Consider the following 66,971-nt stretch of genomic DNA (forward strand, 5'->3'; position numbering starts at 1 on the left):
GCAGGGACATTTCTGACTTTGCTATGTCCTGGGGGTGGTTTTGAGCTGGGCTCAGTGAGTGTCCTTGTTTTGTGAGTAGACATTGCCATGGTGTGGTTATTTTCATGAGCACTGACAGTGCCCAGGAAAAAGACAAGCACTTTTCTAGCCCAGCCCCATTTATGTGGGAGTAGTGTGGGGGCAAGAGCTCAGCTGTGGATCCTGGCTCTTGGGCACTGACAGAATGTGATCCTGCATGTAGCAGAGAAGGAAGAGGAATCATTTCATTGTTTGCTGTACAGTTTATAAGCTTCAAAATAAAAAGCAATTGCAGCATGGCCTCTTCCTTTTAGAACTTCTTCTGGGCCATCAGCTGCTCAACATGTAATTTGCACCCACTGAACTGCATCCAGCTCCCTGGGGATATGCAGTTTCCCTCAGGATCTATGTACCATCTTGCACTCTAACTCCTGAAGATCCCAAACCACTCCAAAATGTCCAGAAGCTGCTCTCAAAGAAAAAGTCCTACAATAAAAAGGCAGTGCTGGCCATAATAGTCCCTTTGTAGTCTGTCAACTAAACAAAACCAAATTACTCAACAAAAACACAAAGCAGTAATTTTGAAAAAAGCCTTCTATTGAAAAGTTGTGGAAACACTGGAAAAAGTATAAGTTAACTGCTCGTCAGTGTGCCAAAAATGCATAAAATGACTTTCTCCTATACAGTAGCTCCAACATGTTAACAACATGATTTGCAAGTCTGCCTTCTCAGACCTCCAAAAGAGGTGGCTGCACACACAAGAAGGCTCTTCTGATGAGTTACACCAGCCTCTCATAGAACAGAAGATAGGCTTGGGAGCCCAGCACTTTGGACACAGAGACAGGCTGTACGTGGGTATCGCTGATGTGGAACCATTGACCTTTGACTGGCTCAGTTTCTGAAGCTGTGAAAGAAAAAATTTAGGAGCAAAAGTTATTACAAAGAATCGAAGCAATCAGTTCTGTTACTGTTCTTCAGTAAGGATCATAGAGTACAATCATAGAATCATTGAGTTGGAAAAGACCTCCAAGATGGAATCCAACATGTGACTGATCACTGCCTTGTCAACCAGACCAGAGCACTGAGTGCTACATCCAGTTGTTCCCTGAACACCTCCAGGGATGGGAATGTTGCTACATCCTTGGGCAGCCCCTTCCAATGCTTAACCACCATTTTGTCTTCTTTTTTTCCTAATATCCAACCTGAATATCCCCTGGCACAGCTTGAGGCCATTTTGTCTCATCCTGTCACTGGTTGCCTGGGAGCAGAACTGGACATCCACCTCATTACACCCTCCTTTCATGCAGTTCTGGAGAGTGATAAGATCTCCCCGGAGCCTCCTTTTCTAGAGCCTGAGCCCTCCCAGCTCCCTCAGCCAATCCTTATATCATTTCACTAGCTTCATTGCCCTTCTCAGAGAATTTATCAGCCATGGCAGGAGGTTGGAACTACATGATCTTTAAGGTCCCTCCCAACCCGAACCATTTTGTGATTCTGTAAGAAATAATTTGTAAAATATTTCTAATTATTTACCTTGAGATTGTCCTCGAAGGACAAGATCAGAGAGGTGGTTGTTCATAGCTCTCATTTTAACATAGGCAGTGTAGTGCCCAGACCTCATTGTTCCGCTGTGTTCAACAACTCCATAGAGAGAGTACAAGACCTTTGTATTCCCTTCAGCCACATTCTAGAAAACCACAAGTTTAGCTATGTCAGTCAAGTGCTGGGTTTTAAAGAATGTAAACTCTTTGATTTTTTTGCTGATGAAATGGAAACTGATTATTAGAGACTCATGCAAGCACTACAAGTTATGAGCAGTGAAGTACACGTTATCACACAAAGTAACAGGCTTGACAAACATTGTACGAAGATTTTGCTATGCAGCTTTGTTGTGAAAGCACATTAGAACAAGAGAACAGAGAATCTGATTGTTTTCCCACTTACTTTACATTTAGCTGTACAGAAAGGAGCCAAGTCTATCACTTCTGGGAACTTGATATGCTTGTTAACCTTCTGCAGATTAAATCCAGCCTTAAACAACCAAAGTAGAGGGAAAACCCCATAATGTTAAGATGGAGCATATTAAAACCATGCTTAGTTACTAAATGTTTCAGGTTAAAGTTTCAACAATACAAATTAGTTTTACATTACACAAAACTGGGAAAAAGCAAGTTTTTTTCTCTGATGTCCAGTATTCCAGCATTATGTCTTTGCCCCCACATGCTGCACTTGAGCACAAAATCAAGACGGCTCTTCAGCTCACTCATACATTAACGTAATGGTAGCAGAAGTGGAAAAAGAATCAGCTCTAAAGCACTTCAGTAACTATGAGGACAACTCTTGCCTCTCAGATACTGTAACATGCCTGAGGATCTGATCTTAGAACATCCGAACTGACGAAAACTGCTCCCACCTTAATCAAACAATCGTCCAGTATCAAACTGGAAAAACAAAAGGAGATGATGATAAATGTTATTTTCTTCATATTACAGTCTCTTGGATGAGGCTACACATTTCCATTTTCTATATGAAATTGCTTTTCATCTAATTAAAGTTGCCTCCTCTATTTTTCAAGTATATTGACCAAAAACACCAAACAGGCTTAAATTTAGAAGTAGTGTTCCTTTCCTTTCCTTTTTCCTTTGCATTTTCCTTTCCCCTTTCATTTTTCCTTTTCCTTTCCCCTTTCCTTTGCGTTTTCCTTTCCCCTTTCCTTTTTCCTTTGCCCTTTCTTTTCCCCTTTCCTTTGCCCTTTCCTTTCCCCTTTCCTTTTTCCTTTGCCCTTTCCTTTGCCTTTTCCTTTCCCCTTACTTTTTTCCTTTGCCCTTTCCTTTTTCCTTTGCACTTTCCTTTTTCCTTTGCCCTGTCCTTTCCCCTTTCCTTATTCCTTTGCCTTTTCCTTTCCCCATTCCTTTTTCCTTTGCCTTTTCCTTTCCCCTTTCCTTTTTCATTTGCCTTTTGCTTTCCCCTTTCCCTTTCCCTTTGCCTTTTCCTTTCCCCTTTCCCTTTTCCTTTGCCCTTTCCTTTCCCCGTTCCTTTTTCCTTTGCTTTTTCCTTTGCCCTTTCATTTCCCCTTTCCGTTTTCCTTTGCCCTTTCCGTTTTCCTTTGCATTTTCATTTCCCCTTTCCTTTTTCCTTTCCCTTTTTCCTTTCCCCTTTCCTTTTTCCTTTGCCTTTTCCTTTCCCTTTCCCCTTTCCTTTCCCTTTGCCCTTTGCTTTTTCCTTTCCCCTTTCCCTTTTCCCTTCCCCTTTCCCTCTGCTTTTTCCCTTCCCCTTTTCCTTTCCCCTTTCCTTTTTCCTTTGCCCTTTCCTTTCCCCTTTCCCTTTTCCTTTGCCCTTTCCCTTTGCCCTTTCCTTTCCCCTTTCCCTTTTCCTTTTCCTTTTTCCTCTCCCCTTTCCTTTCCTCTTTGCCTTTTCCTTTTTCCTTTCCCCTTTCCTTTTTCCTTCACCCTTTCCTTTTTCCTTTGCCTTTTCCTTTCCCCTTTCCTTTTTCCTTTCCCCTTTCCTTTTCCTTTCCCCTTTCCTTTTTCCTTTCCCCTTTCCTTTTTCCTTTGCCTTTTCCTTTCCCTTCCTTTCCTTTCCTTTCCTTTCCTTTTTCCTTCCCTTTTTCCTTCCCTTTTTCCTTCCCTTTCCTCCTTCTCTCTTTAAAAGCTAAAGCCTTGAGTCAAAAATTTTTCTACAACTTGGGAATAAACAGGTATGTGACTTCAGCGTCTCTAAATAAAACTGAAGTTACTTTGCTTTCCTTTTATCCTTCCTTCTGCCCCACAAGGCTCAGAATCCTCTTTTCCACTTCTGCCCACTTGTTACTTATTTGTTATTAGTAAGGGATCCTATTTACCTATACCTACTGAAATATAGGAGCCCATGAGCTGCTGTAGTAGTAGGAAACCATTAATGCTAAGATTCTGCTTAATACAGTAAGCAGTAAGAATAATGAGGGAATATGTTGTGAATGCACTCACAAAACAGTATTTTCCATTTAATTAAGGGAATATTCTTTCAGGGAAACACCCCTTAGTGCCTCAAAGACCACAAAACACAATGCTGCACACTAATGCCTTCCGAACTTTGGGAAAAAAAAACAAACTAGTTTTATAGAAAATAAAAGTAATGTTAGCATGTGTTCAAGTTAAGGTAATACTACATGCATATGTACACATATATACATATTAACTTGAGGCTATATACATGTATACATGCGCTACTTACCTGCTGAAACCTCTTTAAGTGAAGAGTTAAAATTGGAGGAGCTAAAGAGATGAGCATCTGCTTTTTGGCATTCGTATAAACATTCTCCTTTTCACCTGCAGAAAAGAAAAATCACCAAAGATTAAAACAAGTGTTTTAAATCAAAACAAATGTTACAGCAGCAATTTATTTTCATTATTTAAACTGTTACAATGTCATCTACTACAAGACCTGAGAAGCTGAGCATTCCCCTTTGATACAATGAATGAAAGTAGACAAAGTTATAGAAGGGATAATCCCCCCACCCTTTACCCACTCAAGAGGCAGACAGGGATATGTTTAAAGTTGTCTTTTAAAAAAGTCTGTCATACTTATGTTGTTCTTTGGTCCACAATGCCTTTGTGTACACACATCACACAGTAGTTTATTGGTCTTGTTAAGTGTTTCATTACGGGTAAATTGATACAAACAATGATGGATTGAATCTTCCTCAGGGTTCAGCTCCTCCCTGCTTGCTAGAGTACAAAATGCCATTTCGGGGTCATCTGTAGATACTTCGCATGTCTTAGGAACAGCCTGAAGGCCATCCAAGGTATTTGTGGCACTTGTGTCACTGGCACCCAAGCAGAGTTTTGAAAAGTCTGTAGCAAGCTCTTCCTCATCTTCATTGTCCTCATCCTCCTCTTTCAAAGACAGATTGTCAAGGCCATTGACAAACTTCATAGGAGAATCTAAGCCTTCCATAGAGAGATCCACGCGAGACTCATTTTCTTCCCACTCTTGTTCTGGCTTTCCTCCATTTTCATGCCCGCTCTGAATTTCTGTACTATTTCCCTGTATACTCAAGTCTTTCTGAGTTAAGCAGTGATCTTTGCAATCATGTGAGGATTCCTCTTCTTGCTTCTTATCAGGAGTTTCAAAACTCATTTCAGTCTCTGATTCTTGGTTGTACTTGGCATCTGTCTCTGGCTGTTCAGTTGTGCAGAGATCTGTCAAGTGAAGCACCTTTCCTTGAAGTTTTTCCTGCCGGCGTTGGCTCTGCTCATTTGAATACATAATAAACAAGAGTACAAAGAAAAAAAGTAAGTATAAATTATATTTAGCATTTCTTACCACTTCTTTATAATCTTTGTTGCATGCCATAGATGCACAAGACTGGGGGGGGGAGAATAATCCACGATTAAATGATCAGAGGTAATCAGTTCTACTAATACTGAATTTATCCTCACTCAGACGTAGTTCCCACTGCTCCCTGTTACACAGTATTATCAAAAGACAGCTAATTATGCTCTTGCTATCTTCCTGATATTTCCTGTGTCTATATTCTAAAGTTTTGTGAATATTCTTGCAATCAATGACTGGAAAACAGTCTGATACAAATTAAGGCTTTTCAGACAGGCAACAAATTCTACTGGATATTATGGTATTATTCCTACCCAGCAACACTCAACAGAACTTCTTAAACCAAAGACATGGTATAATTGGTCTTTTCAGTTGTGTATTTTGAAAAGAGGAGAAGTTCTAAGCTATCTCTTCCTTCATGTAAACTAAGGAAACAAAAAAGAATTTCTCGAAGAGAAACAGCAAGCACAAAGGGAAATACCTATCCAAACCAACCTTTGCTTTTTTTTTGGCCAGTTTCTTCGTTTTTTTCTGAAGGTGCTTACTTGTACCACAGGGCTCATATTTCTGCTTAAGGTAATGGTCATTGATTTTATCCTCTTCATCTTCAGATTCCTTTTCTTTGTTTTTTTTAGTGTTTTCTCTCTTGGCAATTTTCCCTTTCTAAAAAATCCAAAAAGCCACAGAAATAGAGATGTTATCTGAGTTTTCAGCTTAAGGTAATGTTTTAATGATGTAACATACAACTAACTCACACCCTGATGTTAATGGAAGGAGTGTCTCGCTTCAGAGAGCCCATATGAAACAGTGAAACAGTATGAAAAGTAAGGCTATCAAGGGCCAAAATCTAAACCTGTAAAGAGTCAACATCACCTTTGCCTCTAACAGATCTCATTAAATGCACTGAAGAGTAATGCTTTACACAAGCAGAGACATTTTCTGTTGAACTGCCTGCCACAGAATTTGTTTGCCTCTGCTAAAAGGAAACTAATTTTTGGCAGAAGTCAGGAGCCATTTGGCTCTGGGGGTTCCATTCCAATGTTTACGAGTAAACAGTGCTATACAAAAAATCTGAAATATTACATATACAGATTATCAATACAAAACATAAAGCAAATAAAGTACTTTGAGTGTCTGGAGATTGATCAAATAAGTATTCACATACTACCCTATTAACATTTCTTAACTTTATTCCATAACCTGAGTATTAGGAGAGGTGTTCTTGGACTCGGTGCAGGAAAATGGATGAAAAACGTGAAAACAAACCCCCAAATAACTCAAACAATCTGTGATTTTCAAGAGACAATTTATGAGCCACAACTTACACGAATGACTCTCATTAAAAATCTTATTCTCTATCTTTCTGTGCCATTTTGACTTGCAAAAGAGACTTTTAGAAAGAAGCTTAAATACTCTTCATAATGACTGTATAATAAGTGTTTTCATATGAATAAAAAAAATAAAAGCTAAAAAGTACCTGTGTACAGTTTCTTACCTGAACATCTAGTATGGGAAGTGACAAATCAAGGAAAGACTCATGGACCAAGGATACCTTTAAATGAATAATCAAGAGTCAAATTTAATTTTGTTTGGAAACAGCTGGCTTGCTGTCAATAAGTGTATCTGCACATTTGCGTTCCAGGCCCGCTTTTACTTGTGCACTCAACTGTAAAACATGGCTCATGTACCTCCACAATAGCTTCCAATGACCAAAAATCCAGCAGTCACATTGCCACAGAAATGAGAAGGAAATACTTTTATGAATTTCAGTTATCTAGTGAGACTGCACCTTAGGGCCTAAGAGACTCATAGCTGTAATCCATGGTGATATTCAACTAGTCCATTTGCTAATACACTCAATTACTTCATTCTCAGGATTTATTATCCCAGTAGCATCTTCTTAACTGTTCTCCTGGCACTCCCACAGACTTTTCATTGTGGAAAAGGGGAAAACATAATCCCCTGAATGAAAAAGGAAAGGGCCCCATAACAATTAATTTGCTCTATGATCTGTACCACTGGAAGGTGTTCACTGGGAATCTCGGAGAGAATTCTGGCAGAGGCAGCTGCTGTTGCTGCCCTCTTTTTCTGGAAGGCTTTTGAAAGGCACTAAAGGATTAACTTTAAAACACAACGAAAGAATGATTTGGCTGGAATCTTTCTCCTTTTTGAAAAGCATGCAGCTAGTCAAGTCTTATTTCTACAGATAGTCACTTTGGGGTTCTCCTGCAGATTACAGGACATAACACTCTAGGTTATTCAAAGCAAGCAGTTTACTTACAGTTCTGCATTCCTCACACATAATTGTGCTGGTTAATTCTCCACCAAATATTCGATCTACAAAACTTTGTATTCCCTTTTTCTTTTCATATTCTGAGAATTCAAAAAGTATATAGTAAAGTTAAAATTATTACACACAATATACGGGCAACCAATCTCATTATGGCATACCGAATAAAAAAGGAGACTATAACATGCAAGATGTATGATGGGACATGTTGGCCTGTTCTGGTTTCCTCAGGATAGCAAGTACAGAAAGATTCTTAAATTAAGAATATTTTGTGTATCAAAATAATGGGGGTGAAAACACATTCCCAGAACACAGCTTGGTTAAACCATACCTCTACCACTTTCTTTACCATGTTCAAATGCATTTTCTTAGAAGTACTGAGTCGCAGTAAGAATTCCTGTTTTCTCTCAAGGCTGAAAAACTATCCGAACTTAAAAAATGAGCACCAACTTTTGCCAGACAAACAAAACCATTTTCCTCAAGTTGTAATTTCAGAGTAATACAGTCTTAATTTAAATTGTCAGATCATCTCCTATGTCATGTTGAAAAATTTAAAAATTCTTCTGTTCATTGTTTGGAGTTGTTCTATACTACTGTTAGGTAACAATGAACTGTGAGCAGCTGCATAAATTATATCAGCATACTAGTATTTTAATTTCTTACATGTTTGAATTATTAATCACTGCCCAAACATATTTTAATGTATGATGTCTACAGAATCAACTCTCTCTTATCCTGTTAAGAAGGAAATGCCAACAAAGTTCAGCAAGACATTTAAATATAGACTAAAATTTAAAATATTTTGAATGTAGACTAAATTTTATTCTAGATACAGGCATACTCAAGAGGTCATAAAGTTGTACAAATAAACATGTATCTTTTAGTTGATACTATTAATGTTACTTTATATACTTCAACAGAGGAGATTTTACAAATTACTGATGCTGTGATAATTTACCTTTAATTTTCTTTTTAAGTTCTTCTTCATTTTCTTTGTTAGAGTCACTCAGCGCCTTTAGCATTCCAACACTTATTTGCTGAAATTTTCAAAACAAATATACTCTGTAAAATTTCCTAAAATAATTCAGTTAGCTACTTCATTTTATGATGTATTTCAGATGGAGGAAAAAGGATAATCTTCACCAATTAAGAGAATCAATACAAATAACACAAATACCTGCAGAATTACACAATAGCTCCTGTAGATATCAAAAAAAAAGAATCAACAGAGAAGTTGCAACCATAATGTTCTAATTAGTATGTAAGAAAATCATTCTAAGGATTAAATACTTGCCCAAATTAAAACTGGCAAAAAATCAGGGACTTCTACAAGTGTGTTTCAGAAAGTAAAACGTAAGGATATTCTTTAGGGTGCCCACATATACCCCAAACCCACTTTTTGTGTGGGTTCTCTTTGCTAATAAGCTTCAAGTGAGTGCTATGGACAGCACAACCACATTACAGAAGTTGACATATCTCAGGAAGTCTGTTCTTTCTCCCCTCAGCAGAAGAAAGAGTCTGGGTCCAGGTTATGAATAGAAAGGTATGCATAACTATGACTTCAGCACCCACCTGGATTTCTTCTGCTCTCATTCCATCAAGTAGGTAACGAAGCAGTTCATGACTGTCTTGCTGCTGATAACCTTTGAATCGTATTGCTCTGTTAAATGAAATTGTAAAGTATAACTGAACTCAGAGATAAAGCAAAAATGATTAATGGCAAACACACATGGACAGTCTCCAGAATGTAAGTATATAAAAGCAACAAGTGTTTACATATCGTATTTTCTAAAAATATGATGCCAGCTACTCAGTATGTCACTGAGTAGCTTTCATTTTACTGCTATTTATTTTTATTTTGCTCATCTTTCAAAAATTAAGTATTCTACAAATTTTATATGCTGTGTTCTGAGCTAGAGATACAGAGAAGTTGCAACCATAATGTTCTAATTAGTATGTAAGAAAATCAGTCTAAGGATTAAATACTTGCCCAAATTAAAACTGGCAAAAAAGCCAGGAACTTCTACAAGTGTGTTTCAGAAAGTAAAACGTAAGGATATTCTTTAGGGTGCCCACATATACCCCAAACCCACTTTTTGTGTGGGTTCTCTTTGCTAATAAGCTTCAAGTGAGTGCTATGGACAGCACAACCACATTACAGAAGTTGACATATCTCAGGAAGTCTGTTCTTTCTCCCCTCAGCAGAAGAAACAGTCTGGGTCCAGGTTATGAAGAGAAAGTTATATGCATAGTTATATGCATAACTATGACTTCAGCACCCACCTGGATTTCTTCTGCTCTCATTCCATCAAGTAGGTAACGAAGCAGTTCATGACTGTCTTGCTGCTGATAACCTTTGAATCGTATTGCTCTGTTAAATGAAATTGTAAAGTATAACTGAACTCAGAGATAAAGCAAAAATGATTAATGGCAAACACACATGGACAGTCTCCAGAATGTAAGTATATAAAAGCAACAAGTGTTTACATATCGTATTTTCTAAAAATATGATGCCAGCTACTCAGTATGTCACTGAGTAGCTTTCATTTTACAGCTATTTATTTTTATTTTGCTCATCTTTCAAAAATTAAGTATTCTACAAATTTTATATGCTGTGTTCTGAGCTAGAGATATGAAAGAGGGAAAACTGACAGTCTTAAACAACAAACTTTTTCATACCTACTATTGTACAGATACTTACTTTTTACAAACCTGAGCAAAAAGTTCCTTAGGAGTCACTACCCCTTTTTTTGTCTCTTGCATTTCTGTCACAAAATGATGCATGGCTAGTGTTAAAGGACCCGGATGATCTAGTTTTATTAGCTGAGGTTCCTGTTTGGAAGAAAAGCAAATTTTGCCTTAATTCGGTGGCAGATTCTTTTGCAGTAAGTTTTTCCTTTTCAGTTCCTGAAAATGTTATTGTCAAATAGAATACCCAAAATTAGAAAATGGCAATAAGTTAACCTGACAAAAAGGATGTGTGGTTTATCATTAAATGAAAGCGCAACTCACTTATTTATTGCTTAGTTCAAAGTCTGGATTTCTTACCTTTACTAGGGAAAAAACCCAATTTCTTAAAAAAGGTTGTGCATTTTCTGTCATCCAAATCTCTAACTGTAATGACAGGTGTGCTATTTAAGTCAGTGCTACAGACATCCTCTAATTTCCTATTTTGCATTTAGACAAGTGGCACTATAGCAAGAGTTACACATTTTCATCCTTTAAATAACATCATCATAATGTAAGCACTCCTTCTATGACAGAGTATTGAATCACTGCTCTTACACTCTGAACAAAATACCTCCACTGACCTCAGAAGCAGCTTTATAGAAAGCAGTGGTGAAACTCCTGCCGATTTTACACCCTAATCTTGTTACTATTTAGCTGGGACATGTAGGAGAAGGGACTGTAAGCAACCCTGCCCCAGATGAATCATGGCTGTGCTAATTATCAAAGAGTGGAAACAACCTTGCCTGTCCAGTGAGGATGGGTGTTATAAAAGAGTGGGTTAGCTAGCCAAGGGCAGTCTGCTGGGGATGGAGTTGGAGTCTGCTGCCTGGCTGTGCTGTGTGTAGGAAGCTGGCAATAGGAACAGCTTTAAAATTGACAGATAAGTATGGCTGGTTTCCTTAACAGACTGGAAGGTGAGGACACACACTACAGAGGTCAAAGCATATTACCATGCATAGCTCAGGTGACTCAATTTTAATTGTTGTGCCAGGTATTTTAGCTTCTTTAAGCAGCTCCCTCAGGACTGGAGTTTGTGATAAATTCTGTAGAACACAAAAGACGGAAAGAGATTGGAAAATGGGGACAACAGGAAGGGCAGTTGAACTCTTCTAGTCATGGAATTTGTAGCAATCAGTTTAGCAGCAATTTATTTTCCCAAACACAGAACTGAAGTGGTTAATTACCACTCTAGAATTCCCACCTGTGTTTAAGATTAAAAGGTACATTCCATATAGCTAATAGGACCTCCAATGCCCTCTATAAGCATTACTTCATATTGCAGAAACCCTAAATGTATTTTTTTATACAGACTGATCTTTTGACAAGTGTATTTACTAGTGTCTGTTTCTAAAAATTCAAAGGAAAAAATGCAATGTATGTATTTGCTAGGTTTAAAAAGTGCTTAAAAGTAAATCAAAAGCAGTATACTAAAATCTGCAAGTACAGTGGGAATTTTGTTTGAGTAAAGCTTCAGTATCAAAAAACAGAGCACAAGATAATGTTAGTTTCAATACACATGAAAGAACAAGTTTATTATACATTTCTGAACTGAACGAGTCACACAAGATGGCAATGCCTGCAACTTGCTTATCCTGTTTTTTTCATCCAATATTTCATTTTGATTTCCTTTTGCTGAGAGAGACATTTTTATTACAATAAACACCCATGGTTTTTGAGTACTAATCTCTTATAATCTATGAGGTCACAGGGGTGATGTGTCTGACTATTTCATATTTTTAAAAAATAACTGGAAGTTGGCAAGCTTATTTATGTCAGTGAAAAATGCTGTCCCTCAAGGACAAGGCAGTTTATTGTATTTCCCCTTAGAGCAAATCTGAACCTGCAGCTCCATTTCTTCATATTTCTCTGGGCCAACACACTATTTTAGAAAGAAGCCATCATTCCTGGCAGATAAAAAAACCACATTCTAATTGTGTCACTGTAAAATGCTGGAGGCAGGGCTGTTGTGGGCTGTTTTTCATTTTGTTTGTGGCTTTTTTTCCTATTCACAGTTCTTCTAAAATCAACAGCAAGTCCTGTACCTGCATCACCGCATTAAAGAAACATGTATTCCCCAAGTTACTAAGTCCTTTCACAGTGATTCCTCCATTAGAAGTTGAATGAGAATTTTCTTCTTTAAGTGAAACTTCTTTTTCTTGCTCATTTTTGCTGTCTTTTTCTACTTTTTTATTTTCAACTTCCTTGTTCTCTTGTTTTTCTTCTGAAATAATAAAAACATATCACATGTTAACATAGTTATAGGATATAGGCTAGGAAAGATTATTATAGCAGGCAGCAATCTATGATGTTTAGAGCTTATACAATTGATTCTTTAATTTTTAAATACAAAACTACTGGTTTAGCCTCTCAAATTGTCTAGGTAATAGAAGTTAAAAAACAAACAAAACAACAAATTGCAAACCCCCTGAAATGCCGTTTCAAATCAGCAAGCAAATTAAACATCTCTTGGCACACGAGCCATTTATGCCAACATACTCTGAAATTCTTCAGGATTCAGAATGTTCCTGTCAAAATCACCTATGTGAGGGCTTTCTACAACATCCAACTGGTTCCCACTGTTAAAGCATTCTCATATTCATTTCATGTACCTAAACAGATGATCCTGAAAGGTTTATAGTCTTCAAGATGAGTTAAAAATATTTTCCCCCAAATTATTTTGGTGCATTGCTGAAAATTTCAATGGCCTGTTTAATAAAGCTGTAAGGGAGGTCCAGGCAATTTTCAAAATAACATCCACACTGGTTCTGCCAGTTTGGCAGTCAGCTATTGATTAGGTTTCTGGTAAATAGGGCTGAGAGCTAATACTACCTGTAAAATCAAGTAATACAAGTCCAGAAAAAGCAAGGAAAACAGACAATACAACCTTAGGACAAGAAACAGATGGATGAGCAACAACACACAGAACACATGAAACAGGCAACAACTGCACCCAAGTATTCACTGGTTTTCCAGCTCAAACCCAAGAAGAAAATTTTGGCAACTGGTATGAAGTTCAAGTGTGTGTCTGGGAAAGACTGACCACTCAGAAAACTCTGCTCCCTATGGGAAAACCTCAGCTGCTTTCTGAAAAAAATTAATTCAGAGCCAGCCATGTGGCATTGCTGGATGTTTGTGTTCCATTTCCCACAAGGCCTGTGGTTTCACCCAAGTGAAATTTCTTACAGTCATTTGTTATAGAACTTATTTTCATACGCAAATTCATCCAATTTTTCTAGTGGAAATGCCTTGTACAAAACTAGTTTTGCCATTATGGAAACTAGAGGGTTTTTCCTGGGTTTGTTTTCTTTTAAATAATCATATTTTACAGATGGACTGTAGGCTGAACACAATATTTTAGAGTCCTAAAATCACTGCAGCTGCCTAAACTAAACGTACAGATCCAGTGACAAAACCTCTGTATACTACTCCTTCCATTAGGATATGTGCTGCAACAGCTGGAGACAGTCATTCCTAATACATTCAAAAATAACCACAAAAATACTTCAGAAAAATCATATAAAATTATCCTTAAGCAAGGAGAATTTTTCTTTAGTCTCAAGACAGACTGAGCAACACCAATGAATAAACAAGGCACCCTAAATACTGAAATGCCTTTTTGCAGAAAAACTGAATGTCACATTTTAAAAAGTCACAGTAAAACTGTCTTTTTTCTGCCTATTCTTGTATGTTTTGCCTGTAAATGTTTAGGGGATGATGAGCAAAATCCTGATCTAATTAGATCTGTGGGCTAGGACGTTACTTATGCTATCAAAATTGTGACAAAGAAGACTAAAAATGGGAGAAATTAGTTTTTCCCTTTACCATAGGGAGTGAAATCTAATTTAGTGTAAATTCTGGATTTATAGTACTGTCTCCAACACTTAGGATACCTTCTGATTTACTCTATCTATACTATAATTACTTACCTGCATGTGATGAGTCAATACCAACTTGTTTTCTAACAAAATCCACAGTCTGGCCGAAAAGGGTTGAAGTTTTATATGGAACTTCATTATCACATAGGTAGCACCTGTCTCCGCCGCCCCCAAAAGAAAACAATTAATCCTATTTTTTTTCTTATTATTTAAAAATCCTAAGCTATTTACTTTTTTTTAATGCAATTCATTACACAAAGTTATAAAATTGCAAGGTTTTAGTGTAAGATTTATAAGTCTTAGAGAAGAATTCAATCTACTTGTCACAAAAATAAAACACTTTAAAATTATGTTCAGTAAATTATTTTGGTGACTGGCGGTTGCAGTTCACAAGTATAAATTAGACTTTTACAAGATGTGCTTAGAAACCTGCAACAAGAAAAAGAAAAGCTTGGAAACTTTGCCAAAATCAAGAAACTAAGATATCAAGCCTTAAAGGAAATGACTTTTGAATATTATGGCATGGAAAAATATTTTGAATATTCTAGCCAAGCTTAATTGTATTTAAGTCAGATAAGAAATAATTCAAGTGTCCACCCTTAAACCTGCAGACTTGTATTTGCTCTTTTACTGCTGATACAAACACCATTTGTCTCTTTATGAGGAAAGAAGCATATGGTTGTGCCACTAATGTGCTTTAGAGAAAAGCATAGGAGAAGCTGCAGTCATAAAGGCTCGAGAAGGGTAAAACCATGACAGGACACAAACATCTGAAGGAGTTTTACACCTACCAATTTTGTAGATCCACCCAATCAACTCTTTGAAGTACTGATACCTCTGCATTTTGGAAAGCACCAATTACAGTTCTTAGGCAGATTTCAGGATTACTATAAGTCAGCCTCAATTTTCTGATATTAAAAGCAGAAGAAGTCTGCAGCAAAATGTTTCCGCAGATCTTCAGCCTCTTTGGCATTAGCTATAGTCATCACATTTTCTCATGTTTCATTAAAAAAATTCACTCAGCTTTTGATCCCTGATTGATTGTCTATTGTCTATCTGGTTAATAATAAAAATAGACATTCTCACTCCTGCAATAAAAAAGGATAGTTACTCCCATTGTGTGTTTCAACACCATACCCTTCTACCTGTCAAAAAAATTGTAGACAATTTTGAAAGAATCAAGGTATTGGAAAAGGTTTTGTTAGTGATGGCTGTTTGACCAGCACTGAAAATAAGTACAACAGCAGTTGTAAACCCAAAACCCAAAAGAGCAGAACTTAGTGAATACCTGGAACTCTCCCTTTCCTCTCCACACATCTTTAAACTCTTTCCAGTTCTTATTTATATCCAATTTGAACCACATGTGCATGCACACCACAGAGAGATTTGGTCAAACATTCATATCATTAATAAAAGAATTTTTATTAGAATTAGAATTTTGATTAAAATTTTGATCCAAATTTCTGCACTAGACCCATTGTGAAATACAGTTCTTTACAGTGGGTTTGATCTGTAACTAATTTACAGCCAATATATCAATGTTTGAATAATTTCTTGGGCAAGTTTGTACAACCAAGAAATTCTGGAAGGAAGTCAAAACATCTTACTTCCACAACTTCCTCTTATTTGCAAATATTTTGATTAAAAACCAGGGAAAATAGAGCACTTCAAACCCACAATTTTAACATTAATTTAAATTTACAAAGACAAGCTCATAAGTCCATTAGTTATAACGTAACTGACAATGTCCATTTCCATACTAGAATTCATTAAAAGTAGTGATCATAATATATAAGTGCTAAGTATGATCAAATAGAAAATGTTACGTAAAATGAACACAGTGACAGATACTAAGTTGCAAAACCACATTACTAAGCAAAACAAAAACTCTATGTCAATTACAGTATTTCTATATAGCACAGTTTAGAAAATTAGGGTTCCCCCTCATATATACAAGTATAAAATTACTTTTGCGAGAAGCAAAAACTACCAGGGATGTGGATTTTGTATTGCTTGATCCAGAAGCATCACGTAATACTAGCTATGCTTCCTGTCTATATGTAGTATTAAAAACTCTTATTTACACAGGAGATAAAAGTAAGGTTGTCACTAAGTCCACATCAGAAAGAACCTTCTCCCAAGGTCAAAACTTAAGATTTGGAGCTACCTATCAACATTTGTGTCCATGTGTCAGTATTCTGACCAAGTAAAAAACAGTAAAATATTAAGTCAACCACATTTACTAGCTGGTCAAGTTCAACCTCAATTATGAAAATTTTCTAATCATAAATCTTACAGGAAAATAACGCTTATTTTGCAAATCTCAGCAAAGACTGCTGGAAATTACATGTTTGGAAACACTTCAATATATGCCTAGAGAGAAATCTCAGAATTCCCAAAGAAAGGATAAACTATATTCCAGCCTCTGTTGCCCTCCAGCTCTGTCTTGTGCTGCCTGATGACTCACCATACACTCCAGTTGTCCAAACTGAGAACCAAACAGTGGGGATCTGATCTTGGTTTTTCATAATGCTTTAAAGCATGCTGGTCTGGAGAATTTCTGCCACAGCCCTACAATATTGATAACCACAAGTGTCACAAAATCCATCTGACTGCCAATGAAACATATATAAGGTCAGAGTAAAAACAAAGTATTACAATCAAAACTGTTCAATTAACTGGGATCAACAGATGGATATCTATTTTGAAATATTTATTTCTGCAGATGGATAAATTACTGGGTGCAGAATAAAGCTGCTATGGGACTGAACATTTAATGAATGAATTCCAGTCTAAACACCTGAAAGAACGAAACAGAACCAAAATATCTTCAGCATGCAGAGTTCCAAGTTTCATGAACTAACATGAGCACTAAGATCTTGTAAAAATACCCCTAATACAGATTAGGAGTATTTTTATTTTCTCTGCAAAATAATTCAAACTTTCTAGGAAAACCAGTCCTCAAGGCTGTTATAGCCTTAAGCCTGCTAAATGTCTTTAAGCCATCTTCCAAGTACTTCATTTGACATTCAGAGCAGACATTTTTCAATCACATTCTACAGGATATAAAGTCATCTAGGTAGCACCATCTTTACAACCAAAAAAGAGAATATAAGAGTTTAATTAGAAACTCTCTTGTTCCATTGCACTATGAGACACTGAAAGGTATTAAGACAAATTAACAACAAAAGAGATACCCTATGGCCACATTTTAGGCATAACCATATCGAAGTGCCTTCATCAGTCTCCTTCTCCTCAGCCTTCTCTTGTGTCTTACTGTCTGCCTTGCAGTCCTGACAAACATGCCACTCCACATTCTGCAGCGACTTTCTCACTTGCCCTTGGTCCACTCCTTTACGAATATGCTTGCACACAGGTTCTACAAATTGAAAAGCACAAGAAGGATGTAGGTAGCATAACAAATGCAAGCTTTGGAGAGACTGGAAGTAATCCAGAAGCTAGAATAGTCTTTCTAGAGCCAATGAAACACAGACAATTTATCAGAGTATCAGAAAGAAACCTTTTGTTACCACCACTGACAATATGGGGATACTGTTGCTGAATCTAAACTTTGAGCTGTTTTTATTTCTCAGATAGTTTCAGACCTGTTACACTATCTTTGTTTTGGCAAGATTACAGCCTCGAGATTGCAAACTTCTATTGGCATAAACTGGAATTGGTGCAGAATTTTGTACTTCCAGTTCTGTTTCCATCCAAGATTACAGGATTTCATCACAGTGCAAATGCTAGCCAACAAGAGACAAACACAGATATTCAGCATTCTTTTAGCCTTTCTGAAAAGCATAAGCTTCATCTACAAAATTGTCCTTTAAAAAACAAACAAAAAAATTTTGTATATTGGCAACAACTGTTACAGTGGAATTATTCACCATGATTAGTCTTAGTTTTATTTGTAGCTTTACAGGTCTTTGTCGTCATAAGATAACCTATTCATGGGCAAAAAATTGAGATGCCAGCAGCAACTAGAACATAACTGGTCTCTGTGCAGGAGAAAAAGAGGAACAGTTACAGCAGACATTGACCCTGACTCCAGGAAACAAGCCCCCAACATCCCCAAGAACCAAACCAGACAAAAGCAGATAAAAAAAGGCATCCATTAGAGACAGAAGCTAACACAAGAAGATCAGGACAATCAGGAAACCAAACCACAGCGTACTTAAACAGGTCATTCCACCAAGCCTCCTCAAACTACAAGTCCTCTCTCCCCCAACTAAATTAATCTGCTTCAAACCACTTCCCCAAAAAAGATGAGAAAGACACAATCTGTGACCTGGCACATAAGGTGGTAGAAGAGAATGCTACACAACATAAGTAAAAAAAAGCTACAATAACCAAAGTAAACACGACAAAAAAAAAATTCACAGGTGAGATCCAATGGAGCTAGGAGAGTAAAATTTAGTATCTGGGATTAGGAACTACTTGGGACAGAAAGAAGGGATTTTAACCAAAATACACTATGAGAGCTGAAACGCCCAGAGTCAGTACCAAAGTAGCTGCTAGAATAAAGGCAACCTGCTTCATAAAAAGTATCTTAGTCACAGCTTTTACTGCTAAAGCAAGAATCTTCTGCAATAAACTTTTCACTAGGAAAATGCAATTTAAGCTTGGCAGCTGACTCCACAAACCCTTTATATTCTGAGTAATTTTACACAATCTGTATCAGTAAAGAACTCTGTGTTTGAGTTTCCTAAAAAAACAGAAACTAATCTCAGTTTTTAAGACAGGATTATTATTATCTAGCATACTTAGAAAAGTCATGACAACAATATTTCTTGCTAGACTTGGTTTAAATTAAAAATCCAGATTTTGTACACGCGACTTCAAAGTCAGTGAGTAATGTGAAGGCCTTCTAATATTAATCAGCTTTCAAGCCTTCTCTGAGGTTAAAAGAAACATTAGGTCCACAAACTTCTTCAAGGAAACATACTCAGTATATCCGAAGACTCATCAGACTGTGCAGCTTTGCCTTTGATGCGTTTCTTGCCCATATTTGTTGTCTGTAATCGTTCCTAAAAGGAAGAGTGACCTAAAAAAGAAAAATAGTAAGATTAGAAAGTAGTTTTAGTTGTCCTTCTTCATTGCTACACAAGTTATTTCTATGGCAAAGCTGTCCCTTGAGGTGAATTAACTTGTTTTGACATTTTCAAAACAAAAAAATATTAATTATAGTTTAACATGAAACAATTGTAACTGTTGCATAGAAAAGATCACAGTGTGAATTACAAAACCCAAGTGATTTAAAATGTTAAATCAAAAGCATTGCACAAAATAACAAGACTGGAAACTTCATTATCAAAAATCCTACAAACCTTAAGGACTTAAAGCAACACCACAGGAATTTTATGAAAAAGAATTGGTTTTGTCCCAATTCAATCTTGAAGAATTGGCAACCTTTTTATTTTGTTGACTGCAAATGTCCTGTGTCTTTGATGAAATCTGACACAAGTAAAATACTCTTAACATATTTGAAAATACATAGACCATGGGAATTGCGATTTCTCAATTTCTTCTCTGGGGAAGATTTACCATCACCTTCCCTACATATCAAGCAAATAATTCAGACAGGTCTGTTATCCACGATACCTGTGGACCCTTCTCAACAAGAGTGATCTTCCACTTCGGAGTCCTAACCCCAGTGCTTGGCTTCAGATAGGTGGCTACTGCCCATGTGACAGAACATTTTCAGTTTCTACTCTGTGTGGCAGCCTGCATTGCTGCTAGCAAAGTCCAGAGTGTAAAGAAGCAAAGAGGGCCTTTGCATAATATCCATAGATGCTTTATTCAGGCACCCAGTAAGATCAGGTCCCAGGCACATACACATAGAGGGTCCAAGCTTATCAGTCTCTGAGTGACCTGGGGGTGAGCCTGGTCTTGGGACAGTACAAAGATAAGGGCCAGTCAGGGAATAGGGAATGGCTCAGGGACATAGGAGCAGGGGAACGAGCCAATGGGGTCTTAACAGCTTTTTGAGGTAACTTTCTTGTGTCTCCCTAAACCAGGGAATGCCCCCCTGGGTCTCCACAAGTCTGCAGCCCCTGTACCTTACCTGACAAAAGATAATCCAAAAATCTCAGGTAAGCTTAAAACTCACATTGTACAATGAAAACAAGGAAGCTAAAAGGGTTCAAAATCAAGTCTCTAATATTTGCAGGCCAGGTTAACCCTGCTGCCCACCCTTCACGTAAACACAACGAGCATCAAATCTGTATCAGTGAACCCTTCCAAATTCATTTCTTTGCTCAGCACACAAGACCCAGGGCACAAGTGTCTGCTTGGAGCTGTCAAAGCCAAATTTCTTTGCTTGCATGTGGCAGCACACAAGACCCAGGGCACAAGTGTCTGCTTGGAGCTGTCAAAGCCAAAATAATTAAGTCATACCAAGAGAACTGTGAAATACAAAGTTGTGTTTCGTGTCAGGTACATACAGGCAACCTGGGTATTACTGTATTGCTCATACTTCACCATCTTAATTAATAAATTGATTGCTGCTTGAATATTGGCCTGGTCAATCTTCTCATAACAGAACCAAAGAGAAGAATTAAGGTGGGGAGGGCTTAGTCATGATACTCACAGAGGACGTTTTGTATGACAAGCCATTTACAAACAGGAGCATGTTTGCATGAGCAGACTCTTAGGGCAGATGACCCAATTGTTGGTGGTGGCTCGGCGGCCACTTCATCAGAATCACCAACTTTTGCAACTTAGCATTCAGCTTGTTAAGAAAAAGAAGTAACTGCTGACCCACCAACCTTCCTCTACAGCACATTTTTCTGCAAAAAGCTACCACACTTTATCTTGTAGATACAATTTTAATTAATAAAATCCTTTCCAAATTGTCCTTGCTCCTGCCGGGAATGCAGGACAGCATCAACACGTGGGGCTGTTAATTTAACCCAAGCTACGCCTGGGCAGACTCGTCCGACTGGCTCTGCACCACGGCAAAGCCCTCACCAGGAATGCACAGCCTAAACGACCGAAGCACTTTATATATATATATAATTTTATTTTTTTTTTAATAAGACAGTGCGGTCTGTAAACGACCAAACGCGCACCTGCATTTGACACTCTGGGAAAAAGCACTGAGAGCCTCGCTCGGGGATCCCGCGGGTTGTGGCGGGCAGCGGGCAGGATCCCGGCGCCGGCCGGCACTTCCCGGCCGGCGGGCAGCGGGCAGGATCCCGGCTGGCACTTCCCGGCCGGGGATCCGGGAGCGCCGAGCTCGCAGCCCCCCGGCCCGGCCCTGCCTGCTTCCGATTGGCCCACGCCATGACCGACAGCTGCCGCAGCCAATCAGGAGCCCCACACGTCGCGGCCGAAGGGACAGCCGCAGCGCGCCGGCGGAGCGAGTCCCGGACTGGGAGGAGAGCGGCCGCGGCGGTAGGAGCGGGGGGCCTCCCGTCCGTCACCCGTCGGTGCGGCGGGGCGAACAGCTTGGCGGCGCACGACTCCACCAGACGGGGCAGACGGCAACCTCTTACCTCGATCACCGGTGGAGAGGCGGCGGTCATGGGCTGCCATGCGTGCTTCTGGCGCGCTGCATTGTGGGGCCGTGACCGGGGGCGGGGTGCGGGACGCGGGCGCGCATGCGCGGAGGCCGCTCCGGCGCTCTCCCGACCTGTGCTGTGTGCGGGCCCCGGGGCGGCGGAGCGGTGGCGGTACGTTCGACGGTCGGGACAGCCCACCGGCAGCCCTGCGTTGGTTTGGTGACACGCCAGCGCGTCCTGTCCCGCCTCAGGGCGGTGGAAGTTGGCGTGGGCTGTCAGTGTGCGTGAGCCAGACTGCCTGGCGGACGCGAGCCGGTTATGGTGGGCTTGTTCATGACTGTTAATGTCCCGAGCAGGAGAGGTTTAGGGTTGGATATTTTAAAAAAAAAAAAGGTTCTTTTCCCCCAGAGGGTGGTTGGGAACTGGAACAGCCTCCCCGGGAAAGTGGTCACTGCACCGAGCTCAAGAAGCACTCGGACAATGCTTTTCAGGCACGGGGTGTGACTCTTAGGTGTGTCCTGTACAGGGCCAGAAGTCAGACTCCATGATCCTTGTGAGTTCCTTGTAACTCGGTGTGTTCTGTGATTCTGTAACATGATTTGCATAGGAATAGTCAATGAATTTTGTCCCATTTCATATTATATATATATATATATAATAAATAAATAATATAATATACATTATATTATATATAATACATATAACAATAATATAATATATATTATATTATATTTTATTACATTATAATATATTATATATATTATTATTTCTTATTCAAGCCATGTCTTTCTTCCCTATATTTTTCTTTGCTCAGGGAACAACAAAAATGGCCAACCAAGAAGAAGCAGAGATACAAATTTCAGAGTTAGATTTGCTGTCTAGCATGTTTCCTTACGAGGAAGAGTTTGCTGTCACAGACCAGCTGGCTCTGGCTGAACTGAAACACTATGTTGAAAATGAGTCTGCAGAGGTGCCATCTTCAAAAGTTCAGTTTACACTGAATGTAAAGAAAGAGATGCCTAATGCCTCTATGGTATTGTAAAGAACTTTTTTTTTTTTTTTAATACTACTTTGTGGGATTTTATGGCTTACATGAAGTAAACATTTCCTCATTTGTTTTTAGGTGGAATTCTCTATGGCCTGTGCTTTACCATTTAAATATCCAACTGTTCTCCCAGAAATTACTGTGAGGTACAACTGCTAATAAAAACATTTATAAGTTAGAGTGTATTGCACAAATACGGTTATGATCAGAGAAAGCAGTCCTTTTTTTTTATGGTTTACTGCTGAATTAAGACAGGTTGACAACAGTGCTGAAGAAAAAACAAATATACAAGCTTATGATTTCTCTTTGTGCTCATCAAATAAGTGAGGGAAAGGGAAAAGTGTGAAGGAGCCATCACCTGTGCAGAAGGGTTACATGTATCATAGGTCTGATGCTCAAGAAAAAAGACGTGTCTATTTTGATAAAGTTTAAGACTAATTAAAGGGATGAAAAGATAATCAAAGGTCTTACTCTTCCCTTGTCACAATGCTGTTTCTTCCAGCCTTCTGTTCTTTTTATTTCTGTTTAAAGAAGTAGACTTGTGTAGTACAGGAGATTAGTTCAGCCACCATACTTACTTTTCAAGTACCTTTTTCTTGATTTTATATTACAGATTGGGAGTGCTGTTTGTGAATTCAAGAGCTAGCACACCAATTAAGTAATTATTAAGATGTTTTCATAGCTAATAAAATATCAATAGCAAGTGTGTATTATCTAGCTATGTCTGATTTTCTTGACAACTTGAAGCAAAACTTCAAAAGTTATGAAGCTGGGGAAGTGTCTGGAACACAAGTCCTAATGGGAAGCAGCTGAGGGAGCTGGGGTGGTTTAGCCTGGAGAAAAAGAGACTCGGGGGGACCTTATCACTCTCTAGAGCTACCTGAAAGGAGACTATAGGCAGGTGGAGATTGGCCTCTTCTCCCAGGGAGCCAGGGGCAGGTCAAGAGGAAATAGGCTAAAGCTGTGCCAGGGGAGGTTCAGGTTGGACATAAGGAAGAATTTCCTGATGGAGAGGTTGGTCAGGCTTTGGCAGGAGCTGTCCAGGGAGGTGCTAGAGTCGCTTCCCTGGAGGTGGTCAGTGCATGACTGGATATGGCACTCAGTGCACTGGTTTGGTTGACAAGGTGATCATCGGCCAAAGGTTGGACTTGATCTTGGATGTCTTTCTAAACCTAAGGATTCTATTATTCTGTGTTTTTAAAAGCATGGTAAAGTGTAAACACATACATATTTATATGCGTATATATTTTTCTTTAGGTCATCGTTATTAAGCCGCTCTCAGCAGATTCTCCTAAACTCCGATCTAAAAGCATACTTGATGCAAAACTTCAGTGGCGAGCCCTGCATGCTGAGTGCGAGGGAATGGGTTAAAGACCATGCAGCTGGTTACATTGACAAAGATCTTTCATCCTTCTCAGTGACAGCCTCAGATGCCACGAAGTCAGAAGTCACCGTGTTCACTCGATTGTGGATCTACAGTCATCACATTTACAACAAGCAAAAAAGAAAAAATATTATTGACTGGGCCAAGGAGCTCTCTCTGTCAGGGTTTTGCATGCCAGGGAAACCAGGCGTTGTTTGTGTAGAAGGTTTACAAAGTAGTTGTGAAGAGTTCTGGTCAAGGTTAGTTCTTCTTTATACTTAAATGCCATTAGTAGTTAGAATATTGCATTTTGTCATGTTGTACATGTGGCCAGAAAGTGGGAAATTCAACCACCTGCCAAGCTGTGAAGATCTGTAAAGTATTTGTATTTATAATAATGCATATACAACTCTGAATATCCACTGTACTGTTGGTTGCAACAGTTAAAGAAACTGATACTGCAAGATGCACATTTATTTCTGTTTTATTTTCCTCTGTGTTTCACTTTTATAGAGATGGACTGCAGTACTCCAGTTGTGTTAGATATGTGTGCTGTTATATCACTTTACATTTGTGTTTAATTCTCCTTACATCTTTTATACTTCTGGGTGGTGCAGACTAAATAAGTATTGTAATTTGATTGTATCAGCTAAGAGTGTATGAGAATGCTTAGCACAGGGAAGACAGAAGTGAGCCCTGAAATAGAAACCACATCCTCATTAATTATTTTGTTAGGAATAGCATTAAAGGTTTCCAGTCTTGAGGAGATAAAAAACTCCCAAGCTTCTGCTTATAAGTGTTTGCATGTGAGTAGTATTTCTGTGACCAGTTCATGAACCATGTGACCATCTCTGTCAAGATATATATACACAAATAGAATTTACTGACTTTTGTGATAGTATTTATTCCATAGTATTTCCCAAAACAGTCTTTATTTTATAGGTAGATTAATATTTCCTCAATTGCTTTCAGGGTAAGAAGATTAACATGGAAAAGAATCCTTATTCGGCACAGAGAAGATGTTTCTTTGGAAGGTGGAGGACATGCTGAGATCCAGAAGCAACGAAAGTTTCCCACTTTAGAAGAAAAATGTTTTGATGCACACGGTGCTCGGGGAAATCATATGGACTTGGGGCAACTATATAATTTTTTAGAAGAAAAAGGATGTGCTGACATATTTCAAATGTACTTTGGGGTTGAAGGGCATTCAAGGAGTTGAAGATCAGCAGAGACCCCAGCAGCTACATTTCTAATTTAATCATAACAGATTCCTTAGCTTTTCTGCAACAGTTGATCAGAGAGGGAATTAATAGATCATGATTCATGTGATGAATCCTGATTTCAATATAAACAAATATCCAACGAAATCCTAAATAATGAAAATGACTATATGAATGCTTTGTGCACTTTCTGGTGTTAAGAAGATTTAGGATCCATACCTACTTAAAATGAAAGAAAATGTGTTTGATAACCTACTGGACAGTTACAGAATTGTAGATGGATGAAGAGATGGAATATGATGAATGAATATACAAATAAGAAAAGACAAAATTGCAATGTGGGTATCTCAGGAATGAGAACACAATGTTTACATTAATTGTTACTGTTTACATACACTTCATGAAAACTTCTTTTCTAAACAGTCTTCTACTTTTAACCTGAAAGTTTAGTGAGCCATGAGATCATTATTTTTTTAAAAAAAGGAACAAAGGGAGGGAGCAAGTTTACAAGAGTCTTACTCATGCTGCCAAGATGAGTTAGGATGCCTACTCTAAGGCATAAGTATTTTCTGTAGGTAAAAGTGTGTGTGCAGGTAAGATAGATACCATTGTGAAAAACGCCAATCACTTGTTTTTGAAATTTTAAAAGTTTAGTGGCTGCACTGCATCTGTTATTTTGGTTTGTGTAAAAGCAGCAGTGTACCAAGGGTCGGGTTCCCTTATGGCATGCTCAAAAACTCTGAAACGATCCTCAGCCTTCTGAGTTCCCAAGTGTTCCATCCTGTAATACGAAATGCATTATGTTGCGTGTGTTTTTGAGCAGGATTTTGACAAAGTTGTATCAATGAATGCTAATTTTGCAGATACTGTATATAAATCCCATGGTGGAAAAAGCATATCCACAAAAAGGGTTCCTTACCTAATATCAGCATGGAAAGTGGTGTAGGGAGCTGCCAAACAGCACTCAGCATAACATACAGCAATTTTGTGGCACAAAAAAACTCTATAGAAAAATAGCCTGATAATTAAAAATTTTGTAAGGATGACTTCTAAACCAAAGGCTTTTAACTACTTGGTCTGGAATTACTTTCGATAGAGAGTATCCATATTAGTGCATACAACACCTGTCTGTGTAAGTCTGCAAGTATTTCGGAGAACGGGATTAGAATCCAAATCAGACTTGACTAATTCACATGGGCATTGTCTTTAAAATAGGATGCAATTCAGTAAGAATAAGAGGTAGGTTCTACAGTTACATATCAATAATCAGTATATATCTACAGAATGGATAACAATTGTGTTTCGTTTGATTAAATATTTTTATTAAATATTGATTAAATAAAAAAAAATGTTTCTGTACACATCCTGTAAAATCGCTAACTCTCTGGTATGGACTTGAAGGGATACTTCACAGCGATACCATTCGACAAGCGTGGGTGAAACTTTCCCAAATCCAAAGTCTTTGTAAATGTACAAGAAGGCTGCGACTCCGTAAAGGCCCCACGGGACGCTCGGTGTTTAAGATCGATGGATTTAGTTTTTTTTCCTCAAAGGATGTTGTTGAGTTCGAGGCCGTCCGGGGCAGGCTCCCTCCCGCGCCGCGCGGCCCCGCCCCGGAAGTGTCGGGAGCCCGCGGTGGCTGCGGCCGGGCCCCGCTCCCGGCTCCGCCATGGGGGGCAAGAACAAGCAGCGAACCAAGGGCAACCTGCGGGTGAGCGGGGGCCGGGCTCGGGGGCTCGCGGTTCGGGCACGCCGGGTGCCGGAGCGCGGCTCCCTTCCGAGGGCAGCGCGGGCTGTGGGGCCGGTTGTGGTGGCTGGGCCCGGGCCCGGGGCCGCCTCTTGGCCTGGGCTGTGCTTTGGGGAGTGTGAGCGCTGCTGCTGCGGTGTTTGTACGGAGAGGGAGAGCAAAGTCACCGCGGGTGTAGATTCAGCAAGGCGCCGGTGGCACATTCGGTGTGCTTTTCTGTGCCGAGTTTTAGGATACACTCTTGCCAAAAGGCCAGAGATGACGTGATATCTGCCCTGTCACTCAGGATTGTGGGAGAAGTCTGGTGTTAAGGTTCCCTAATTCCTCCCTGGATTTAGGGAAGACGAGAGAACGCAAAGCAGCATATCCTTAACAGCTCACATGCAGAAGAGATTAATTAAACCCCACAAGCTCACTAAACTGCTGCTGCCATTAGGAAATTAAGGGTATTTGCATTGTGAGGTGTCCCAGAAGACATTTAAGCATCAGTCAGTTTTGGGGTAGTCTTTCTAAAAGAGCGTGGTTGAAACAAACCTCAGCCAACAATACAATGGGCAAATGGGGTAAACTAGGAGTGGTGCTGAGCTCCAAAACACACTGTATGATGATATTTATTGTATTTGTTACATATGCATGATATTTATTGTATTCATTACATATGCATGCTTTTGCTCCATGTCTCTAAATAATTTTGGGCCGCAAGCGGAATAATTTTTTCTGGGAGAATCCTTTATGTATGTGTGTTTTTATTTGTTCAGAGAATAAAGGAGCATTCCCTGGGAGCTGTATTGGCCTATGATAAAAACTAGAAAGCCAGAAATAGTGAAGGAGGATAAATAGTTTCTTAATAAGTTGTTTATAGATTCTTAATAAATTGTTTTCTTGCAGAAGGAATTTTCTGTTAGGCTTTTTTGTATAGCGAAAAATCAATATAAAGCAATAAAAGCAAGAAAAATTTCCATAAATATTCATGCCTTATGAGAAAAGAGAATTCTGATTCACAGAATCATCACATAGACTCACAGAGTGGTTTGGGTTGGAGGGGACTTTAAAGCTCATCCAGTCACACCTGCCATGGGAAGGGACACCTTCCACTAGACCAGGTTATTCCAACCCCTGTCCAACTTGGTCTTGAACAGTTCCAGGGATGGGGCAGCCCCTGCTTTTCTGGGCAACCTGTGCCAGGGCTTCACCACCCTTACAGGCAAGAATTTCATATGTAATCTAAACCTGTTTTGTTTCAGTTTGAAGTCATTCCTCTTTGTCGTATCACTACAGTTCCTGATGAAGACTTCTCTCCAGCTTCCTTTTAGGCTTCCTGCTGATCCTGGAAGGATGTTATGAGGGCTCCCTGGAGCCTTTTCCAGGCTGAACAGCCCGAAATTTCTCAGCCTGATCCTGAAGAGAAGAATAATTTTCTAGGTTTCTGTGTTTAAAGCACAGGTGGACTCTTCTTTGAGAGACTTTACGTTAATTAGAAGGTTAATTATAAAATAAAAATAGAATCATATTTTCAAATGCATAGTGTGTGCAGAATAAAATTAAATCGATAATTGACTCCCGTCCCTTTTCTTTTGTCAGCCTTCTAGCAGTGGCCGAGCTGCAGAGCTCCTTGCCAAAGAACGTGGAACAGTGCCTGGGTTTATTGGCTTCGGAACATCTCAGAGTGATCTAGGATATGTTCCTGCAATTCAAGGAGCAGAGGAAGTAAACAGCCTTGTGGATGCCGATTTCCGAATGGTGCTGCGGAAACTTTCTAAAAGGGATGTCACAACCAAGTTAAAAGTAGGTGTATCCTTTGCCCCCCATAATTTATTTTTTTTTAATCGGAGAATAATACAGTTTTCTTAAGGGAGGAAGAGGAAGTAACTAATTTCACTTTGGTGGATTTGCTAGAACTGCAATACAGATGATATCCTGGATAGCCTATCATGCACTCTATAGGTGCTCATTTGCAAGAAATTATTTGACTTTTTGGACAAGGAGTTGCAGTTTTGGATTAAAACTGGTAAATTACAGAACATATCCACCTGACTCCTTAAGTCATGCTCTTGATGTTTTGATTTTAGGCTATGCAAGAGTTTGGGATGATGTGCAAGGAAAGAGAAGCAGAAGTTGTTAAAGGTGTTCTTCCTTACTGGCCGAGAATTTATTGTAAAATTTCACTGGTAAGTATTGGAGTATTTAAATTAGAAAATTATCTATCTATTCCTATGACTACCTCTAAGGTGGTCTTTGATGACCTATCTACCTTTGTTGGAATTACTGACTTGTTCTAGGGGAAACATTGAGTTGAAGGAAAATACTGCTCTTTTTGTGGACATATTTCATTATTGGCAGTGGGTGGAATCTTGAACTGTTGATTCTGGGCTGTTCTTCCTTGATAGGTCTGTTAGACCTTTAGGTTTAAAAGATGGTACTATATTTCTTAGGAAAAGTTTTTTTTATGTGGATTCCAAAAAGGATAGAGAGTTAACATAATTATAAACTTTCTTGATCTAGGGCTAATATCTGACCTGACTTAACATTAAAAAAAACCTCCAAACCCAAATATGAAAAGACCATGTGTAGCCAGATTAGCAATAAGTTTCTTGATCTATTTATTCTATTTCCAAGCTGTCTAGAATGCCTACTGTTGAAAACATGGTATGGAACAAAATGAATCACTATTCTTGCCCAATAGAGTAATTCCTACTGTTTCTTTCTGGAGTCAAGAGTATAGAAAATCATGATGTTGTAAATTCATATTCAAATAAAGGATAGCAATGCACAGCTTATGATAGTTCTGACTCAGAAGATGTCTTCAAGGCTTCCTGTTTCTCCTTCCTCTTGTCTGTCTGTAAAATGTTTGTATAAATTGGAAATAAAAACTGTTGTTAGGGATATCAGGGAAAGGTTACAATCTGAGTGTACAACAGTTTGGTAATATGATGCTACTAAATTAGGATTCTCCCCATATCTTGGGATACCACAACTTTTTTGTCATTGGTGTGTCTTTTCAAATCTGTGTTTCAAATCCAATTAATTGCAAATATGGCTTTTTAATCACCACTTTTGCTTTGAAGTGTCTGAAATCAAAGGTACATTTCTTAAACCAACAAACCTTTATCTTTTTCCTTCTTTTCTTTGTTTAACAGGATCATGATCGCCGTGTTCGAGAAGCAACTCAACAATCTTTTGAGCAACTGATTCTTAAAGTAAAAAAACACTTAGCTCCTTACTTAAAAAGTATAATGGGTTACTGGCTGATTGCTCAGTGTGACACTTACTCCCCTGCTGCTTCTGCTGCAAAAGTAGCTTTTGAAAAAGCTTTTCCTTCAAGCAAACAACCTGAAGCCTTAGTGTTCTGTAAGGATGAAATTCTTAATGTGAGTTTACTCTTGTATTTATTCAAGCCTTTGTATATGTCAACTTCTGTTATAAGTTTAAAAGTCATCCTTCCCCTGTCTGTTCTTCACTGTTAAATTTCTTTCTTGCCTGAAACTTTGCCCCTGTGAAGAGAATGGTTTGGATTGGAAGGAACTTTTAAAAGGTCTTCATGTTCCACCCCCTGCCATGGGCTGGGACACCTTCCACTAGACCCATGCCCTGTCCAACCTGGCCTTGAGCACTTTCAGGGATGGGACAGCCCCAGCTTCTGTGGGCAACTTGTGCCAGTGCCTCACCACCCTCACAGGGAAGAATTTCTTCCATAAGGAAATATGAAAAAGAAAAATAATGAGTGCAGAATAAAAAATACATTTTTTTTTGGACTTGAGATGGGAATGACTGGAACCAAAGGAATGAATAGTGAATAAGGAGTGCAGAATAAAAAATACTTTTTTTTTTTTTTGGACTTGAGATGGGAATGACTGGAACCAAAGGAATGAATAGTGAATTTCCTTGTGTGCATTCCTACGTAATGATGTTCAATCAACACATAATGTTGCTGACAGATGGAATAATGATGCTGGAGTAGTTTAGCTATAGTAAAAAAGAATACAGAATGCTGAGCAGTGTTTCAGCATCTACAAGTTTAATTCTGGCCATTATGCTCTTCTGCCAGTCAGATAGGAAATTCAGTGGACTGAATTAAAGTTCAAAGATTGCATTGCTGGCCCATCATGTGCAAACCTAACTGATTTGATTTGCTTCAGTTTGGCTTCTTTTTAGCAGGAGCACCTTGGCATAGGGCTGCAATTTACTGTGTTAGGAGGACTCAATTCAAACAGTACCACAGCTAGTATGTTCACCATGAGTCAAATTCTCTTCTAGCATGTTTACTAGCATGTCTAAAAATATTAGAAAGACAACTTGGAAGTTGTGAAATTTTATTGTGGGGCTGTCTCTGAATAATGTGTGAACTATATTGTTCACATATAAGTATTAGATTTCTTCATGTTTATATGCATGGTTTTTTCCCCCGTAGGTACTTCAAGACCACCTTCTGAAGGAAACAGCTGATACACTCAGTGACCCTCAGTATGTTTGCCTGCTTAAATGTATATTTAATTCTTTAAATCTTGGTCTTTATTGGGTTCTCTGTCCCTGGAAGTAGTGAATTTAGTTTTATTTCAGGAGACAGAATAATTATTTGAATCCAGATCTCAGCTACTTTTTTTGGGACTTAAGTGTTGCATACAAGTAGAGATATTATAACATAAAGGCGTTTTTTTAATACATGTATATATATATATATGTAGTTTTTTATACATATATATATATATAATTTTTATATAAAATATTAATATGATATTATTTATTATATAATGTATATTTATTCTATAAAATCAGGCCTTGTTCTGCTAAATTACCAGCTAGCCTGTTACTTCTTCTAAGTGCAGCTAGCTAACTTCCCATGTGAAAAATCATAAAAAATATAGGCAGTTAACAGAGTATTCTGATAAGACAGTTGTTTGCACCTACAATAAACAAAAAATCTGTCTCATAGGAAACAGTGAACAAAATATGTAAACTAACCAAAAATTGAGAGATTTGACAGATGGATACCCTAGCCATTTACTCACCAATAAACTGAGTGTCAGTGTATTGTTAGCCAGTTTGGTCTAACACAGTACTTTCTGATATTTCCTATCAATATCAGCTTTGTGAATAAACAGTCAGCTTTTTCTGCATGATAAAACCGAGTCCCAGCTGCTAATTACTACAACACTTAAGTATAAATGGTTTTGAAAGTGTTATCAATTATCTAATTTTGTTTTAGCTCTTTTAAGAATATCATTTTTGAGTAGCTGGAAGATGAGATCTTTTTTGCTAACACTTTATAGTGTAATTTAGAACCTATGGGAAGTTTATGTATCGACATTGCTGGCAATGTTCTTTCAAAAAATGAACACAAAAAAAATGAAGGCAGTTTAGTTTAGACAAACTTGGGATGCCTGCTGGTTTATTTGTGGTTTACTTTTAACTTTTTTGTTTGTTTTGCTTTCTGAGAACTGTACCAGAAGAAGAAAGGGAAGCCAAATTTTTCCGGATTCTGACGTCTTCCTTGTTAGCTTTAAAAAAGTTGCTCAGCATGTTGCCAAAGAAAGAGATGCATTCATTGGAGGAAAAGTTAATGTCACTTCTGTCCCAAAATAAATTTTGGAAATATAGCAAAAACAGTGTATCACAGGTGACTTTTTAATTTCTTCTTTATTTTACTTGGTTTTTGTTAAAGGTAATGCCCTTAACCTAAGGAAGTATTAATTACTTGTGTTCTACAAGGATGAACTTGGTACTTTGCTTAGGTTTGAAACAGCCTTCAGGTTTCTAGGTAGATTCCAGAAAGGCTAAAGAAACTGTTCAGTAAAAATAATTATAAATCTTTTTGATCTGGGACTAATATCTGACCAGACTTAAATGTTAAAAAATCTGCCAAACTCAATATAGACAATATTGCTTGAAAATTTATCCAGTAGGCTAAATTTTTATTTCCATATCATCATGATCTACTTTTTTGCAATCTGCCATCATTAAAATTCATGTGAAAGATACAAACTCTGTCAACTTACAGCATATGTTCTTAGTGCTTTGGGGTTTTCATTTTTTAAACAATTTTACTGGTCTTTAGTCTGTACATAGATGATGAATTAATGCAATAGTATTTTGTTTAAAAGCTTTAAGTTGCTTTTGGGAAAAAATGCCTTTTGAGAAGTATATAAAAATACAACTTTTGACCAGCATTTCATCACTAAACAAATGGCATTAAAATATTTGATAATATTTAAATTATTAATGTTTAATAACTGCTTTATTTTTCTTGGTTTTTAATAATATTTTAACCTTTGTTAATGTGATAAAATACAGGCATGGTGTGTTGTAATCTTACTAACTACATGTAGTGACAAATTCTGTTTTTCCTTCTGTGGCCTCTGTCAGGTTCGCTCAGCTTTCTTTGAGCTGATTTCTGCTTTTTGCCAGCACTTGCCTGAGGTGGTGAGAGCTGAAGCACCAAGAGTTTGTCCTGCTGTTCTTCTCAGCATTGATGACAGTGATGCAGTGGTGTGTCCTGCTCTTTGGGAGGCAGTGCTTTATACTATCACCACTATTGAGGTAATGTGGGACGGGTAAGGGGCAGATATTTTCATCAAATTTAACTTTTCATCAAGTGTTGTTCTCTGTGTAGAATTAGGAAGACATTCTTGACTGGGTTTTCTTTATGATTAATAACAGGAAATCCATAAGGCTACATCCTCCTTTTTTCAGTGTAACTTCCAAATATATCATGTCCAGTATATCTGAAAATTAGAGTTGTTTTATGAATTTAATTTAATTAACCTGAAACCCTTTCATTAAATGTAGTTACTAGTAAGTCAAATAATGCTTAAAACCTTTTTCTTTGTTACAGACAGTTACAAAAAAGACCTGCAGTGCATTTTTGGTTAGTTGTTTCCCCTTCAGATGTAAGGGCTCTATAGATTTTTGTTTGGGTTTTTTTTTGTGTGTTTTTTTCCCCCCTTAATTTTAAGTGAAACACTGGCTTTGAATTTATTAGCAGGATGAGTTGTTACCATAGACTGGGGTGCTTTGATGGTTTAATGCTGCAGCTCCCTTTTGCAACTGGTGGAATGAATGGGAAGAAGTTTTCTCGAAGAAAAACCCCTAAATAGTCTTTGTTCAGCTTATTATAAATATAGGTACCTTGAACTATATGATAATAAATAAAATAGATGACAAAAAAAATTAGGGAGGGGGAAGTGCCAAAGCAATTTCTAACCATCAGAAAATTTTTGAGGAGAGTTTTGCAGTTAGCGATGCTTCCGAACTGAGTCATTGGTTTGCCTTGATAATGAGAAATTAAAATTAAATACAGTATTAATTACAATAGTGATTCCTATGAAGCGTCATGAAAGCATGATTAAAGAGAAACCTTTAATTGCAGTTGGCTAATAAGAAAGGTCAATTGATTTTAAACAGTACAGACATAGTTTTATCATGTTAACTTCACAAGCCAAAATAGGGAGAAAGTGATTTTAAAGATACTAGCAGGTGAGTAACTTAACAGAATTTAAATTTCACAATTACTTGTTTCAGCTATAATATGGGGATGTAGGTTAAATGGCTACCTTGGGGGTTCTTCTGAGGCAACATATTGTTGATTAATTTACAGTAAGTGAATTTCTTTCTGTAGGACTGTTGGAGTCATGTAAATGCCAGAAAAGGAGTTCTGCCAAAGCTCTGGACAGTGCTTCGAGAAGGTGGGCGAGGATTAGCTACTGTTATCTACCCAAACCTCTTGCCCTTCATTAGCAAGGTGCCTCCTGATGTTGTGGAGCCGAAGCTGGAATACTTCAGAGTTTTTTTCAGCTCTATAATTCAAGGGTACGGACCACAAATTTATTTATTTGGAATCAGTCTCTTTTACATTTGGAAATAAAGAAACTAATCTTTAAGCATTTGAAGATAAATGAGATTGTATTTTTAAAATTATTTTCAAAATCCAAAACTGGAGTCAGTCCTTTGTGGCTGTTCCTGTCATCTTAAACCTTCAGCTTTCCTTTTGATTTTACTACAGCTTCTGTACATGAAGCATTCTTATCTTTCCTTGTCAAAGTTTTGTGTCTATTCCATGACAAATTTGAATATAGAACATTATTATAATTAAGAATCAGGCTCTTCTCACCAGTGTGTAATTCTTACATAGGGGATTAGCCTTGTGATAGTGACATTTCCTTTATGCATGAACTGTAATTCTCACAATACTTGTTTTTAAAGGATGAAACCGCTTGTACTTTGTGCCTTTAAAATACCTCAAAACCACCTTTCTATCAAATGTAATTTAAATGTGCACCTGTGCATTGCGTACTGAAAAGCATATAGAAATTATTTCATGAAATGCTGAAAACTAATTTATTTTAAAAATAAATGAAAAAAAAATCATTGCTGATGTTGGTGTGGAAATTAGCAGAGCTCTTGGAGAAGAGAGTTATGTAGGGGTTTGTTTGAAACGTGTATAGAATTTTATTACAGGTAGTACAATGATTGTAATTATTTCTGTGATCATTTGTGATCTAGTATTCATTAAAAAGCAAAGGAATTGCAGGTTTTCTGACTCGAAACTGGGGAGTCTGTCTTTAGGTGGTTTTCTCTTTTTCCTCTTTTTTTTTTCTTCCTCTTTTTTTTTCTGTAATGACAAAAAGTGACACTCTCTGAACTTCTGTGGTGTGTGTGGAAAATTGCAGAAGAATTTTGACAGCCATGTGAAACAGGAGACAGGCTGCTAGACTGTATATGGTTTCTCTGTTTACATAGATCTTTTTTTTTTCTGAATGCTAAGATGGAATGAAGAATTTATTTTGATATAGGTTCTGTTAAATGCTTGGGTTTATCAGCTTTCTAAATTGACTTTATTTTGATCTGACTCCTGTAGATGAGTCTATGATCCTGTATTCTCATAGTGGTGTCTGGATCAGGACAGCGTAACTGAGGGTACATTGCTAACATTCATGCTGGGTTTCTTGGAAACTGGGTTACTTGGTTTCTTCTGTGTCCTCTCACAGGTTGTCAAGTGAGAGGACAATAGCTAGTCCTTCAGAAAGTTCAGCAATTATAACTGCATTTATGGAGTGTCTGTGTTTTGCTGTACTACAGAAAGGAGAAGACCAAAGCCAAATTCATCAAATGCTTATATGTGACCAGGTATTAATCAGAAATTCTTGTTGTGTGTACATTTGATAAGTCAAAATTAAAGAGAAATGTGAATTTTAGGTGAGGATTTACTTCTTTGTTGAGACTTTCCCTAGATTTTATGGAAAAAAACACACAGAATTGTCAAGGCTGGAAAAGACCTTTGAGATCATCCAGTCCCACTGTCAGCCCAGTATCAGCAAAATCACCCCCAGACCATGTCCTCAAGAGCCTCATCCAGGTGTCTCTTAAGCATCACCTCCCTGGGCAACTTATTTCAATGCCTGACCACATTTCCAGCAATTTTTTTGTTTTTCAATAGCTGGTCTGAATTTCCCCTGCTGCAATTTAAGACCATTCCTTCTCATCCTTCCACTTGAGACATGGCAGAAGAGACCCACCCCCACCTCCTTTCAGGGAGTTGTAGATAGCAATGTGTCACAAAAGTAAAGGTACTGAATTTAGGGTTTTTTTCTTCCTATGAAATAATTTTTACTGTGCAATTGCAGTTATATTTAAAGGGGAAAAAGTGCCTCCCATCCTGTATGTTTTTATAAAATGTTCAAACATAAATAATTCTGATATTTGCAGAGTTGCTTCCAGAATGTTTTTCAGAATTGTATAATTTCTTGGCATTATAAAGGATAAAATGATTTTATAAATTGGATCACTGTTCTTTAATGCATTTTTTTTGTCTTTATAGCTAATGCCTTTTGTCAATGCTGTACTTAAGGAGCCCAAGTTACAAAGTGGACCATTATTTTATCAAATAGCAGAAATGCTGAGTTCCTGGGAAGCTAAAGCAGAACTCTCCAGTGATGATGGCACAGATGAAGTTTTCCAGAAACTGTTGTCAGATTTTTGGGGCCATCTTTTAAAAATGTGTATACTTCATGTTGATAGGTTGGATGCTGACAAGAAATTACTGTTTGCCATATCTGGTATGCTAGAAATTCTTCAGAATACAAAGAGTGCTATGAAACCAAACAATAGAAAATCTCTAAAAATCAGATTTACAGATGAGGTTGAATCTGAAAGGAACACTGAGAGTCGAATGCTCATGGAGGTGAGAAATGGTGACTCTGAAATTCAGGCTGACTTGCAGCGAATGTCACGTCTAAGGAAAGAACCTCTGGAGAACTTAGTCTGCAACCTGGCTGAGCTGAGCATTGTGTATGTCAATGAACAGAAGTCAGAAGAGCATTTGCAATTTCTCTCTGCCCTGCTCAACACTTTTTCCTCAAACAGACTTTTCCAAGTACTTTTAGAGCAGGGAAATGATGTAAGACCTGCTCAAGCTGAATCCCAAAATGAAGTGGAAGCTCATAACCGAAGTCCATCTGTACAATTTCTGTATCTGAATTTAATAACCTGGCTGAAAGAAGACTGGAGAAAAGACACCCATTTCCTAGTTGATATTTTATACAGTGTACTTCATTGTTGCAACAGTAATGATGAAAGGAAAGTCATTCTTGATGATTTAGTAAAGGTATGACTTGTACATGATGTTGTTAATTTTTATCAGAGTCATTACTGTTATTGTGGGCTATGGTTCACTAATAATCTTATTTTGGCACTGTTGCATGGATGATAATTCTACATGAATTTGGGTTAAGTTCAGCAGGTAAGGAAGGTAGTTTTTGGAAATATGGACATGGTAGTGTTGCAGTGAAAGGTTCTGTCCTTTTCTATATGGTCTAAATATTTTTTTAAAAGTATCATCATAAATTCTCTGCTCTTGCTTCTTTATACAGTGTACTTTAATAGTAGTCATTGGTAGCCTTTCGTATAAATACAGTCCCTTATTCAATTTTGTGGGAGAGAAAGATTTGCAAGACAAAAATTATACAATCAATAACTTTGTTACTGAATTTTATCAGCTTATGCCTACAGAACAGATAAAATGGCATTATTGCTTCCTGTTCAGCAAAGATTTTTATTAAATCTTGGTGAATTTTGTTTTTCTTTTCAGATGGATCTGAAGTGGGTTGTTTTTCTCCAGATAATTCAAAAGGTAAATACTAAGATCTTTTTTTGTTCTTGTTATGTGTAATTTTTAATAATTCTCTGATATTAGTTTGAGACTCACATGTGTTTGTAGTGGTAATTTCCGTAGTTTTAAAATCTTACTGTTTCAGAGTACTGTTTGATTTAAATGCATTTAAATCTGGGGACAGTCTTAAAAATTAAATGATGATGCCAAAACAAAAGAATCTTTGTCCTGTCTGGTTTCGGTCAGTTTGCTTTTTGAGCCAGAGGGATTCCTGATTTGTGGATCATCTATTCTAAGCTAAAGAGAATGGAGACCAATAATTTAAATTATTATTTATATTATCAGTCAGTTTGCTTTTTGAGCCAGAGGGATTCCTGATTTGTGGATCATCTATTCTAAGCTAAAGAGAATGGAGACCAATAATTTAAATTATTTATATCACCATCCCTACAAAGCGTTTATAAGGAAAAGGTAGTATTCCATTTTTTCCCACTGAATATTGACAAACTGACATTTAAGTAATTCTATGGGATGAAATAGGAAGTGTATAATGAATTTTTTGACAAGAACTCATAGCCCTTGACTTACAGTCCAGTACATAGACCACAGGATCTTCCCTCACATATGTTGTGTATTTTAGGAGTACTGAATTTTTGTGATTTTGTAACTTACAGTGGCTCATCAGCAAAATAAAGTTTTGGGACCTTCTATTTCTTCTTTGAGAAATTCAGGCACTGTAAACAGTTTTTGTGTTTTAAATAGATTTTATTTCAGACAACTTGGTCATCCAGAAGTTATTTTTCTAATTCCAGTGTAGGAATTTCCTGGGCTCTATAGCTGGAGGAGAAACATAAAGGAAGCTTTTTCAGAAGGCGACTTTTTCACTCTGCAGTAGAGATCTGACCCAGCCATAAGTTTCTGTCTCTGACAAAAAGAAAGTTGGAGGATGTTGCAGTTGTAAAATCTGAAGGCAGTTTGTGGCAGATTATATAATTCTCACTCTGTGTGTGCAGGTGTGACATACTAATCTTATGCTTAGTAGTAAAGTTAATAGTTAATAACAGGTTGTGCAGAGAAGCTGTGGCTGCCTCATCCCTGGAAGAATTCAAGGCCAGATTGGGTGGGGTTTGAAGCAGCCTGGTTTACTGGAAGGTATCCTTGCCCATGGCAGGGGGTTGGTACTTAAATTGGAACTTGGAAGATGATTTTTACGGTCCCTTCCAACCCAAATCATTCTATTATTTTATAACCTCAAAAGATTCCTGGAATGTTTTTCTTGTGATCCAGGCATGCTCAAGCACAGCGAAACTTTCCTTAGTCTCTGACTGGCTGAAAGGAGACACACTTGGAGAAAGACTGGTAATGCTGGCAGATGATCTGTGTCACCTGAGCTTAAAACCTAGAGCAGCCTCATCAGGATCAGCCTCTTCAGAAAAGTGGACCCTCCTGAGCTTGGTGTTGTCGCAGCACGTTAAAAGTGGTGAGCATATACAATCCTTGGAGTTCATGAAGTGTAAATGCTGCACTTATGCTTTGCATCAGGTTGAAAGAGTTTGGGATCTTCCAGAATACTTCACGTAGAACATTTAGGCTTTCTCCTGGTGACTTTTTGTTGATTGGTTTTTGTTGGGGTTGTTGTTCTTAGTTTTGGGCGTTTTTAATACTTAAGCCAGTTTACTACATCCAATTTAATTTTGTAAACACTAACTTGCAGCAGTAGCTGCCATTTTTTTAGTCCACATTGCTAAACAAAGGCAATGTTTAAAGACAAGTTTCGGATTTGCACGTTTTGAAAACTTGAGGAAAATGTAAGTAAGCTTGATCTATCAGCTGATGTGCTGTAAAATAATATGAATTTTTAAACCATACCATGTGAAATTTACCTTCAAAACTGGAATACCAAGTCAGTTGTTATGGACCTGTGTGTGTTTTAGTAATGCTTTATTACAGGTCCTTGGAATTGTTTTAGCCATTTCCATTTATTTTTATGTATTTAAAAAACTCCGTGTATGCTCTTATGCTGTATATGTGATCTGATTTTTTAATTAATAGCTATTATTAATAGCATCCTATTGATTTGCTAATAGCACCCTGTTTAATTTGTTTGCAATTTTAATATCTGATATAGACTTCAGGGGAGTTCATTTTTCTTCATGTTTTCCATGTAAACTCAGCATTTGCTTTGATCCCTGTGGTGGCATATTTCAGTGTCAGTGGATGCTGTGCACGTTCATGGTGTTTACAAAAATACATGCAGGCAGCTCACTGTGGTGCATGTTCTTAGACAAGGAATCCTGAAGGTGTCCTAAGATTGCTTTTTCTGTTACTGGAACTTCAGATGTAAAGGACCATCAGGAAAACCTGTTTTGTCTCTCCACAGAGAGTTCAACAAATGTGCTTGTGAGTGTATGATGTTCTAGGCCTGATTGTCCAGTGACTTTGCTTTTTGACTCCAGAGCCAGAGGCACTCCTGAGTTCATTTTCTGCTGGGTGGTGGGTGACCTGTTTTTAAATCATATTGATTGCAGCCTAAGAGATTTTGAGGAGCTGTGGTGGTTCTTGACTTCGTGATTAAAACCAAAGTATAGTATGTGGACTTTCAAAAGAATTTTTAAATGAGATCTCTTATCTAAGTTTCTTAAGCAAATTGTCTTGGAGAGACTAGGAGAGCCTTTCATGCATCAGTAGCCTATGATGACAGGAATTAAATGGGAAAAAGGATAAATAGTGGAAGGAAGAAAATTGTTGCTGAAACTCACAGACCCATAGCAATGTGTTGTGATACTGAATGCTTAACTGATACAAAAGATTACAAAAGAAATCCAAAGCCAATAAATACTACACGTATACATGGGAAGAACACAGTTGTAACTGTATCAATTCAGTGATAGACACTGACCTGTTAAAACTCAGAAAGAGATCTTCAGTCATTGTGGTGTTTCCCTGTAAGCGACAGGTTGTAAAAAAGCAGTAAAAGAGGAATACAGTTTATTAGGAGCTGCTGTGAAAAGAATAGAGGACAATTGAAAATTATTATAGCATGTAGTTAGTATACTGAATATGTAGTTAATATCTGGAATACTGCTTGTAGTTTTGGTCACTGCAGTATTCTTGTTCAAGTTTGGTCACTTGCAATATTCTATATGCTTTTGAAAAGCATGTAATAGAATATGCCCAAAGAAATCTGGCAGGGATGGTTAGACAAGAAGTGGCTTCTGCTTGTAGAAGCAAGAAAACAGACTAGAATTTGTCAGCTTCTAGTGGAAGTGATTAGGGATGGGGTTGTGCTTGAAAGCCATAAAATCTCAATTTGTATAGAAAATGCAAATAGTGAGAAATGTATCATTGTTTCTTTCAGTGGGAGAACATTAATTTCTAACACATACTTAGGCAGCAGTCTTGAGGGCTGAGAATAGTATAGTTCTACGTACAGTTTCTAATTAAATAATGGATCTCATTGCCAGAGGATACTGCAGAGTTTGAGGATAAATGGAATTGGCTTGCTTGTATCCCATGAAAAAGGATCTAAGCATGTTTGTGGGTATATGCAATAGTACAGTGAAATCTTGGGCTCACAGTTGGTTGCCAGAAGCTAGGAGGGCATAAAAGGGGAAGGATCACTTTGCACTTGCTCTATCTTAAATACCTTTTTCAAAGCTGCTTCAGCTGGTTTAGAGGAAAGATACTTAGCAGTGTGAAATGTTGGCTGGTGTCTCTGAAATTAGAAGAGTTTAGGAATCCATTAGACTGAAACTGTTTTGCACTTTATTTTGTGTTCAAAATTACTAAATAAAAATCAAATTAGTCTATATTAATATGACATCTTTGTATGGTTGTGTTTATCAAGCAATCAAAGCATATTGTCTTTTTCCTCTGCCCAATAGAATCACTGATTGGTGAAACCTTTGTTGAAAGGATTATTGATAAACTTCAAGCAGCTCTGTCTAAAGCGAAGGATCTTTCTGAAGCTGGAGATACTGAACCATCAGTATCTTTCATCTGCGATGTGGCCTCAAGCTTTTTCAGCTCAGTGAAAGGCTGTTTGCTGATGTCAGCCTCAGAAGACTTGCTCCTTACCATCTTCCAGCTGTGTGCTCAGAGGCAGGATGCAGCACACTTGACAGGTAATCTGGAAAAAATATTTCAGCCAAGCTTTTTCATAGGTGATGATTACGTCTAAATTCTTCCTTTTTATGAAACAGAATCAAGTATGTGATAGAATACTGGGTTCACATACATTGAGCATTTGCAGCTGTAACTGATATGAAAATCTGTGCTTTAATTTACAGTGCCCATAGTTACTACTAAGCATCAAGTCCTGAACATCTTTACAAATATTTTTAAATTTTTAGATGTTAGTATCAGCTACCTTGGAGGCTATGATATTGCACACTTTTTGGACTGTTACAGAAGTTGTTTAAAGTCTGTGAAATACAACAAATGAACTTTTTTTGTTCATTTTGCAATCTGGGGAGTCTATGAAAAAATGTGTACAATCACTTCTTTACAGATAACATGTATTTGTTCTGAAACCATTTTTATTAGCTAAGTTGCCCAGACAAATTGATCCATGCCTCTCACTATCAGTGTCTCATGTTCAGACTGAGATGCTGATTTATATTCTTTGAATGCAGAATTTGAGAGGGTTTAATTGATACATGCATTTACTGAAATTAATACAAGTAAATACAATGTTTCAGTGTTGTCATAGAAGTGAAGTAGGACAGTACTAGCTTGGAAGACACTGCTGCTTGATAAATGATTGTTGATGTTGTGAATGTTCAACATCTTGGTAGAAAGATCTGTGGTTTTGAAGGCTGTATGGACATATGGTAGCAGGCAACAACAAGAACTCTAATTCTGAATTAAATAAAATCTTACCTGTGAGTTGTAGTTAATTTAAAATTGCTCTTCAGCAAGAAAGCTATGTATGTGCCTTTGATAATTTTTGCATGTAACCACAGAAAAGAAAATTGTTTTCCTACTGTAGGACCTTTAGACATGTGATTGTTGCTATGTGCTGTAGGTTGTAATTAGAGTTTACCTGTTTGTGATAGTTTTGCTTGTCCACTTGTTGTTTTGTTTTCTTTTTTCTTTTCCCTACAATAGATGCAGTTGTATGCAAGTTGAAACACACTTGGATGTGTGGTGTAAATTCACTTGTGCATCAGCTTCAGGGCACTCAGAAACAGAGCACCTTTTTGCTTAAAGCTGCACTGTGGGTCAAGAACCAAGTTCAGTGTTCCTCTTTGGATGTTCAAAGGTAATTGGGATTCACATCTCTTCCATAATGTGTCGTTCTCCAAAACAAACCAGGATCAGTGCTATAATGGCCTTTATTTAATTGACATCTGTATAACTGAGAGACTTTTCAACCTATTGGAGGCAGTGTGTAGAGCAGAACTTACACCACCCCTGGTACAGCATTGTATCAATGGCAAATAGGCAGGTGGCTCTTAATGAGTAGTGCCAAACATGTTTGCAGCATTTTCTCCTTTTCTCAGTCTACAGGTTTTGATCTCTGCAGTCAGTGATTTGTTCCTGAAGCTCATGGAAGCTGATGGACAGTCTGGATGTCTTGTGAGAGCTTATGTTGAGCATGTGACACCGAACAAAATTGAGTGGGGGAAATTGCACGAGTCTCTGTGCTCTGAGGTATGGGAATGATAATGGATTGCACAGTGTGGTCAATCTTTCCTCAAGCCTCTGTCTCCTAGGGTGGTAAGCTTTCTTTCTTATGACATGGCACTGCACTTATGAGTACCATATGTTTGTGCAGAGGTTCCTGTCAGCCTTTGTCTATAAAGAGGATAAAATCTCTGTTTATGGACCCATCCATTACTACTGGAGAAAAATCAAATCCATTAAATTACCCTTTTCTGTGCAGAACACCAGCCACTTGCTTTACAGTTCAGGAATTTTATCTGACAGAGTATACATTGTGAAGATGTTTTTATCTGAAGTTAATTCTTCATGAAGATTAATTTTGTGAAAACACCAATATCTGGAGAAGAATATGGTTTGCTGTCTATTAACAAAATGCTGACATAGAGAGTGGGGAAGGACATAAATGTCCCATGCAGCCACCAGTAACCCTACAGTTTCTTGTAAAATACATAGAGTTCTAAAGAAATATATTTGTTGCTGAGCAGCAGTACAGTTCCAAATTACTGCTGTGCAATTAGGTTTTTAATACACTGGAGTGGGTCATCCTCACCATTGTGCTTTTGATACAAATGTGTATGTTTCATGGTTGTTTCTTAATGATTTTGAATTTTCAAGGTTAAACAGATCAAAGTATTTTTTCATACTCTTTTTATGCACATATTACAGTGGATGCACAAGCCTCTTTTGGAAGGAAGGCTTAGTATAAATTCTGAGCCTCTGGGATCAAGTGTCAAGCTGCGTGGCACAACTAAACTTCCAGGCCATCTGTGTACTTCAGCCTTACTAAGTAAAATTGTACTACTTCAACTGAAAAATTGTGTAGTCCATGGAAATCATGATGCTGAAAGAAAGAACATTGCTAATATAAGTAAGTTACAATGGTAAAACTTAAAGGAATTTTATTTTGTAGTAGTTGTAACCTGAATTGAAAATTAGAAATGCATAATTAAAGTTTGGCATACAGGTATGAGAAATTATCTCATTTTTTGTTGCCTTTTTTTCTTTCGTTTTTTTTTTGTAATGTTCAGGTCTCCTTTAAAAGTAGTTTTTATATTCCTGGGACCTCTTTTGGTTATATACATCCTGTCTCAATAGAACTTTGAGCTGGGAGAAGTATGAATTTTTAAAACTTCAGATATGTTCATTGCCAAAACACACTGTGCATTGGCATGAGTGGGCAACAAGAACTGCATCCCTCCATTGAGGACTTAACCATAATGTAAAGATAGTTTGAGACAACAACTTTCTTAATTCCATGAGGTGGAGTCTAGTTTCCTTTTATTTTCAAGAATGCTCAAATTAAATGCAGCATTATCAAATTAACAATTCTATCTGCAGAATTCTGACCATGATGAGAAGTGTAATTGTATTTTGTGGGACTTTGTAAGCTGATGAAGGAACCACATGCTAGCTCTTATGAAATTTACTTGGTTTTCTTCTGGACTTAGGTATTGACTGCCTTGTCTGCAAGAAATATATGTTAAAGAAAAGGGGGAGAACAGAGAGGAGTCATGTCATGCTTAATATGCTTTAAAATTTCTTGACTATCTATAACAGATTACTGTAGCTTTTTTTCTCTTGTATGTTATGATACAATGGCAAATATCCAGTTCATGCTCTGAAGCACCTGAGATTGCATGTAAAAATAATATCTTCAGTGCATTAAAAACATATTTTAAAAGAACAACAAAAACTTGGCTTGAAACTTCTTGCTTATGCCAGTCAGTAGTCATTTATAAACCACAGATGTTATTTAATTAGTTGCAGAACTGTTATATTCCCTACAATGGATTGAAGAATTGGAGAATCCTCCTTGTCTGCTTCTGGAATATCTTCATATGTTAGAAGAGATGCATATCACATATGAGGAGTTCAGTACTCTGAGTAGTACTGCTAGCCTGCAGCAAACTATATTTGACAGGTATGTGAGAACAAGTGAAACAACTCTTAACTCTGTTTGCACAGTTTGTATTTTATAGAGTGCCACTATATATCCATATGTGTGTTGATTCACCACAAATGCTTTTGTGGTGAGCCCTGAGCATCTGTGTATATTAACCAGGGTATTTCTTCTTCTTTGAAGATCAGAGGAACATGGAAGACTCTGGTCCTTAACCATGGCCAAAGTGATCCGTGCTGAGAATGCTGTATCCTGGGAGAGGAAAGAACTTTTCAAGACAACAGAAGGGTATCTTAATACTGCTGCCTATAAACTTGCAGTTTGTTGTGAATGTTGATAGTGTGAAATGATCCTGATTCTGGCCATTGCAGCTGAAAGCTGAAAATGAAGATATTTGTGTATGGCATGTGAAAGTCAGACTTGGTTTAGTTGGGATTAGTTATGTCAGAGGATATTACCTCATTATGAACCGATACTTTGTTTCCTAGTTCAGTTTTTGTGTTCCTTTCATTCGTGGTGTTTTGCTTGTATGAATAGGTTCCTTCCATTAACAGAGGGCAGATTGCATACACTTCAGTGTTTATCATCTTTCTTAACTGAGGAAGAAAAGAGGGAACTTGTCTTCCATTGTGTGGCCAAACTTATGACATGTACACAGACAGAGCTTTCCAGCACTGATGGTGAGTATGTTCTTACCTCAGTCTAGTTTGTTAGAATTTAAGAACATTATTTTGCAATGAAGTTTCCTTTTAGATAAAACACATGTACTATAATATAGTTTTTCCTATAAAGAAATGCTTTCTCAGTTTGCCTATTTCTTCTAGACTGTTTGGCATAGTAATTTTCTGCCTCATTCAGAAAGTAAAGCCTGACTGCCAGATACAAAATTAGAATGAAAATATCTAGGCTGTTATTAAAAGCATCCTGATGTTGCTGTACTTCTAATTTGATCTATCTTATATAAGCATGTCTGCAAACATCAAAGTTTTCAGTGAACCATTTAGGCTTTACACAGCATGCAAAAATACTACTATTGTCAACTGGTCATGATTGTCTTTAGATCGTTTTCCAAGAACTCTTTCACAGTTTGCACACATATCATTGTTGATTAGCTCCTCCAGCTGAAAACTGTACTACATTAAATGTCTGCAACTGTGGAAAATTACCTAAGAGGTGGTTGAGATGTATTATGATATTGCTTTGAATACAGCCACTTAATTTGGGTCTATAGCCACTCTATTCGGATCTAAGTTGTCACAAACTTGCTGCTTTTCAAGAAAATTATTTGGAAATGCTCACATGCAGTCCTTCTATCGGTATGAATTAGATGTCATGTAAGAGGAAATTCCTTTCTGATTTTGTCCCTGCTTTTGTGTGTACTTGTGTGTACTCTTATTGATCAGTCTGTATGAAAACTGAAATGTATGGTTTTTATTTTGTAGCAGAACTGTGCTTAATTAAATTGAAAAAACCTATCTTTGGTTACTTTAAACAGTGAACATCTGTCCCTTGGCAGTGTTCTCAGGATTTCAGATGAGTTTTTCAAATGGATGTTCTTCAGGTTTGAAAATGATCAGTGTTAGTGCCATACAGAAATTGAGAGGAATCTTAAAGAGCTCTACTGTAGTTTTCTACTCTTTCAACTTAGTTGAGGCTTTCTGGCTTTCTAAGTGAACCAGTGAGGCAAGCAAATGTGTCTGTGAAACTTTGAACAGAAGAAAATGGAAGAATCCTCACTCCACCTCTGTCATGGAGGCCTTTTATTTGTAATTGGTGCTTCCCTTCTACTACTTCTCAGTTTTCTAGGGAATCCTGAGCAGAACACATATGTCCAAATTTCCATCAAGTGGGATGTAGGTTGTAGACAATATGCTTCCAATATTGTCTTTACATTTCAGCAGCTGAAAAAAATGCTGCTGAACTTGTTTAAGTGAAATAGGGATATGTTTGATTGGTTTTGCTATACATATGTGATACTTTACCTTATTTTTTTGTCATTGTGCTTGTTGGGAATGTTCATTTTCTCCAAGAAATCTAGATAAATACAGTTCTTCTTAAAAATGGAAAACAGTACTAATGCAACAGTTGTACTTCACTCTAAAAGTAAAAATTAACATTCTGACTAGAACTCCAATTAACATTCCAATAATACTAGAATTCAAACTTTCAGTTGCATTGTCTTAATTATCTGCCCAAATGATTGTTTAGCTTACTGTATTTTTAGTAGCACGAAGAAATATCAATATTAGCAGGTATCTTTCCTTTTTTTAGATTTTATAAACTATCACTTAGTCTTATAGAAGCTGTTTATTTTAAAAACTTTGGATTAGTTATTGTATTTTGATTTAACAATGACATTTGTGGATTCAAAGAAGAAAGCTTAGGTATTATCCAAACTGTCTTGCAATATTAAACTTAAGTTCTGTTGACAAACATTCTAATGTTTGTTTTGTCTTGATAATTAAGACTATTGAGTTTACATATTTATTACATCATAGGAGCATTTGGGTGTCTTTCCATTTTGAACTCCTGCCTGAAGGACAGAAGTATTGATTGTGATCATCTACTACCTGCAGTACTGAAAATCATAATGTCTTGGAAAAATGATAATGAGGACAGCTTTCTCTTTAGCTGGTAGGTGCAACTTTGAGATAATTTGACTTTTTTCTTATTTCTAAGACAAGAGTTTAAAAATACAGACTAGTTATCAATTAAAATAAAATCAATCTGTACAATTTCCATCTACTGCTCTAATATTACATATTTAAACTTTTGTAGAAACCTTGGCTTAATATATCTGTCATTAGGTAATCACTAACTCATACTGCAGAAAAGTACCTGGAAGGCTGGGAAACTGAGGAGCATTATAAATGCTTTTAAAAGATGTGAACTCTTTTCAAATGCATTCAGAACTGACCAACTTTTGTAGGTGTTGCTGGATGTTCAGCTCCAAGTTCTGATTGTTTATTTTGGTAGCGGGAGAAAAACTTGCATACCAGACTTAGCTGTCTTTTAAAATTCTGGACCCAAAAATGTAACTTGAAAAGCTTCCAGCAAGGAGTGAAAATATAGTGAGATTAATTTTTTTTTACTGTAGTGAGAAAAATCCAGACAACGAAGTTTCAAAATAATCATAAAACCATTAAGTGTTCTGGGTTGGAAGAGACCTTAAAGCTCATCCAGTTCCAACCCCTGCCATGGGCAGGGACACCTTCCATAAGACCAAGTTGCTCCAAGATCCATCCAACTTGGGCTTGAACACTTCCAGGAATGGGGCAGCCACAGCTCCTCTGGCAACCTGTGACTGGGTCTCCCTCACAGGGAAGAATTTCTTCCTACTAATCTAATCCTATAACATATAACATAATATAATATGATATGATATATAATATTTGCACACTTGAGAGCTAATAATTTTTCCTAAATCAGTACTTAAAATGATTGTTTTTCTTGCATTTATTGAATTAAAATTGCTGAAATTCATAGTTTATGTCAGTATATCAATTGAGCAAATGTTTAAATTGGAGAAATGCATGAATCTGTAATTTAGGAGTCTTCTTTAGACTTGGCAACTAACTCTGCCTTTGAAAGACAGAATATCAAAAGCACATAGGACACAGCATGGTGGTGCCAGACAAATTTGTCTTGTGAGGAGGAGTGAAGGCAGGAATATAAATATTCAGGTCTACAACATGAATCTATATAAGCTTTGGTTGTATTTTTATTACAGCAGTCTGAAAGAAGCAAGTGCTCAATTGCTTGGTTTCAACATTGAGATGATGCGTTACCTTCCCTTGTTGCTGAAATATTCTGCAGCTCCTTTGGCTGATAATGAGTGGGACTTTTTGATGTGCTCCATGCTGGCTTGGTTAGAGGTAATATGGAAGCATCTTCACTTTTAATGTTCTTACCCTTTTGATTATTCCCTGAATATGGCAATGACACTGTAATCTTAGCCGAATACTTGACACAATGATAAGAAGAATTGCACAAAATCCTGTTTATGTTGGACTTTGGACAAAGATTTTAAAGCACAAGCAGTTATACTGTCCTGTTTCTTTTTTGTGTATGGAGATAAAATCAGCTCACTCTTCAAGTAATATGATATTTAGTAATGGCATTGGTAATTGGAGAATAATTTTAAAATATATCTGCTGTAGGTCTCTATCTTGAAAAATAATATTTCCTTAAAACACAGTTTAACATGATACATCAAAATTAGTGGAATCAAAAGCAGTGTCTGCATTTCAATATCTGACTGATCACATGAAATATCAAAGTTATGTTCTAATGCTGTTAGGAAGGAGGACAGTAGTGTCAGTAGTCAGATGACTACTTCCTGATTAATCAATTAAATATCCAGAATCTGTCACTCTGTCACCTATGCATTTAGAAGGGCAGGCTGGAAACTTCATGTGACCTTTCTTGGTCTCAGGATTAATCTTACCTAATGGTACATGCCTCAAAACTAAGTATTTTGTTTAAAAATAAACAACAAACTTATAAGAAAACTTGTTGTGTAGACTAAGTAGGGAATATTTTTAATTGATAATGATACTCCTTTCTGACAGAACTAGTAAGAACAAAGATAGAAAGAAAGCAGCTGTGTTGGAGGAGAGGAAATATTCGCCTGAGAGCCACTTAGATAATTTCCAGTTTTTAGTAGCATGTTGTCCATTGAATTTTGTTTTTGTCATTATAAGGAAGGTTATATAATGGAAACAATCCATGGTTCTAAATGTTGGTGAGACTTGGAAATTCTTTTCAGGAAGTCCTATTGAAGTACAAATTCTTTTTGTAAATGCATCTCCCTGACCCACAGAATTTTTGAATGGTTCTTGCAATTGAATTGTCTTTGAAATTATACTTTCTGGTGTAGACAGGAAATGTGAAACATATTTTAAAGCAAACTTATGGTTAAGGAATCTTCCTCTGTGTTTATTTCCTTCTAGACAACAAGTGAAAGCCATTTGCTTTACCATATTCCACTTGTGCAGATTTTTGCTTGTGTCAGTTGTGACTTGGCATCTGCCCTTAGCGCTTACTTTGAGGCTGCAGCTCGTGACAATACTGCAAATCTTCCTAAGAACTTGGTCAGTGAATGGAAAGAATTCTTTTCTGAGGGAATTCACAATTTGCTGTTACCCTTGTTGGTGAAAATCACAGGCAAGTATATGACAAGGGCATAACAGCCAGGCTGTTCTGAAATAGAACTGAACAGGCCGCATTTTTTACAGAAATATAATGTAAATAGAGTTCATAACAACTCAGGTTTTTTAACATTCACATATTAATTAGTAAAGTGATTGCATATAACATAGAGATTGTTAAGATTAGATGAAACCTGCCAAGTGCAATCTTGAGTTGTTTCCAGCAGAACTTGTTTATGGTATCATCTATACGTTCTGCATCACAGCTTGTCTTCTTTTAAATAGGAGAAACCAAAGATGCATCAGAAGGCTCTTTTCAGAACTCTGTGTTATCATCTTTGGGTGAAGCTCTAACTTACATCTCACAGGACCAGTTCTTAAACCATAAGCTGCCACCGAAGTTTGTGGCAGGCCAGAAGACAAATCTTCCAGATAAACTCCAGACTCTACTGAACACACTCTGTCCATTGTTGCTTTTCCGGGCTCGACCTGTACAGGTTGCTGTCTACCATATGCTGCATAAGTAAGAAGCACCAAAATTTTTACTCTCATTGATTCTCAACCCTCCTGCCCCTTTAAAAAAAAAAATCTGCTATAGAATATGCACTTGTAGCAAAATCATGTTCCATTATGGGAGAAAATCCTTAACTGGGCAAGTCATGTTCTTTTTTGGAGCACACTATATAAGACTGTGAATGCTAAAGTTAATTGTATTAACAGACTTAAGAAAGGTACTTATTTTTAGCCCTTATTTTAGCACTCATAGAATCCTAAAATGTAAACTGAAATATTCTGGGTTCTATTTGGGCCTGACACTACCATTAAATAGTACGATGTTTTTTATTTTCATTAATTTAGGTAAGAAAGTGAATATAGATAGGTAGTATTGCTGTGAACTTCTTGGATATTTCTAATACTCAGAAAGACAATACAGAGTTTGTAAAAGATGTGCATCTCCCCAAAATGCAGATTGCAAGGCAGATGGCTTAAGCCAGCCACCATTATCTTTCACTTATACTGAAGCATAAAGTTGTAGTAGCTTTATTCTGATAGAGAATTTTATTTTAGCATGGCTCAGGAAGAGGGGTCTGGAAAGAGAAGTGAGCAAGGATACGTTGTTGGCTGCCACTCTTGAACCATCTTTGCAATGGTGACATGTCTCTGAAAGATTCTGTGTTGCTGTTAAGGAATAATTGCCATTATTTTATTGCCTGTCAGAATGTTGATGTTGATAAGCAAAGAACTGTGCATCACATATGTTAAAATAGTTTATTAAAATTATTTTTAAATTAAATCTGATTTCCTTTCCATATTTCTGTAGATTAATGCCTGAATTGCCTAAATTTGATGATGAAGATCTCAAGTCCTATGGTGATGAAGAGGAGGAATTGGCATTGTGTGTATTTTTTCCCTCACTTTTTATAAGACTGTCTTCCATATTTTTAAAATGTGTTAAAAGATTGAAATTTGCAGCAGAATGGCTGTCAGCCAGGAGATCCAGTGAATCCGGTGTCAGCCAGCTTGAATCCAGTGAATTCTCTGGTTTGAAGAGGGAATACGGTAACTGGTTAAAACTCCTTTTTAACCTCAGCCCAATGATTATAACCTTTCCTAACTGCAGAGATGCAAAAAGGCTTTGAACCCAGAGCCAGCAGTGATTAGGAGATCATTGTTCAGTTGCTCCTTTGTTGGTGTGACTCCAGAGAAAGCAAGCAAAGCAGCTATCCATGATGTAGGTTAGATCAGCCATAGACCACTCCCAGATGAAGTGATCAGCATTCAGTTTAAATTTGTCTTCTAAGAAGGTAAAAACACCAACCATCCTATTCAGGGAAAAAGAAGAAATTTTTAAAAGAGTAAATTTCCTGTAATACAAGGCTTATTTTATATTCTGTGTGCATGGCTGTACTTTCATGACTTTCTAGGAAGGCTATGACCTTAATTTCAGTTCATGCTGTGCTTAAGATTTGATTTTACTATTCCAGATAATATTTTTCCACAGATCACCTCCAGCAGCTCTTATGTCTGTCCTGGCCACTCAAGAACTCTTGCTAGAAAACATCCTGGAATGCATTCCGGTTGGAGAATTTGCAGTTATTCAGCCCCTGAGCGATGAGTTCTGCCTTGTTCTAGGATATCTTCTCACTTGGAAGCTAACATTAGCTTTCTTTAAAGCAGCTTCTTCTCAGGTATATTTTCAGAGTCTTTTTTTTTTAACTGAATTTTTCAACCTACTTATTTAGTTTCAGTCTCAAAGTTTCATCCAGCCTTTTTCTTTTTATTATGTAACTTCTTATTCCTTGTTTCTGTGAAATTAGTGAAAATTCTGAAAGCACCAATAGACTTAGAGACTTAGATTTCTGCGCCACTGTATTTGAGGATGGTAAAATTAGAGCAATGAGTAACTAAGACGCATGAAAAGATTACTCTTTCTTGCATTTTCAGACAAGCTTGTACATATTATAATCTTCTAATAATTCAAAATGGTGCAGAGAACTAAACTTGTCTTCTAAACACTACTTCTGAATTACAGTGTTGCTCTTCCTCCCTGCAGGGACATATTTGTATTATTTACAGAGTAAGCTGTATTTACCATGTTTTGGTTTTTTTGTGATTTTTTTTTAATGCTACCAGCTACGAGTTCTCTACTCACAATACCTTAGAAGAACTAAAAGCTTGAATAAACTGCTTTATCACTTGTTCAGGCTTATGCCTGAAAACCCTGTCTTTTCTGGGCCAACTTCAGAAGTTCCAAATAAGGACACAAAAACCTTCTTTACTGAAGAGCTTCGTTTAGATGTCAAAGGTTAGTAAAAACTGTATTTGTTCATTGGAGAGAGTTGTTATATTTGAATAAGCTTTTCTTCTTAAAAATACTTATTTAGAAAATCTTACCTATAAAACAAATACACAGAGAGACAAATACATACATATGTTTAATAATCTTTGACTAACAATCCCCATTTGAAACTTAACCAAAGTTGACATATTTATTAGAGAAACCAAGAAAAACAAAACTCAGGAATAATACATTGCTACTATTGAATAATGAACAATTCCAAAACACTAGAAATGTGTGATCTATTCTGGAACCATTGCTTCTGGAGATATTTTTAAATATTAAATAATTTTTTACATATTTTCTTGTATTTTAATATATAAATTCAAAATATTAAAAATATTGATATATATCTATTAAATGTTTGAGATGTTAAATTGTGTATTGTTTTTGTCATGCTGTTCAAAAGACCCAGGTAATCAGAGATGATGAGAGAAGATATGCTGCTTTTTTTAGCTGAGAAACATGAAAAAGGAAATTTGATTTTTAAGTCCCTTCATTTCATTTTTTTTAATGTACCTGTGTGGATATAACCAAGGAAATGGAGTTTCCATTTCTTAGTTTTTCTCTTGGACATCACTGTATGTTGCAGAACAATTTATCTGGATGACAATAAGAAAGAATTACTAACATGACATCCCAAGGGAAAGTCTTCCCTTAACTCATCATAGAATCATTAGGACTTCTGGGATCATCCAAGTTCACCCCTTTGAACACCACCATGTCCCCTAAACCATATCACAAAGTGCCCTGTCTGCATGTTTTTTGAACACTGCCAGGGATGGTGGCTCCACCACTTCCCTGGGTAGCCTGTTCCAATGCTTGTCCACTCCTTCAGCAAAGATTTATTTGCTAATATCCAACCTGAGCTTCTGTTTGTGAAACTTGACATGCCTGCAAAGCTCAGCTGTCCTCCAAACACCTTACTGTTTGTTCACCCCAAAGTGAGTGTTTTGTGATTTCTACAATATAAAATTATTGTTGATTCCTGGTGTCCACTTGGAGTTCAGTCTCTAAATTAGAAGGTGAATTCTGAGGTGTAGAGTATCAGGATAAGGAACAAAAAAACCAGCTGGGTGAAGAAGGGCTGAGTCAAACAAGCCCTTAGAATAGCAATAATGGGACCATGTACATGAAATTCTAAGTACCACAAGTATACTGGAATCAGAATTTTGTATGTGGTATGGAGGCACCAATATCCATGATGTATTAAGAGTATTTCAACACCTTTTCTTTCCCTCCCAGGGACAGGGGCGCTGTCATCCCAGATCCCACACTTGGCCTGCTCTGTGTACCATATAACACTGAAAGATCTGCCAGCCATGGTGAGGCTGTGGTGGAATAGCTGTGAGAAGCGTGTCTTCAATGTTGTGGATAAATTCACAAGCAAATATGTCAGCAGTGTGCTCTCCTCCCAGGAAATATCTTCTGTTCAGACTAGCACACAGTTATTTAATGGCATGACAGTAAGACTTTTTGTCCTTTCTTTTTATTTACTTGAGTTTTTTGCAAACATTTCAGGAAATTTTACTTCTCAGAACCAGGATGTGGTTCAGTTTTATATGATTGCAGTTTTGTTATTCTAAATGACTGATTAAACATAATTTTGCTTGGTATCAGTAAATTGATGTTTATTAATATTCTGCTTGGAAAAAACATGAAATAATGGATTTCAGGATGTTGAAGAATTTGAGGAAGTAAGTGTAAAGTACTGCTATCAATATACTACTTTTTGTTTATTAAAAGATGTAATCAATCAGTAGATTGAAAACTGGCTGGTAATTCCTTTTTAATTGATATGAGTAGATTTTTGTTTTCTTTGAAAAAAGTGTTTATCTGATCTAAGAAAATAATTTAATATGTGTAGTAATGTGTTTATAATGTGTATATATATATATACACAAAGACTAGAGATGCTGAGTGGCATTTTTTAATTTGTGTATTTTTTTCAAAGGTAAAAGCTCGGTCTGCAGCACGAGAGGTCATTGCAACCTATTCCGTTGATGATATCTTTATTGAACTAATAATACAGCTTCCATCAAATTATCCTCTGGGATCCATAACAGTTGAGAGTGGAAAGAGGGTTGGTGTGGCTGTACAGCAGTGGCGCAATTGGATGCTACAATTAAGCACATATCTTACACATCAGGTGAATTTCAATAAAGTTCTTATTTTGGAAAACTTAATAAGAAAAACATTCCTAGTAATGCAGTATTGTACAGATCTATGTAATAGATCTCATTGCAAAGATCTTTGTAGAATTGGGTCACTCTTACCATCTGCTTTCCTCCACATACATAAACAGAGGTAAAATGATCAGCCTACTAGGTCCTGTTAAATCCAGAGCCCAAGTTGAAAATTTGGATCTCTTAAGATGTGGCCCAGTGTTTGTCCTGCGTGGCAGTACCATCTCAACTAAAATTTGAAAAAAACCACAAACAAACAAACGACAACAACAAAAATCAAAACAAAAAAACCCCATCTATGGAATTCTCTAAAAGACTGATGGTTGCTGAAATTGCATCATCTGTGGTTAGACCAAAACAAAGCAGTGATTGAAAATTTCAAAATCTGTTTTTAAGTGCTCCTGAATACGCTCATCCTGCATTGTTGAATACTCACTTTTCTACAGACCAGAGTGTTATAAATGATGCACTGCATGTATTGCATATCATTTCAGATTATAAATCCTTCAGGCTTTGTTTCCTTCATGTTTTTATGACTACAACAGGAATAGTTCAAAGGAGTTCTACAGTATTAACAGCTCTTTTCCCTCTGTTAGAATGGAAGTATTATGGAAGGCTTATCTTTGTGGAAAAATAATGTGGATAAACGTTTTGAAGGCATTGAAGATTGCATGATCTGTTTTTCAGTCATTCACGGTTCAAACTATTCTCTTCCCAAAAAAGCTTGCAGAACATGCAAGAAGAAGTTTCATTCAGCTTGCTTGGTAAGTACCCGGAGTAATTCTTTTTTAATAGGCAAAATACCTTAGCATCATAGAGCAGTTTGGGTCGGAAGGGACCTTAAGAAAGCTCATCTGTTCCATCCTTCTGCTAGACCAGGTTGTCCAAACCCCATCCAGCCTGGCTGTCCATATAGTTTAAACCAGAAACTTCTACTGTATTACTAACAATTTTCCACTTTGTCATTGGAGTATCTGGGATTACCTGCACTCATAAATTATTTCTGTGGATTTTGTACTAAGATGTAAGGGCAGGTAATGAAAGAAGAGCTGCTATACAGTGTATGTCTAATAGGTATATATAGAAATACATATATACATATACACATGCATAATGTGCAAGTGAAAAGGGTTTTTTTACTGTTTCTTTTTTTCAATGTATAGGTAATGTTTTGATAATTATATTCACAGAATCACAAAATTAACTAGGTTAGAAAAGACATTTGAGATTGAGTCCAACCTATGACCTAACACCACCTTGTCAGCTGGACTATGACACTAAGTGCCACATCCAGTCTTTTCTTAAACATCTCCAGGGACAGTGACTCCACCACCTCCCTGGGCAGCCCAATCACTATTTCTGTGAAGAACTTCTTCCTATTGTCCAGTCTAAATCTGCCCTGGTGCAGCTTAACACAGATCCCTGGCAATAGTGGTTATTGTTTATGATGTACTAGTGTTTCTCTACTCAGCTTGCCTTTGTATATTAAACAGATGTGTTTATCTTTTTCAGTACAAATGGTTCTCATCCAGCAACAAATCCACGTGTCCACTCTGTCGAGAGACATTCTTGTGAAAAAAAAAGTTTGTTCTTCTTTCTGTGAGCTAAATAAGAAATAAAGAGAAGGCAATAAACTGTATGTTGAAAGAAGTTAACTATTTGGAAATAATGTCAGTTACTTTAAATTCTTCACTAGTGGAGTATGACACACCGCTGGACTAGCTTTTTGTAAACTTGAAGATTCTTCTTTGATATAAAGAAGTATATAACAATAATTTATTTTAATTGGTATATTTTTAAGATATATTAAAAATTTCAGAAATAATGTGGAGTTATGTCTGATAAGTGGTGTTTAAGCCACAGCATAGTTAATTAAAACCTCTTATTTTAGGCATATTCTAACATGGTGTTATGTAATTAACCCAAGTGATACCTCTTAATAGCTGAATATAACATAGGTAGTATAAAGATTTGATTTTTGATTATAATGCAATCATAATAGTCCCTTTTTGGGGGGGAAGAAGGAATGTTGTTGCTGACGTTAAGGCATGAAACTATGGCGATAATCTGTTAGAGCATAAAATTTAAACATAGCCTCTTCTAATAAAGTGAACTTTCACCTTTCAAAGTTTCTTTTTGCCAAAACTCCCCAACCATCCAGTAGCCTAAAATCATGAAAACCCAGAAGCCCAACTAAGTAGAGAGACCACAATCATTCCTGCATGACAATGACACCATCTTATTTATTGCTGATTGGCTTTTAAAGAGAAGGCAGATGCACTGATCAGTTCTTGTTTGTCTTCATGGGCTGGCAAATTAGCTATCACCAAATGTCTACTGTACTTCCACTGTCCTGGAATAATAAGGATTCTTAAGTGAACATCCAGATGTATCAGAATTTAATAGCCTTCAACTATACATTTTTTCATGCCTTTTTTTAAAATAGTGGTAGCATATATTCCAACTTGGATGGTATTTATGGTGGGTTTCTTTGAAAGTCAATAAAAGTGGGGAATAAATAATAAATAAATTTTGTCAGTCTTGTAGTCTCCGGTTTGCTATCTCTTCCTGTGTGTGATAAACTATTTTAGAAATTAATTGTATAGATTTTCAGATGCTGAGTTTGTAGCATGGTCAATTGGCTGTACCACAACAGCTATTATTTTAGATTTTTAGCTGTTGATAACTGAAGTCTATATTTTCAACAGGTAATGCTGGGCTGCCAGAGGAGAAATTCCTTGACCTTTTGTTTTGAGTAGGTGAGAATGGAAAGGATTTAAAGCTGGTATCAAGAAAGTCTAACTGAAAAGATAGAGTAGGGAACAAGCTGTATTGTTTCTTAGTTACTGATGCTAAAACTCCATCATTGCCTCTGTTTCGTCACTTTGGTTATTCTAAATTACTTCCTTGCACGGTCAGTGACTGATCTGAAGGCAGATACCTTAATACCTTTTCATAGATGAGTACTCTTTATCTAGATTACTCCATAGTAGTATGCTCCTTGTAAAATGGAATAAAAGAGAGTGCAATCATAACCACACTACTGCCCAGAGATTTCAGGGCAGTAATAGCATGCCTTGAATCATGGAATTGTTAAGGTTGGAAAAGATGGTTAAGATCCTCAAGCCCAACCATAAACCTCGCATCACCTCCATGTTCACTATTAAACAGGTGCTGTATCCACATGGGTTTTGAACATAGTGGGTTTTGAAGATATAGTGACTTGGTCACACCCACAAAAGCAAACCACACAGTATACAATTCTCTTAAAAGATAAGACAAAATTAATGTGCCCCTGGACAGTAAACACGAATACATTTCTGGTTGAAGTCTGAGAAGCTGCAATAATTTTCTCTTGTGTAATCTTCTCCAAAACAACACCTCTCTCGGTACAAGAGATAGGATTATTGAAATTTGGTGTGTCATAAGAAACTTGCTTACATTATGGTGTTTCTGGGTTACAGGAAGCATTGTAAAGCTATTTAAGTTGTTAATACACAGAAGTCTACTAGTTAATTTTACTAAATTAACTAAATTCTAAATCAGGAATTTAGAAATTTTACAAATTCTACAAAGGCTAAGAACTTTTGGGAAATGCATTTCAAATGCATTTAATAATGTAAAAGAAATTTTAGTAGCTTGCAGCTTCCTTTGTCCATATCTTATTCATTGGCAATATCAGTTTTCTGGAGAAGTGATAGCCTTGTAGACCCTCCATTTTCTCAAGGAAGTCACATTTAAAAGGCTGACTTCATGATGGGAAAGCAAAGCACAAAAACCCAAATTTTAATTTGTGGTTAACACATGACTCCCAGCTTCCCAGTTGAGGAACTCACATATGCACACAATGGCCAACTACCTTGGTCAGAGCCTGAAAACCCCTGTGACCTACCAGCTTCCTCTTCTCTGCGGCCTGAGAACAAACTTTACTAAAACAGCAGTCCTGCATTATGTGCAAGAGATGGGAAGTAATAAGCATGTTTTGATTTTGGACACCAACTTGTCATGATGACACAAATGGTTGAGCACAAATGGTTTCCAACACCCATGCAAGGCTCTGCTCCTCCAGTATGGTTTCTTTTCTAAAAAAGAGAAATGAAACGCAAACCAGAGAGAAATCAGAAGAGCTAAAATATTCTGGCTGACCTCAAATTACAGAAATGTTGCCAGGAAGCAAGAGCAGAACAGAATTGAACAAAACAAGAGAAAAGCTCTCCCAAATATCCTGAAGAACTTAATGCTTTTTTTACAACTGCATTCCAAGGGCATAGCCCTTGATGAAGTTCAGATTTCCACTGATGAGTGCAAGCTGACCAGTACTCAGAGAGAGAAATTAATTTGGCCAGGTGGATGTGCAAGGCTTCCTTTCCTCATCTTCTGAAGGTTTGCAGCACATGCCTGTTGCCAAAAGGATATCTGGTATCAGAATTAGCACTGCAGCATCTGTTACCAGCACAGCAAGCCCTGGAAATTTTTTTCCCTAGCGAAAATGGAAGGAAACTAAGACATTCCTGAAATAGCCTTTGCAACATATTTCTCAGCATGTTTTGCTGAAAAGGTACCCATTTCACAACTAGGAAATGTGAATGCTAACTGCTTGGAAATCAGACAATTCCTGGCTTACAGTTCCTATAATGAAAGGGTACTGCCTTCCCAAAAGCCATATGCACACATTTTTTACTCAATATGCATTTGCTCTTGGTAAAGAGCAGCTCAACTAGGGTTATGTTAACATCACAGGAGATATCACTTGGATGGAACACTCTGGTAACCCCTTTTGTCCAGCTTTAACTAGGGTTGGCTTTGAAGATACACTGGGCTGCTTAGGGCTGGATACTTTTTATCATTCCAGCCTTCCTGTCTGCACAATGAACGGAGTGACATTATGACTGCAGAGTAAAAGATAAGAGAATGAATACTGTGAAGAACAAAATGGTCCAGAAAAATGATCCAGGACAAGATCATTCAGGACAAGACTGAAGCCACCCTCGACATTCACTAACTTATTTCTAAAGATCTTTAGTGATGGTTTTCGTCATTCAAAACCGTACATGCCTGAATCTTATCATCACTACCAACAGAGACTTCTGCTATATGTTTAACCTGAAAATCTTTTCACAAACTTAAAGCTGTCACTTCTTACTCTGTTTGAAGCAGACACGGAGAATATTTATTCTCCTCCTCTTCACAGGTTTGCATTTTTATTTGAAGACCTCACATCTCATAGTTCCTTCATGACCTCAAGTCTTTCAGTCCTTCCCCTGACTAGCAGTCTTGTTTGCTGGTCTCTCTGCTCTTCCAAATTGGTTGACATCTTTTCTTGAAGCACAATGCCTGAAAAATTGGATCCACTACCTTCTAAGATCCTATTTCTCTGAATCAGCAAATGCAATTCTGAAATAATTCCTTTGTTTCATTATAGGGACGAAGAAACTCTAGTGGTGGCCTGTGCTAGGCAAATGATTGTGCAGTCATAAATCTGGAAACACATGATTGTTTCAGAAAATGTACAGGTGCTATAAAAGCAATTTTAAGGCCATAATGTCAAGAGAAACATGGACTAGGAAAATGCTTTCTACAACTAAAAATTATTTTTCAAATTGTATGCATTTATTTTGCTAGGAGTTGTGACAATCCTGGGCCTGCCAACACCTACAATCTTCCTTCCTTCCTTCCTTCCTTCCTTCCTTCCTTCCTTCCTTCCTTCCTTCCTTCAGAGAATATTTATTCTCCTCCTCTTCACATGTTTGCATTTTTATTTGACCTTACATCTCATAGTTGCCTCATGACCTCAAGTCCTTCCTTCCTTCCTTCCTTCCTTCCTTCCTTCCTTCCTTCCTTCCTTCATATACTTTTATATTAAAGCCAGAAAAATGCATACTGATTAGGACAAATATATAACAGCTCTTTCAGTGGTGGCTTGGCTCACAAATACATCTGCTACAAGCTCTGTGGTTTAGGACCACAAGAATTCTTTGCAAACCCCATCTCAACAAAGGTGATTGAGTCACATGCTTTGACATGGATCCTGAAGACAGATCTCAGAAAAATTTAGCTTAGAATTTTGAAAAAATTATCTAAAATATGTAAAAGCTATCTGCAAACATGTTCCTAGATATACCGGGTACAGAAGCATAGGAGAGGCTCATGAATGCTGGGGAGTCTACACTGCCTGACTGGGCACTACAGCAGCCACAGCCATCTCAGCCACTTGGTAGGTGAGAGGGAGATGGCTCTTGTCCCCTTCGTCCAAAAGAACCACTGTCAGTAGACAGAGCATTTCTTTCCAAAAAATGGGTGAGGAGCATAGCACCTAACCCACCAAGACTGCCTGCTGCTGGGATCATAGCCAGCCTTCATTCTGTCCACAATAATGAACATCCTCTCCATATCTCCAAGAGCGTGTTAATAATTTGTGGCTCGCACAGGTTGATAGTTTAAGACTGCCTACTGCTGGGATCATAGCCAGTAAGCCTTCATTCTGTCCTCAATAATGAACATCCTCTCCACGTCTCCAAGAGCGTGTTAATAATTTGTGGCTCGCACAGGTTGATAGCAGACCCCACTTGGGGGCTGATGCTTTGTCCCCATCCCCAGAGAGGTGCCCCCAGTGTCTGCTGCCTGCCCTGCTCCTGGCAGGGAGGTAGGACAAGTCCTGGCTTCCCGACTCACTCTGCTGCTCTGAACTAACCCTGGCCCTACTGCACTCTGACACAGGCTGAGAAATCATCTGGAATCCCACCCCACTGCTGTTAGATACACTCAGTTTTCTCTGTGTGGGGGATGGGAAAGGATCTAAATAAAAAAAGACAAAGTAATCTCCTGTTTTTACTTTATCTGATTACTGTGGAAGGTATGTGGAAAGTACCAGACTTTCAAAGCATACTATTCCCTTTCATTTTCTACTTGCAGGGAATTTTTTGACAACTGTATCAAAGCATCCTACTTCCTCTGGGAAATGTTTTAACTAAAAAAAATCCTGATAAGCTGAATCTGCTTGCAGAAAAAAAACAAAAAACCAACTCTTTAATTTTACTCTTGAAACATTTTCACTGTGCCAAAAGTGTACAGATAAAACAACTTGTGCAGTTCTCACAGATAGGGGATTCAGTGAACTGTCAGACCAATGCACTCACTTGCATTTTTTCTTGCAACAGATGTCAACATCCAAGTTCACCTTCTTAATCTAAGTTATTCCCAAATAGTTAAGCAATGGCAAAATCTCACGAGAAGAGTGGATGCTAAAGAAAAGAGAGATGTCAAATACCAAGGAAGGCCACATGGGGCGGGGCGGGGGGTGCGTTGCCTACACCAGGAAATTTTTGCCCAGTGTATGCCAGAATTTTATCTGTCTGTTTCTACAAGGGAATGGCTGGTACCACACCCATAGTCAGACTGACCACATCAAGGTGTTCAAGTGTGGAGTGTGTTATTCCACCCAGCCCACGAGCACCAAGGACCAAAATAAAACCTTGCTGTGTTTACACCATCCTCCACTTCAGTGCTGGCCAAAGCCCAACTTAGTTATTCAGGAAACACCAAAGGTAAACTTTAAAGCCCTTTCCATCCTAGAAAAGGTTACAAGTGACAAAAGCCTCTGCAACCTGGCCATTCTCTGAAGGGAAGAAAGAAGAACAGGCAGAGGAGAGCGAGAGGGGAAGGTGGAGATGACTTGGCTGTGCAGGGGCAGAACCCGGCTCTCAGTGTTCTTTTCCCTGGGCATACAGCACCTTCCCTCCCTTCTGATGAGGGTTTTAAAGACGTGAGCTGTGAGGCCTAGGACTGGTGTTTTGGCAGGCCACTAGATGGCAAGAAACAGCAAGGATTGAGCACCAACTGTGCCTTTCTCCCCTGCAAAAGGGACCCCTTATGCTTCTCTCAGGCCCCAGCTGAAATCAAGCTTGTAGAACGCTCCTCCTTAACTTCACTTGAGTGCATCAGAGCACAGGCACAACCCCTCTACACTCAACGGCTCTCGAATTAATTTCCTCTTTTTATTTTTAGGTGGTATTTTGGGGATTTTTTGGTATTGCTTAGTTGTCTTGCTGTGCTAGAAGAAGTCATGGCACCTGTTTTGAGATGCCACTGAAGTGTGGCATCGTGGTGATGCGGGAAGAGCAGGTGCTTCTCTGTAAGACAGGTTGATGTGCCACCAGCTGAAAGTGATTTTCATGAATTAAAAACAAGCCAAAGTCCTCACAGAAATGTTTATTATATCCTTAATTGCTCAATCTTTTGCTCTTTTTGCTGCAGTGTTATGTGTCCAGAGAGAAAATCCCACAAAACTGTTGAAACTTCAGGGCTAAACATCTTTACTCTGAGCAGTGTACAGCACTACCAACTGAGGTATGACTTTTACTTGCATTTTTATCCAGAACAACCCTCCTTTGTTAAACTAAAGCACACCAAAACAATTTTACTGTAATTATCCATTTTCAAGTCTTTTCTCTAAGCTTAGGTTTTTTCATTACTCTGGTGTCAGTCAGAAGCCTTATCATCCAAAAAGTTATATTCCAAACAGAAACAGAACAATATTCTTATCAACAATGTCTCTGTTACCTCCTGTTTTTATGGACCCAGAAGAATTCCCTACAAGGATGAAAGTTGTCCCCTGCCCCATTCCTGCCTTGAGTCCTGGCTGTGCCTGGCTATATGAAGCTAAGTCAGGGACCTTAACATCTTTTGTTTTGGTCAATCTCCAATTGCCACAGGTCCCAGTCCCTCCTTGCAACCTCCTAATAGGCTGCCCTATCTGCAGGGCTCACTTATACTTGGCTGTCCCAAACAAATGGTTAAACTAATTGTCTTCTTTAGACTTTCTCAAAATAACATGTTTCTTTTGAATTTAATTTCTCTGCATTTTCTACTCCCAACCAGGTTTGTTTCTGACAGATGCAGTATTTCAAAACATATCTGTCTTTCCCCAGAGTTTCTTCTTCCTTCCTAATCCAATGTAAAAAAACTATTGTTTGTCATATGGGATGTAACCAAGCCTCTTAAACCTGATCTTGTCATCTTCTCCCTGGAGCCCAGCTCTGGTGTGGGATTCATTCCACTCATTGCAGACAACTACAGTAGCATATTGTATTTGAGCAGGCACCAAAAGGCTCCATTGAGACTCATGGGAGAAAGATTAATCATATCTCAGAATCTGTGCACATCATAGTTACATGGACATTGGATAAATCACCACATCATCATGATTAGCTGATACACTCCTTGATTGGGAAGGAAGCCTTCCCATGCACAGAGTATGGACCCAGTGACCTTGCTGTGAGCTTCACCAAGAACACAAATTCATTTCATCTGCTGTCATACACTTATTTTCTGTCTTCTGCAAGCCTCCTTTCCAACTGCTGTAAAAAACATCCACAAGGATCAATTAAAGGCAGGTCTAACACTGAGATCTGCTCACCTGATCTGTCTGCTGGGTCTGACATCCTTTGGATCTACATTCAGGACTGAAGATGCTCAACCCGTGTGAGTGTCCTACTACAACTGTGGACAAAAACTGAGAAGGAAGCAAAGCAACCATGAACCACAGCAGAAAGTACCTGTCAGCCCTTCAAACACAGAAGACTGGAAGCAACTGAAGCTACAGGGCTGATCTCAGGAGCTCAAAGCAGTGAGCAGGTAACACAAGGAAGGTCTCAGTGCAAGAGCAGCAAAAAGAAATACAACATTTGTGCGCACAAAAAATTTCAGGCCAGATCATAGGTGTCCTCTAATCCTTGTGGCATCTGAAGCAAGATACCAGATTTCTAGTGGCACCCACTGCTCTGCAGTGCAGGTGAACAGAGCTGCTGCCTTCCCCCCTAACATCAAGGTGGCAGCAAAAAGAAATACAACATTTGTGTACACAAAAATTTTCAGGCCAGATCATAGGTGTCCTCTAATCCTTGTGGCATCTGAAGCAAGATACCAGATTTCTAGGTAAACATGGAAAAGTAGGGTGCTGCCATCCTCTTCAGGGTAGGTCATTACAGGGTCTAACATTAGTTTTCATATCAAATGAAATGAGTATAAAGGCTAGTGGTGGCAAGAAGTTGAGTCTCTGTTTTCTGCTGCACAGAAAAAATTGATTCTCTTTGTCCTGACCATTTTCTAGCATAAGCACCTTCTGAGGTTCTTGGTAAATGAGCCAGAAGAAAGAAAATCAATAATAATAGAAAGGAGCATTTTCATTGTTTCATATTTGTCTAAGCAGAGAGCATTTGAGGATAGCAGACATACCACGCAAGCTTCTGTATCCAGAATTAACCTCTTTCCATCATGGAACTTCCTTAAAATATGTGGGAGCAAGAATGTTAAAATTCCATGGGATGATTTACTGTGAGACCAAGTCTGTTAAAATCACTGAAAGACAAACATTAGAAACCCTCATCCATCACTGTAGAGAGTAAAGGAAAAGTCAAGTCTAAATCCTGAACTGCTACTCCTCCCCTTCTTCCTTAGCTAAAGACAGGACTGCTGGAAGAACCATCAAAGAGAGATGTCTGTGGAGTCAAAAATACCAGGTCAGCCATTTAGGATAATCTCTCTTGCATGAATTGCAGAAATGAAGGAGGGAAGACAAGGAAGGAATGGAATTTCACTCAAGTTCCACCCAGGAGAACAGTGCAAGCATGGAAAGAGCAGCTGTGTTAGTTTAATACAACCTGGCTTTTAGTGGGGGTGGAGAAAAAGCCACAGATGCTGCTTCTGAGAGGGAAGCTCCTAGAAACTTCTATTATGTCCAGCAGAGCCAGTCCCTGAAGGCTTTGATGATGGACATATTGGTTGGCCCAATCAGAGCAACGCCTCTATGAGCATATATTTAAGAACAAAAAAATGCGTGCAAGCCCTCTTTCTTCCTCCGAGGAGTAGGGAGGAGGCCTCCAGGAGACCTTCTGGCACGGCTGGGAGGAGCTCATCCTGGCTCATCCCAGTGCCAAGAGCAGCTGTGTGGCCAGGGCGGCACAGCCGGGGCAGCTCAGCCGGAATTACGCGGCTGCTGCCGTCCTGGCATGACTTACAATGAAC

At 37.8% G+C, this 66,971-nt stretch overlaps 3 protein-coding genes across 15 annotated transcripts; 2 read left to right on the forward strand and 1 right to left on the reverse strand.

Annotated features, from left to right (window-relative positions):
- Positions 1-576: 576 nt before the first annotated feature.
- On the reverse strand, positions 577-21,832 carry USP16 (ubiquitin specific peptidase 16). 9 transcript variants are annotated; one of them, XM_039718074.1, is made up of 18 exons: positions 21,726-21,832; positions 19,175-19,273; positions 17,424-17,605; positions 16,694-16,797; positions 14,278-14,381; positions 12,394-12,572; positions 11,302-11,394; positions 10,323-10,453; positions 9,905-9,992; positions 8,580-8,658; positions 7,613-7,704; positions 6,827-6,883; positions 5,827-5,994; positions 4,581-5,247; positions 4,231-4,325; positions 1,963-2,049; positions 1,552-1,705; positions 578-922 (listed from the first exon to the last, which is right to left on the reverse strand). In XM_039718074.1, the coding sequence occupies exons 2-18, from the start codon at positions 19,233-19,235 to the stop codon at positions 798-800; spliced, it is 2,466 nt and encodes an 821-aa protein (XP_039574008.1). In that variant the 5' UTR covers positions 19,236-19,273; positions 21,726-21,832; the 3' UTR covers positions 578-797. The 9 variants fall into 9 exon arrangements, with proteins under 9 accessions (XP_039574009.1, XP_039574008.1, XP_039574010.1 ...); XM_039718075.1 differs by lacking the exon at positions 1,963-2,049 and having other exon boundaries at positions 577-922; XM_039718076.1 differs by lacking the exon at positions 21,726-21,832 and having other exon boundaries at positions 17,504-17,605.
- RWDD2B (RWD domain containing 2B) lies at positions 21,356-26,006 on the forward strand. 3 transcript variants are annotated; one of them, XM_039718091.1, is made up of 5 exons: positions 21,356-21,624; positions 22,546-22,764; positions 22,855-22,922; positions 24,034-24,399; positions 25,112-26,006. In XM_039718091.1, exons 1-5 carry the CDS (start codon positions 21,514-21,516, stop codon positions 25,356-25,358), a joined length of 1,011 nt encoding a protein of 336 aa, XP_039574025.1. In that variant the 5' UTR covers positions 21,356-21,513; the 3' UTR covers positions 25,359-26,006. The 3 variants fall into 3 exon arrangements, with proteins under 3 accessions (XP_039574025.1, XP_039574026.1, XP_039574027.1); XM_039718092.1 differs by lacking the exon at positions 21,356-21,624 and adding an exon at positions 21,632-21,902; XM_039718093.1 differs by lacking the exon at positions 21,356-21,624 and adding an exon at positions 22,143-22,284.
- Positions 26,007-26,960: 954 nt separating this feature from the next.
- LTN1 (listerin E3 ubiquitin protein ligase 1) lies at positions 26,961-57,774 on the forward strand. 3 transcript variants are annotated; one of them, XM_039718069.1, is made up of 30 exons: positions 26,961-27,070; positions 28,688-28,891; positions 29,176-29,274; positions 30,244-30,474; positions 31,515-31,567; positions 32,540-32,720; positions 33,467-33,640; positions 34,719-34,909; positions 36,088-36,226; positions 36,918-37,703; positions 38,187-38,228; positions 39,495-39,687; positions 42,092-42,331; positions 43,317-43,470; positions 43,712-43,862; positions 44,541-44,742; positions 45,636-45,795; positions 45,958-46,062; positions 46,312-46,454; positions 48,273-48,408; positions 49,505-49,649; positions 50,727-50,940; positions 51,210-51,447; positions 52,246-52,320; positions 52,927-53,113; positions 53,559-53,730; positions 55,009-55,229; positions 55,718-55,912; positions 56,546-56,713; positions 57,462-57,774. In XM_039718069.1, the coding sequence occupies exons 1-30, from the start codon at positions 27,029-27,031 to the stop codon at positions 57,522-57,524; spliced, it is 5,304 nt and encodes a 1,767-aa protein (XP_039574003.1). In that variant the 5' UTR covers positions 26,961-27,028; the 3' UTR covers positions 57,525-57,774. The 3 variants fall into 3 exon arrangements, 1 of the variants encoding a protein (XP_039574003.1); XR_005628515.1 differs by lacking the exon at positions 57,462-57,774 and having other exon boundaries at positions 52,246-52,484; positions 52,910-53,113; positions 56,546-56,691; XR_005628516.1 differs by lacking the exons at positions 56,546-56,713; positions 57,462-57,774 and having other exon boundaries at positions 52,246-52,484; positions 55,718-55,891.
- Positions 57,775-66,971: the final 9,197 nt, after the last annotated feature.

The sequence above is a fragment of the Passer montanus genome, unplaced genomic scaffold (genome assembly GCF_014805655.1).
Source record: "Passer montanus isolate IOZ18808 unplaced genomic scaffold, ASM1480565v1 scaffold39, whole genome shotgun sequence".
NCBI lineage: Eukaryota > Metazoa > Chordata > Aves > Passeriformes > Passeridae > Passer > Passer montanus.

What these genes read in the sequence shown, in the direction of transcription:
- LTN1 (XM_039718069.1), top strand. Translation starts at nt 27,029, where the DNA reads ATGGGGGGCAAGAACAAGCAGCGAACCAAGGGCAACCTGCGG. An exon ending in GATACACTCAGTGACCCTCA is followed by an intron (nt 31,568 to 32,539) that starts GTATGTTTGCCT and finishes TTGCTTTCTGAG; the next exon opens with AACTGTACCAGAAGAAGAAA. An exon ending in GCAAAAACAGTGTATCACAG is followed by an intron (nt 32,721 to 33,466) that starts GTGACTTTTTAA and finishes GGCCTCTGTCAG; the next exon opens with GTTCGCTCAGCTTTCTTTGA.
- USP16 (XM_039718074.1), bottom strand. Translation starts at nt 19,235, where the DNA reads ATGGGCAAGAAACGCATCAAAGGCAAAGCTGCACAGTCTGATGAGTCT. An exon ending in GCCTAAAATGTGGCCATAGG is followed by an intron (nt 16,798 to 17,423) that starts GTATCTCTTTTG and finishes TCAATATTGTAG; the next exon opens with GGCTGTGGCAGAAATTCTCC. An exon ending in TCTTTAATGCGGTGATGCAG is followed by an intron (nt 11,395 to 12,393) that starts GTACAGGACTTG and finishes TGTGTTCTACAG; the next exon opens with AATTTATCACAAACTCCAGT.
- RWDD2B (XM_039718091.1), top strand. Translation starts at nt 21,514, where the DNA reads ATGACCGACAGCTGCCGCAGCCAATCAGGAGCCCCACACGTCGCGGCC. An exon ending in AGATGCCTAATGCCTCTATG is followed by an intron (nt 22,765 to 22,854) that starts GTATTGTAAAGA and finishes ATTTGTTTTTAG; the next exon opens with GTGGAATTCTCTATGGCCTG. An exon ending in CTCCCAGAAATTACTGTGAG is followed by an intron (nt 22,923 to 24,033) that starts GTACAACTGCTA and finishes ATTTTTCTTTAG; the next exon opens with GTCATCGTTATTAAGCCGCT.